At 35.7% G+C, this 72,089-nt stretch overlaps 3 protein-coding genes across 4 annotated transcripts; 1 reads left to right on the forward strand and 2 right to left on the reverse strand.

Annotated features, from left to right (window-relative positions):
• The first annotated feature begins 6,685 nt into the window (after nt 1-6,685).
• On the forward strand, nt 6,686-22,288 carry LOC110442089 (amidase-like). The gene is made up of 11 exons (XM_021485523.1): nt 6,686-6,814; nt 10,266-10,373; nt 12,200-12,314; nt 12,845-13,017; nt 13,392-13,531; nt 14,286-14,486; nt 15,201-15,275; nt 15,639-15,795; nt 17,877-17,939; nt 18,754-19,041; nt 20,515-22,288. The coding sequence occupies exons 1-11, from the start codon at nt 6,787-6,789 to the stop codon at nt 20,709-20,711; spliced, it is 1,545 nt and encodes a 514-aa protein (XP_021341198.1). The 5' UTR covers nt 6,686-6,786; the 3' UTR covers nt 20,712-22,288.
• Nucleotides 22,289-24,169: 1,881 nt separating this feature from the next.
• Nucleotides 24,170-28,933, reverse strand: LOC110442087 (meiosis expressed gene 1 protein homolog). 2 transcript variants are annotated; one of them, XM_021485522.1, is made up of 3 exons: nt 28,800-28,933; nt 27,565-27,713; nt 24,170-25,175 (listed from the first exon to the last, which is right to left on the reverse strand). In XM_021485522.1, the coding sequence occupies exons 2-3, from the start codon at nt 27,694-27,696 to the stop codon at nt 25,047-25,049; spliced, it is 261 nt and encodes an 86-aa protein (XP_021341197.1). In that variant the 5' UTR covers nt 27,697-27,713; nt 28,800-28,933; the 3' UTR covers nt 24,170-25,046. The 2 variants fall into 2 exon arrangements, with proteins under 2 accessions (XP_021341197.1, XP_021341196.1); XM_021485521.1 differs by lacking the exon at nt 28,800-28,933 and adding an exon at nt 28,454-28,715.
• A 6,094-nt stretch (nt 28,934-35,027) lies between these two features.
• Nucleotides 35,028-55,144, reverse strand: LOC110442080 (multiple epidermal growth factor-like domains protein 6). The gene is made up of 12 exons (XM_021485513.1): nt 55,100-55,144; nt 54,749-54,909; nt 54,222-54,388; nt 53,881-53,921; nt 44,642-44,679; nt 40,188-43,072; nt 39,025-40,053; nt 38,366-38,676; nt 37,242-37,378; nt 36,586-36,748; nt 36,063-36,157; nt 35,028-35,845 (listed from the first exon to the last, which is right to left on the reverse strand). Exons 1-12 carry the CDS (start codon nt 55,142-55,144, stop codon nt 35,719-35,721), a joined length of 5,199 nt encoding a protein of 1,732 aa, XP_021341188.1. The 3' UTR covers nt 35,028-35,718.
• Between the last annotated feature and the right edge of the window lie 16,945 nt (nt 55,145-72,089).

Below are 72,089 nucleotides of genomic sequence, written 5' to 3' on the forward strand. Positions count from 1 at the left end.
AAATAAAAGCTAGAAATGTAAGCATATGGCTAATAACCCCCAAACGCTATCGCAAGTTAATAATCGTCTACGAGCTTTCTCCAAAACATCGTTTACATCACAAACCATAAGACTGCTTTCAGTTGGCATGCATGTTTATAGGCAATATGTTTGCCCTCTGGACAAAAGCAAATTCATTGAAGTGCGCTAGCGCTTCCTGTTTAATAAACATCTGTCCTGCTAGCATTCATATTGCCTATGAATGCCAACTGAAAGATTCATTACTTAAGTGTGCGACACGAAACCCAACGAAACCAGGTGATAGCATGACACTATAGAAAAGAAGATTGAATGACACATGAACAATTTAATATGATGTCACATTAAGCTATTAACATGTGATAATCAGGAAAGGATTGGAGAAAAACTATCCTTCACTACGATGATTTTTATGGCAGATAATTTCAAAACTCCGAACGTATTTACTTTGTGTCCGTGATGGTGGTTTCGATATATAATCAAGAGTAACTTCATGTACATCATCACCTTAATCAATGTTGTTAAACCTTCAGTAAAACCTGATGTCAACTCAACTCGGTAAGACACCATTAATTCTGCAAAGTTGGTGCAGATTAACATTAGCAGACTAGGACAAAAGACATATCTACAATGAAGCCCTCTAAAAGTTGTAATAGATAACCTCAATTTCAACCCCCTGATATGTCGTATTCAAATACCCTTATTAAAAATCGGAATATATATAATGTAATTTCAATATATTGAACTTCTACATGAGCTATTAAAACGGCATATAACCAGGTTAACGTAGTCAAAAATAAAGCATTAAGACTGATATCTTGATAATAATAGCTCACTGGAGTTATAACCACTACGTAAACGGTCGTTTACGGAAAGTGTCGACTGTTTCCGATTGACTTGTATATAACATGACAGTCTCTTTAGTGACCTAACTGAATGCTACGAAATGACATATTATTTAAAGTTCATGTATATACCGAGGTCATGCGGGGCTTAACTTCTCCTTCACTATGTGTGGAGAGGCACACCGGCCTCCAAAGTAGATCGATGCTTGTTACAATGGGAATGTACGAAAATCATAGTAAAACGTCCGAGTAACCCTTTTTTACTGGTATATGTGTGTTAAACGATAGCTCTATGGCCGTAAAAACCACTTAAACTTCATATGAAGTGTCCTTTCTCAACATTTAATGTATTTATAAAAGAGCTAGACTTGTTATAAACATTATCGTACTTTTCAGCTTCATTGTTTATAACATGTCAAGCACATTCATAAAATCACAGAATGTTGTCAAATGACACATCATCTAAAGCTCATTTACGCATCAAGGTTACTTAGCCTTTGTTTTCTAATTTATTATCTGCTAAAATGTTATTACCAAGGGATGTTACTATGATTTTAGTGGTTTCGCATGGCAAATTCTATCTTTATTGGAGGTCGGAATTCCTCTCAACAGATAAAAGAAGAGAAATAAAGCTCCGCATTACCTACAGTAAGTATATAAGTAAACGTTAAATTATGGGTAATTTCTTAGCACTCAGTTTGGTCGCAAAAGAGATTGACGTGTTATAAGTCCGGTAAGATATGGTTATGAAGACTTCAGCCGCAATGCCTTATTTTCGACTGCATTAATCTCACTATGTTCTTTTCGTATAGACCAATGTACAAGTTCAATATAGACAAATTACATATATAAGTTCTGATTTTTAATTATGGTCTATGAATATGACATTTTAGGTGACTGCATCATCTATTAGGGGGCCACGCCCGGCACGCCATCTCCGGGTAGATAGTGCAAGATAGAAAGCAACATGAAACTGGGGATATATCGGTGAACTATGAACAGTTGATTCGATCAATCAGGCTTGTTGAATCTTAAACATCAGGTCCCTTTGACCACCACCGTCAATCAAAAACAGTATTACCATGACATAAAAAGAATCCTTTTAGGAATATGCTTGATATTAACGAACTGTGACTGGTATATCCTGTTTGTGATATTATAAGAACATCCTTGATTTCATCTAAATAGTAATTACATTGCGTTGGAATGTGTTTGATTTCAGATGTGATAAAAAATAACTGAAACTTTCTAGTTTTCATTTATGATACTAGGAAAACATGAAATCCTGTATCACATCCAGGGACACATAATTTACTTTTATTAGTTGAAGTGCATTCATAACAGCATGATTCTTAAAGGGACTATTAAAGTATTTAGTCAAATAACACCTTTGAAATCAATTAGATACTGAAATTATATACCTCCTAACCAAACATTACGTATCCGGGCCTTTCAGTGAGAAGTTAACAAGCGAGTTTGATTCCGCACATAACACCTTTTTGACGCTTTGGATTTACAAAATACATCGCAAGCAAGAATAATGAGCATCATAATATATAAATCTAATTAGATATTTGTTCACAGTTGGATTCGAATAAAAAAAAATACGGGTTTAATTAGAGCACGCATGCAAGAAGGTACCAAGGGAGAATTTCAAACCGCACAAAGTACGATATTAGTAAGTTACAACGTAAATAAATTATCCCTTTATAGCGATGATTGGGATGTTGTTGATTCAGAACAGATGTCGGTACTTGTATTCCAAAAGTAGCAGAATAAAGCGAAAATTTACCTTATTTGCCAGAAGTGCTACATGAAGTATCTTCGGAACAAAAATCAGCCAGAACCTGAACCCGAGCAGAACCAGGAAATAGAGGAAGAAGACGACTCCCCGTCCCATATCCTGCCGTTGCTGACCCTTCATGATCTTTTGAATGGATCATCTTCACACAAAAAAATGCTGTCTCTGTCTTGTTACCTTTGCAAGAAATGGAACAAAATCATCAGTCTTACCAAAACGTGCAAGACATCACCTGATCTATTCACACAAACTGTGGTGTCCCACCTCATCCCGCGTCTGCTCCATTCACCTTATTGGTAACGACTTAGATCCGTCTACAGAGGTTGTCCTTGATGGTAGAGGTTCCTTGGAATCTCAGTTACCATCAAAATCGTCCGAAATCATTAATGACCTCCTAGAGGTGTCGCACGTCCTTTCACAGAACCAGTCTGCGTTTACAATAAGCTTTTCTTCTCTTGATGACTCGGCATGCATGGCCTGGACAGGTTGGTCCAAAGATCAGTTCCTCGAAATCCACTCGCACTGTTCCCCATATCTTTCATCTGGTATATATACCAAGACTACACACGATGCTCTATTACTGTTCTGGGTAAAACTGAAAACCGACATTTCCTGGAGTCAGTGTTCTTCTCTTTTTGGAATTTCCAAGTCAAGTGTGTCCAAAACTTTCCACTCCATAGTACAGGCATTAGACACATCGATAGTCCCACAATTTCTAGGTCCGGATCACTTGACAAGAGAACAGTTGCTCGGGCACAATACTGTCTTTTCAGAAGCATTTTTTGGAGATAAAGCCACTGCCATATTAGATGGCACCTATATTTATATCCAGAAAAGCTCCGACCACAAGCTCCAGAGAATGTCCTACTGTGGCCAGAAGAAGAGAAACTATCTCAAATTCATGAGCATCGCCTTACCAGATGGCTACATTCTGGACACAGTAGGACCATTCACTGGCAGCGAAAATGATGCTACAATTACAAAAAAAGTCATGGACAAGCTAGTTACTTGGCTACAACCAGACGACAACGTTGTCGTTGACCGAGGTTTTAGAGATGTCCTACCAGTTCTCGAAGCCTCTGGCCTCAATGCTAGCATGCCGTCATACCTGAAACCCGGTCAAAGTCAACATTCTGACGTCCAAGCAAATCTTGACAGAACTATCACCAAATCGAGGTGGATTGTGGAATCCTATCATGGTCGTCTGAAACACTGGACGTTCTTCCGAACGCAATTGGTGTCTAACAGCTTTATCAATGTCATCGAGGCTTTGCTTCGAACCGTCACAGCCTGTCTGAATGGTATTAGAGGACCGATCTACCAGAGATCTCCAGAGAGAGATGCCAAAGATAGGCTAATGGCTGAACGTATGAAGGACCGTTTGACAACACCGAATGGTTTAGCTCAGAGAGTCAAGACAGATCCGGATCTATCTAGACGGGCAAGGTCCGAGTTTGTCAAGATGGATGCATCTTCCGTACTGTTTCCCCGTCTCGATCTTGATTACTTGAGAACCATTACGTGTGGAACGTATCAGATATCTCTGGCTCCTGGTTACATCGCCGAACATTTAAGTGATGACGGAGACTATGAGGTGTGGCTTTACCAGCACTCCCCAGACCTTCTCCGATGTCAAATACATTCTCGACACAAAAGCCAAACGAAATATAACGTTTGGATACGGTTCACCGTTTCACCCGATGTTGAGGCCCCAATAAAGGACTACTACTGCCAGTGCCCAGTTGGAGAGAGAACGATGGGAATGTGTGCGCACATCTCCAGTATCTTGTACTACCTTGGGTATTACAGGACGCTGGAAAACCCTCGACCATTACAACCACAGGTAAAGAAATTCCGACAAAACTTGAAATAGTTTTCCATGCGGCAACGGAGTGCATATGTCGAAAGTATGTTTGGGGCTCGATATGAAAGATCCCCGTTACCATGTGACTAACCAAACTTATAAATATAGGTATTATACAATCGCCCGTAGCTATGAACACTCCCGTAAATGCGAAAACCAACCAAAATCATAAGGAACACGTTTTGTTTGTTGTTCTGTCTATTTGTCAGCCAATGTCTTCAACCACGGGGACTTGTGAAGTAGCCATCTTGGATTTTTTTTATGAAAAAGTGTTTCTCTCACTTTTTTTCATATCTGTGTACATATTCTCAACATACCGAGCAAATACTCTCGTTTTTTTGTTAATTATCTAAAGAAAGTCGAAAATCGGCAATTCAACCATAGGCTAATTCAACCCAACATTTGAAAATGTTCCACCACTTACATTTTGATGATTTTTCCTCTCATCAATAGCATATTACGTACTGTTTAATAGGATAAAAATTGGTTTGCATCCAACGCCCATAAAAGGGTGTATTCTCTAAAAAACACAGTTTTTGTGTCTAAAATGTTATCATCGAAAATGGCATTTTTGAGATTGTTTCTTCCATAAAACAGCCAAATGGCGCGATGGAAACATGATTTTTTGTCACAATCATGCCATGCATGTATTCTTTACGTTGACCATCATTTGATTAGATTTTCATTAATATTTTACATAACATGCACATTTTATCAACACTTAGACAGCTTTTGAAAGGTACAACTTTGAGGAGCCATAAAAAACAAACCAAGTGACCTAAATCTTTATACTTTATAGATTTGTGACCACAACGGCATGGGCAATTTGAATCAGAGAAGGGGCCGTTTTGAAAACCGGCCCTTTATGTAAAGTAATGTCTCGTCCTCAAATCGAGATTTTAGGACGAGACAACGAAACAAAAATTCACACTAACGAGCAGATTTAAAAACACTGACCTCCATATCACTAAAAAATAACATTTTCCCAATAACCATGATCATTTGTCGAAAATAAAACTATCCTATAGTCTTCACGAACCTGCATCTCCGGAAATCTATGAACTAATGCTATCAAAACTTGGATAATTACTCTTCTTGAACAGTTGGTCTTATTCTCTTTGTTCCTTGTCATGGTTTTAAAGGGTCATCCTGTCCTAGTTTTATTGCTTTTAAGTTCTAAATATGGGTTTCCTGGTGAGTAATACACTTGTTTAAGCATTGCATTGAATCTTTTTTGTAATAATGGGGTTATGGATGTCTCACGGAAGTGAACCTAGATAAATTAAAACGGCTAAGACTGACTTATTGCATGCCTTTCAATAACGTATGTCTATAAACAGTTTCTTTAAAAGCCTACGGAGCATCCCTGGGTGATGGAGATTCATTGTTGTATACTTCAAGGACGTGGCTCTGTTTGAGCAGAGGGATGGAGTTCAACGTGGGAAATTGGGCGAAACTGTTTGTGAATTTGACAATGGTCTCAAAACGGAAACATTTATACACGTTGTCTAGTACAGATAACAAACATTTCTTTGATATAAATTAATAACGGTTATATCGTATGGTGACATATTTCTGCCATCGGCTTTCGACTTACGAGTTACCTATGTCGACATAATCTATGAATATGTCGCAATAACGTTTGAATTTCTGTCGATATCTTACTAGATTATCCGTGATAATTTTGCCGATATCTTTATATCACGTAAGTATAAAATCTGCATTTCATATGTCCATGCCACAAGCCAACTGTAAACAAGAAAAATTGAAATACACACCGAATTTCTAAAAGTTTTTCGACAAATATCTTAATATATAGGATACATATTACAGATTAGCTCGAGTTTCCTCTAGCCCTGACACCAGACTCAGACATTTTGACACAACAGACATGTATTTGTCATAATTTCGAAGCCTGTTGTCAGGGCCAGAGGAAAGAGGGGCTGATAGATCAGTGTTGTGCAGACATAACATTTAATCCTAGCATGATAAATATAAATTCTCACCTTTCAATTTGTTAAGATACACATACCATATATATAAATAGCTAGTATCTGCCTAGAAAATACTACACATCAGACCATAAAATGTATTGACACCATGTCGTTAATATTTAAATCAAGTTTACTGCCGTAACCTTCAACCCGGCCAGCAGTGGCGTAAAACCTCCGATAGCATCCAATGTAAACTTACTATATAGTGGAGTATGCCTGATCGCGTCAGACTTGTTACACACTTGTATTCCCTGCAGTGTGATAATGGCCGACCACAAGCAACAGCCAGCTGGTGAGTATAACGTTAGTTAGTACAAGAGTCAAGAGTCAAGAAGCTTTATTTAACGTCGCATATATACATGTAACATAATAACATTAGCACTGAAGTGCTATTCTTGCGACAATGTTGTGAAGTTATGCTCAAAGCACATATTTAATTAGCGTGCAGAACACTTTTGGTGTACACAAGCCTACGCACAAACGAATATTTTAGTCGTACAGAACAGCCTTTTGCTGTAGTAGGTCCATTACCTAATGCTTTTTTTATACTATGGTATATCATGTGTATATGGTTGTAACAGCGTTTTGGCTTAAACGCGAATGCAGAAGTATATAGGTTTGCGTGTATGTGTACGTCTAGGTTTGTGTGTATGTGTACGTCTAGGTTTGTGTGTATGTGTACGTCTAGGTTTGTGACCAAGGTCAATATGCTATTGGTTTACATATTGACTTGACACACTTACAGCTATGTGACCAAGGTCAGTATCACTGTGGTGGACAGTGTCATTCACATTCTCATTTAGTATTAGCCTTCATTCATTCACGATTGCTTTCTTCAATTATAATTGAAAAATCGTATCTAATCAGATTGACAGGTATATAATACAACTTCCACACAGTCTTCAGCTACAACTATGCATAAAAAGGCTGCCACAATGTTGATAATAAGCATGCAGGTATATACATAAAAATGCAGGTTAACTAGTGATTATTTAAAAAATCAACAATACATATATGTGCATTTATAATGTCAAAATATAAAACGAGAATGAGAGAATGTTGGGAAAAACTACCGTTTTTGCCTCAGTGGCATCGTTTTCAAAAACAGGGTTATATTTTCCACCATCCTATTCAAACATACGTTATATTAATTCTACCACTTAAAATAATATGTATAAATATAAATTGTATTGTATAAACAATTGTCATTGTCATTGTACAACAAAAATATTACGTGATGCCTTGTTTTCATTTCACAAACAAGCCGCGCAATGTCTACGGCCTAATTTCTAGTGCTGCAGCTGTGAAACCTGTATTCACACTTTAACAAGAGTATATTCAGAGAACCTGGAAGAGATGCACCTATTACAAGCTGCACATGCATTCCTTGTTCATATTTGCATTACGACATGGCCTTTGAAACAGACTTGTACCATGGTTGATAAACAGTAGAAATGTAATATATTGCCGATGTGTTAAATGTTGTAAAAGAAAGGGTTAAACGTGAATACCTAAGTAACATATTAGGGTAAACGTGAACACCTAAGAAACATATTAGGGTAAACGTGAACACCTAAGTGACAGAATAGGGTAAACGTGAACACTGAAGAAACAGAATAGGGTAAACGTGAACACCGAGGTAACATAATAGGGTAAACGTGAACACCTAAGTAACATAATAGGGTAAACGTGAACACCGAAGTGACAGAATAGGGTAAACGTGAACACTGAAGAAACAGAATAGGGTAAACGTGAACACTGGGAAACAGAATAGTGTAGACGTGAACACCGAAGTAACAGAATAGGGTAAACGTGAACAACGAAGTAACAGAATAGGGTAAACGTGAATACCTAAGTAACAGAATAGGGTAAACGTGAACACATAAGTAACAGAAAACGGTAAATGTGAACACCTAGGTAACAGAATAGGGTAAACGTGAACACTGAAGTAACAGAATAGGGTAAACGTTAACACCGAAGTAACAGAATAGGTTAAACGTGAACACCTAAGTAACATAATAGGGTAAACGTGAACACCTAAGTAACAAAATAGGGTAAACGTAAACACCTAAGTAACAGAATAGGGTAAACGTGAATGCCTAAGTAACAGAATAGGGTAAACGTGAACACATAAGTAACAGAAAACGGGAAATGTGAACACCTAGGTAACATAATAGGGTAAACGTGAACAACGAAGTAACAGAATAGGGTGAACATGAACACCTAAGTAACAGAATAGGGTAAACGTGAACACCTAAGTAACATAATAGGGTAAACGTGAACACCTAAGTAACAGAATAAGGTAAACGTGAACACCGAAGTAAAATAATAGCTAAACGTGAACACCGAAGTAATATAATAGGGTAAAAACGTAAACACGGAAGTAACGGAATAGGGTTAACGTGAACACCGAAGTAACAGAAAACGGTAAATGTGAACACCTAGGTAACATAATAGGGTAAATGTGAACACCTAATTAACAGAATAGGGTAAACGTGAACAACTCAGCAACAGAAAACGGTAAATGTGAACACCTAGGTAACATAATAGGGTAAACGTGAACAACGAAGTAACAGAATAGGGGAAACATGAACACCTAAGTAACAGAATAGGGTAAACGTGAACACCGAAGTAACAGAAAACGGTAAATGTGAACACCTAGGTAACAGAATAGGGTAAACGTGAACACTGAAGCAACAGAATAGCGTAAACGTTAACACCTAGGTAACAGAATAGGTTAAACGTGAACACCTAAGTAACAGAATAAGGTAAACGTGAACACCGAAGTAAAATAATAGCTAAACGTGAACACCGAAGTAAGATAATAGGGTAAAAACGTGAACACCGAAGTAACGGAATAGGGTTAACGTGAACACCTAAGTAACAGAAAACGGTAAATGTGAACACCTAGGTAACATAATAGGGTAAACGTGAACAACGAAGTAACAGAATAGGGTAAACATGAACACCTAAGTAACAGAATAGGGTAAACGTGAACACCTAAGTAACATAATAGGGTAAACGTGAACACCTAAGTAACAGAATAGGGTAGACGTGAACACCTTAGTAACAGAATAGGGTAAACGTGAACACCGAAGTAACAGAATAGGGTAAACGTGAACACTGAAGTAACAGAATAGGGTAACTAAATGAGCATACGGTGACAAGTTAAGTGTCGCTTTCACGAACATCCTGACTTACTGAAGTGTCCTTTACTTTTTAAGCATTTGCAAATATCTCATCTGTGTTTACCATGGAAAAGATCTATCTCCGCTTCACTGCACTTCAGGCGGAGATCATGCCTTTTTTAAATATCAATATATTCCTAAATACACGACTACATTGTAGTAGGTAATCATTGTTCTAATTATGTAAGATTTCTACATACACTGTAGTATATGAGGTAAGTAACACGGGATAATTGGTAGTCAATTTTCACTAACCATCGCACAAGGTATAAATAACAGTTCTGTAATAAAATCACTGCATACAAATGTAGGTCAAATGAATGTTGTAAATACCCAATCTGATTAAAATCATATGTTACATGGCTTCGTTAACTTCGTACTACGCCTGAACGATGTTCAGGCGGAGCCATGTAACAGATGATTTTAATCAGATTGGTAAATACCACAAGTCAATAACATATGACGGGCACTAGAGCAACGTACCGTAACTTAGTAATATGCATAGGAGATGAACTGACATCACTTGTGAAATAATATTTATTTTTATTTTTACAGGACTCCTGAAGAATCCCGCCATACTACTACCGTCTAAAAATGAGCTGACTCAGATATCGGATGATCTCCGCCTGAAGTGCAGTGAAGCGGAGATAGATCTTTTCCATGGTAAACACAGATGAGATATTTGCAAATGCTTAAAAAGTAAAGGACACTTCAGTAAGTCAGGATGTTCGTGAATCGAGACCTAAAACATCATTAACAAAGATAATATAGTTAATCATCGCCAACGCGTTCAGGCCTTGCGGCCATCTGAATATTTGGAATATAGCCAAGTGCATATATAAATACTAGAGGGTTAGCGGTATGATCGTTACACATGATTCGAGGTTTCACTTATTAATTTACAATATGTTAGAAAAATCCCCTTATCAAATCAAATACATCGGATTGTAAATTCAGCAAGCAAAATCCAATTAGAAAAAAGAACGTTCGAAACAGAATGTAGATTCAGCAAGGAAAATCCCTTATCAAAACAAATGAGACCAAATACAGATTCAACAAGGAAATTCCCGTTTGCAAATCAAAGTTCTGGTTCTGATTCTTTATTTCCTTGTGTTTTTCAACACATCGGAGAGAAGTGTATATGTTAATTAAATAATAACGTGTTGGCGGTATAATAATTGAGGTACTTCTGAATCGACTTCTTTGTAGTTAACTCACTAAACACGATGTTAGTGAAATTCCATTAGCAAAACAAATGAGACAGAATGGAGATTAAGAAACGAGAATTTTCTTTGCAAACCAAAATATTACCGAATGTAGTTTCATCTACGAAAACCCTATTGAATCAGCAAGGAAATTCCCCTAATCAAAACAAAAAAGACTGGATGAAGATTTAACCCCGACAGAAAAATTATAATGTGACAGAATGAAGATTAAGCCTGGAAAATTCATTTACAAAAAAAAAAAACATTTGAGAAAAACTGGATTCAGCAAGGAAAATCCATTTAAAAAATACATTTGAGACATAATGTTTCAGCAAGAAAAATGCATGCTTTAGCAACTGGTGAAATAGGATACGATTGCATCAAGGAAATCACGTTTGCAAAACAGAAAAGACCAAAAATAGATTCAGCCATTTTATTTCTTATTTCAATAATGAAATAAACGATATTATAAACACCTCCCCTTTTTATTGTACATGTGAATTGGAAAAAAAAAATTGTCTGTATCAGCAAATAAAATATTTTAATAGGTACTTCCTAAATCCGTATTTCTGGAGAATGTTTTACGAAAAAAGTGAGATAATGGATATTGTATACTGGGAAAGTTTCGCAGCCATTTAATTTTTCGCCCTTTTTCGCCCTTTTTCACCCTCCGATGCTATCATGATCTACAGCGAATAGAAGTAAACATCATTGCATATGTAGCAATTAAATGTGAAAGGCTAAATTAACCATGGGCGAAAATTGATTTCAAGGGCGAAGGGCGAAAGTTTGATTGGGTGAAAATTTCCTGGGATGCAGTAAACAGTTATCAAATTTTGCCGCAGTCTTGTAACTGGAATTATTTCTAGCACGTTGTGCATTATGTACTAGTTTAAGAATATGTTATCTGCTGAAGTCAAAGATTGTAAAGTTTTGGCGTAATAAAGTTTTTGCTTTTATTTTTACATATGTATCAGAACATTTTGACATTAGTTTTCACTCTTTTGACTTCAGGTACACTGATGGACGAAACATCACATGGTCCAATACATACTTTCTGTACTTTCCCCGTTTACATGCTAATTGTTTTTCAAATATCATACCTAACTTTCGGTACTTCTATTCGCACGATATTTAACGTTCCCTTTGTGAAAGCAAGCGTCCGTCTTTTTTGCTAGATGTGACAGTGTTCATATATACGACAGTTATTATTTCTTTGAATTTTTTAATCTTGCTGAATTATATTAATGATAACAGAATGATTGATGAACATCTTTTCTCCAGAGTACTTCAAAGGTACTGTTGATGTTTATCAGAGGATCAATGAAATCCCAGAACCACATCTTCCGGTCAAGTACCCAAGGACATCAGGTCACAGGGAAACGACGGATAGTTCTTGGTCAGTATTTTAAGAAAATATGTTTTATAATTTCATGGTATAATTTTCTGTATTGTTATTGTTTTTGTTAGTTGCAAATTAAAAATAGAGATATATGAACAAAGAAAGATTTACTTTGAAACGTTTGAAAAAGTTCTAAATTAAGACCAGGTGTTTCGGAAGGGTAAGCATATTCTGCTTCATCGATAATACCAGCCATGTAAATCTAGCTCGGTTGGTGACAACAAAACCATTAGACACTCTTCCGAGCATAATAAAATACATCAACATTTACATCACACAAAGAAAGAGCATATTTCCCTGCGATACCCTCTTTAATGATATTTTGTTGTGCGTTCTGTTGTGCGTTTAAGTTTGGGTTTATTGGTAATGATATTGTGTGAAGAGGAATATTGTGTACTAGTAAGATCTACCATAATGATATTGTGTGTAGAGGTAAATTTGGCACTAGTAAGTTCTATAGTAATGATATTGTTTGATGAGGTACATTGTGTACTGGTATGTTCTTTAGTGATGATATTGTTGATTAGGTATTGGCGATGTGATATTAAGGGTGCAGACACTGGAAAGTTGGCCGGTAAAACTATAGGGGTCAAGGACAATGTGGCCATCGCAGGAATCCCAATGATGAACGGCAACAAGCACCTGGAGGGATACACCCCGGAGTTCGATGCGACAATCATCACGAGGATTCTTGATGCTGGTAATTCTACACCCGTGGTCTTAAAACAATAGAAGCGTATTGCGTTAAAATGTTCGATACACTTTACTTTCCTAAAGCGTTACGCTTGCATACTTCAAGAGAAGAAGATATCGTCAATCATCTATGTCTTAATTTTGTTTCTGTTACATAAATGTATAACGGTTCTTTATGTGAATGGAAAAATCCTTAGGAATAAATTGATGTTAATCATATCTCTGATCAATTGTACTCCATTGGTCTCTCTTGACCCATCCTCGATATCCAGGGGTTACGCTCACTTTCGCTCTATCCACCATATGAGAGTTTTAATGCATGGTTCAAGTGTACATTGCGTCAACATCGCATGTACCGGATATGACGTCTTGTCCCGACAGGAGGACGAATCATGGGTAAGACGGCATGTGAAGACCTCTGTCTATCTGGAAACTCATGGACTAATTCGCTTGGACCAGTTCCGAACCCCTACTGTCCAACTCGGAGTGCTGGGGGTTCTAGCTGCGGCTCAGCCTCCCTGGTAGGTGATTGTTTACATAGCTCACCACCGGTTGTAGACTGGCGTACTAGGTCCATCATATCAACTTCAGTTCGATCCACGAATCGTCCATCGAAAAGCACATCACAGTCAGGTTTTCGCCATGAATTAAAACACTCTACACACTACTAAAATCATAATAAATAGTACAAAAAAAATATGTTATAAGTATAACCGCGGGGAAACATGAGTTCACGATCATGAATGTCACCCAGAGGCTATTCAGTAGTCTATTTCGTGTATTAATAAATTTATACATTATGTTCCCTTTCTTTATAAAATACCTAGTGGCTGTCTAAATTATTTTTATTTTAATTATTTTTAATTTTAATCATAATTAAATTATTTATTGCATTTCTCTTTTTATACTTACATCTCTTTATAGAATTAGGTCTCATCTAATTAAAAGTTTATACCAGACACCAATATTAAATAATGTATTGGTTTACTCTATTATACCCAGAATTCGCTGTTAATCAATTACTTATCATTGTTACATTCAGAATGCTTTATATAACCGTATGTCTTCATATTTGTATCCCGACGACAGATAATCTTAATATTTCTGCACATAGCAGGTATACTTTATTTTCCTACTGTGCTTGTTTGTATCTAGAAGGTTTAACCAAATAACATAATATCTGACTCTGCTAATACACAGAAACCGTATTTGTTTGTTGCAGTGATATTCTCTAATTATACTTACTAACTGTCCATAACTTACTTCATTCTCTAGGTTGCCAGAGGGGAGATAGACATGGCGATTGGCGGTGACCAAGGTGGATCTGTCCGCATTCCATCCAGCTGGTGTGGGACGGTGGGGCACAAGCCGACGTTCGGACTAGTGCCGTACACAGGGGCAGTGCCTATTGAGATGACAGTTGACCACCTGGGACCAATGACGCGCACAGTGGCGGATTGTGCTTTACTTTTAGAGGTGGGTTAAACTTCTCCCACTCTTCACAGGTGTCATTAAAACCCGTCACCGGTAATTGTGACGTCATCAAAAGTGAATGACGATATTCATACCCCATATGTGTTTTTGTTTACACTACTGTCGGTGGAGTTGTGACTAAAATAATAAGATGTGAGAAGAATAATCATCCCCTATCTTAAGGGTGTAACAGGAAAATCTCCAACCCTCGGGGTGATTGTTTTGGTTGTCTAACACTCGGCAGAGCCTCGGGTAGCTAGATACCTACCTTCAGGGCAGGGGAAGATTATATTAATCATCATGGTGGCTTTCACTGTCATCGGAACATCTCCTTTCAAATCCGTTGTTAAGAAGAGAAGATGCTTCTTAGTTTTACCTTATTTGTGTCATAACATAATGCTTCTGTGTTCTACTGTACATTTTCAATAAAATATTTGGATATTGAATCATGACAGTTAAGAATCATTGATAATTTCAAAAGGTAAATATAGGAGTCACTTAAAGGATAATCGCATGAAGCCTAATTAATATGAACAGTTTTCAGATCTAAAGAAAGTTACAGTTAGAAATATCGCTTTTTTACAACAGAGGCTCAAATTTCCTACACAAACAACTTAACTGACCTTGCAAATAACCTACCCGGTTAAACGATTGGTTATTTGATCAAATCGGTTAAGTAATTACAAGTGTAACGTCACGCTTATTTACCTGATATAGGTGTTGGCTGGGTATGATAACGGGACGGACCCTCGACAACATCCGGGCATCGAAGTTCCCCCCTACTCCAGCCTGGTCAGTATGCATTTGATCATATAAATGGTCGCAACTGCAGCTTCTGTGCAGATATATACTTTGATCTTTTTTTGATACTCTTTGCCATTTTGATTCAATGGTAAGTCACAATTAATGGGTGGCAGCTGGTTCATGGGATAATGAACTTTCATTTGCACGTAATCGACCATTTCATCCATTGTGTTCGTCCCTGTGAATATAAAAGTACTTCAGTAACATTTCGTTGTTTATGCACGACTGTTAAGTATATATAATTACGGAGACTCTATATGCAAACTCTTTGGCAGTCTACATAAAGAAACCATTAAAAAGACCAACTTTGAAAATACAAATGTACCTATAAATGAGTTTTGTCTTCGGCAGCTGTCGAAAGGTGTGTCTGGTAAGCGAGTGGGCATCGTGACGGAGGGGTTTGACGGGGTGGATGTCGGTGTGTCCACCTGTGTCAGGGAGGCAGCACTGAGACTCAGGGAGGCCGGGGCTGTGGTAGAGGAGGTGTCCATACCACTACATGCCGACGGTACGTCTGTGGGAGTGGGTTGGGGAGGGGGTCATCCATGTACAAACCGATGGTATTATCTGTGGTTTTGCGTTGTGTTAGTGGAACATGCGGGCGGTCACCTATCCCACTATTGACCACGCTCGACGTTGCAGAACTAGTGAGCGGGTCCCCGGGTTATACCGCATCACTGGAGAAGCTAGGTTGCCAGTAAGACAGCCCCCCCCCCTCATATACCTAAGCTGTTACATGAGTTCATAACAAAATTCAAAACTGATCGTGGGGCCATGTTTCTGTCAGCAAGACCACAACAAAGCAAAGGAAATTAAGATATTGATTTAATTAGGCGATATGGAGAAGGAAATGTTAAATAGAGAAACAAGGTCCCACGCCGCCGGGAAACACAGAGGAAAGCATCAGGAACGGTTGTCAAAATCTAGAGGGAATACAGGCATATAAATAAAAACTACACTAAATATCGCAAACGTCTCGTTGTCTTCCGGCAAATATAGAACAGGAGGTAGGTTAACAACGACCTAGGTAAATGGTGAGCGAGTCTTTAATCGTGGTAGAAATGAAATTGAAATATCACAGATGTAAACCGGTTCATGATGACGACCGTTTGTTTAATTGATTTGTTTGGGTGTAACGTCCTTGCAACATCTTAGGCCACATGAAAAGACAAAAAATATGAAGTAGGAAAGAAAAATGGAGGTTCTAGGTGAGCATATAAAATATGGTTTCTTCAATAACCTCTTAGCAGAATACATGGACAATAAACGTCCAAATTTGTCGCCTCTTGCGAAAACACATAGAGGGCTACTACCTATTCTTTGCCCGAACGTACAGTGGTTATTGTGAATGCATACTGTTGTCATATTCAGCCAAAAAATATGTTTTAACTATCTCTAAATATAGAATTCATTTATCTACATCATTTGTTGTTTCAGTTCCACATACCACAGAAAAAGATGCAATACCATATGAACAATACCGACCCTAAAATTTCTTTATTTTAGATAAAAGACTTTTTTTAAATCCAGAAAATCTTAAAACTACTAAAATACGAAATGAACTGTTATTTTGCTATTCAATTTAAGAGCCCTAATGCGTGTTTACCAATCAAAGAAACAGGTTCGCCTGGCTGGCAGCTGAATTCGCTTCCTGTAAAAATACTTTTTGTCGCTGAAACTTATTCACCAAATGTTCGACTTTCTGCTCAACTTCTAATTTAATGAATAACCGCGTCCTTGCTCATATTTCCAGCTGATATTTGTAAGACTTCTTTCGACATCCTGTTACATTTTCGAGTCGTTGTCCATGTGCTTAAATTTTACTAGCCATTGCTCGTGTTACGGCGGCATTATGTGCACTTTTTTGCAGTTGTAGTTCTTTCTGTATGTTACTTTTCTTTGTCCTCTGCGAATGTGTTATCAGTCCGATCAGTACTTTCAGCATATCGTTCACACTACCATAGAGTATAATACAGTGTTCTGGATATACACAACTGGTAGAAAGAAGTGTACTCGAGACGCCACGTGTTGTTCCGTGACAATGAGGAATTTATGTACTCAAGATATTGCTTTTCCTTATGAGTTCACACTGGTTTAACGTATAGATAGTATGGTCCTGACAGCCTTTGTCGACGTCTTTTCCGAATTTATTATATTGACGTCAAATTAGCTTGAGCACACTGTTTACAGAACCCTTCTTAGTTGTGAAAAACAAGATCGTCAGTATCTGCAGTGGTTTTGTTCTTAATAACATAAAAGTATATGTTGTGATATATTTGTCAAAGAACAGACGTCAAACTAACTGGACATAGTTCTCTGTTTCTTCTCTTCAGCCCATTTTTCCACATTGGACACTCATTTTCTTCAACGAGTAGCTTTCATTCATTATCTGGTTTGTTTAAGATCACTCTCAGTCAGAATGCCTTTGACGTGTGTTGTTTCACTAGAATACTATATTCTGTATATATTTACGTTGCATTGACATTGTCTGAGTATTGTAGCAATCTAAAAAGGAAACAAAGTTACATCTAACAGTTATATGTAGGTATATGTAACCCGACCCAAAGCATGGCATTGTACTATTTTTAGGTCTCGCAATATGGACTCCAGTTTGTTTCGAAGGAGCATACAACATGATGATTAAAGGAAATGGTGAGTCCTGTTATCATTCAGACTACTCGTGTACTTGTTCATGTCTTGTAGCTTAAAATGGACAAATGTTTATCCAGCGAAAGACGAATCATAACTGTTTTATAAGATACTTTCACGATAACCCATGGGATGGAAAATTGCCTAAAAAACTGAATACGATTCTTTTATTAATTTTTACCATTTCGGTGAGGTGACGCTGAGCAATAATATCGTATGATCCAAATTTCGTTTTAAACTTTGACATAAACGTGGTACAATGTATTTTTGTCCCTATTGTAGTACAGTTTGCTATGACATACGGTTTGTTGCGGTGCACATACTTATTACTTTGTCGTTGTGTATGTTAGACAATCCGTGCGTACGTAGTTAAAAGGTTATGTGTAATAAATATAAAGACCCGCATCGGATTCAGTTCATATTTGCAACCATTGAATGGTAGAATAATTATTTATGTTTTATATTTCAATATCGGTTTTACCCTGTTTTACTATCAAATAATCAATGACAAATTAAGATCTAAGGTAGGTTTCCCTATGGGATGCAAAGATGGCGGCATGGTAAGAAAAAAATATAAATAATGGTCACAATAAGACACTAGACTGCTTCAATTAGTCATTGTCAAGCTTCAAATTCACTCCAGAAAACATTGTACATTGTATATATAATAAACAAGTCATCTCATAGGATAGTATCGAATGTGTAAAGTGCTCTAACACGTTATAATCAGCCTGAGGAGATACTTGTAACCTTGCTTGATCATTAACGGGATTTTAGGGCCCGTATGATTGTTTTGAATTATAAAATGTTTCAACAGGAAATGGAATGAACTGGAAGGGTCATTACTGCACTTCCATGCAAGAGGCTCTAGCACGGGGTTACAACCTCCGTCCGCATGACTTCAGCATGCCTTGTAAGCTGTTGGCGGTTTTCAGCGAGTACATGGTCAGGAACTACCAGAACAAGTTTTATGCAAAAGCTCAGAACCTTACCCGTCTGCTCACCCAGGCATACGACCAGGCACTCAGGAATTACGACGTTCTGGTAATGCCAACACTTCCCTGTACTGCCATGGAACTTCCCACAACCGAAACATCTATATCAGGTAGTAAAAGTCAAGGGTTGACTCCCTTTTATCGCCGTAAACTGTATATCTGTCATATAAATAGGTCAAGGGCGTACTTCGTGCTACCAAGATATATCTGTCAAGTATAAACATGTAGTCCAAGGGTGTACGGTCAGCTATGGAGCTACACATGTAGCTATCATGTAAATAGGTCAAGGGAGTGTTAGACACAACCGAGAGAGATATAAGGTTAAGACCGCACTTCCCACTACTGAGAGATATTTATGTGATAGGTATAAGGTCAGGGTCGCACTTCCCAGTATTGAGAGATATTTATGTGATAGGTATAAGGTCAGGGTCGCACTACCCAGTACTGAGAGACATTTATGTGATAGGTATAAGGTCAGGGTCGCACTACCTAGTACAGAGAGATACCTCAATATATTTGGTGAGTATCGTCGAGGTCGGACCACCAATTACGGAGAAGACGTGAGGGCTTACTTTGTAGGTCGTACCACCCGCTGATAAAACATGTTATGTTCCTAAGGTCAATATCGCTTAACTTGGACATAATCATCCAGGTAAGGCATACAGTACGTAGATTATACACTAATGAGTTATTGTCGTAAACCATGTGAAAAGTCGCCCTTCTGCGTCAAGCAAATGTGAATGTCCATTATTAATTAATCGACGTCATCTTTCTTTGTAATTTGGTGATGCCATTACGATCACTGGAGAAGTGCTTCTTGGTTAATGCTATTTTTCCTGTTGTACCGTATCTTGCTCAAACGCTACAGCAAAACTGTACACGTTATTGAGATCAAACGATATGTTTCTTTTACACTTTCATGAATAACATCATCTTCGAAATTTAAGGGCTGCACTGCCGATACCCATACATCTTCTTTGCACCATTGGAATTTGTCATGCCAACAACGAAGGGTCCCGACAAGCTTTTTGATTGGTTAAAGGTATAGAAATCTGACCAATCGCAATAATGATGACCGTCATTTATAAATTTCAGTGAAGCTAAACCCAAAGTCTGTCGAGTTTACCGTTACACTGCCGCACGATTCATTTGATATCAAAGGCATCGGAGTGGTCTACTTATATCACCTGCAAGGTGTCGCGAAAAGAGTTTTTCGATTTTGTCACGACATATTCCTTTGGTGCAGGGAATAATTGTGTCGAAAGCGGGACCCTTTCGAAGACGGAGCGGCCTTGACTTAAATATGTATAGGGTTTCATATTTTCAAAAAGAAGAGAATTAGAGTCAGATATCCGCCATATCGTATAATTAAAAACAGAGTGGTGGCGATCTTGTAAAGATATCTCTCGTTACATTTTACGCTTGGCGGTCAATATTGGTTACGTTTTTGTTATTTATGTGAATGAAAAATACATCCTGGAAAAGATTTAAATGCTGTTAGGTTTTTTATTGGGTTTTTTTCGGGGGTGTCTTAATTTTGAAATCTAAAATTAACATTCTAAAATTCTTCCTTCGCTTTCCAGAAACCCTCCGCCTCACATTCGGAATGATAAAAAACACCGCACCATTCGATTCTACTGGACATCCAGCCCTGAGTATAAATGCCGGAACTTTGGAGGGACTTCCGGTCGGAATGATGTTCATCGGCCGACACTTCGATGACGCCACAGTTCTGCAAATGGCGTATGCTTTTGAACAAATAAGGGATAACAGTGTCTAAACATCAAACATTGTAAACATGGACTCACTTTGGCCTATTAACTCACATTTCTTTTATTTTTTATTTTTCAATATCTAATAAAGGGAATCCCTGAATCGCTACCTATATCATAAGGTGAATTATATGATTATATATTATAATTACATGTATTATGCACTGTGTGTGCTGGTTGTTAGACGTCGAATTCAATAATTGATTTGTTTGTTTGTGTTTGTGTTGACATTTGAATCAATCTTTCAACAACATACAACATGTAACTCAAAATCGCACTGTTACTCTATTTTGTTTGACTTACAAGAAGCGGTATTTTGGTCAAATGCATTTTGCGATATATTTGTAAATATGTGCGTTTCTTCACAAAATGGGCTTATTTAACATCAAACTGACAAGTTATACTCTTTCGGTAACTGATAAAACACATTCGGCATGTATCGTTATCAAATTTTGCAGAAAACTATCAATTTTCACAATTCCAAACAATTAAGTGACTGTCTTTTCACCTTAAACTTCAGTTGAAGCATGTTGCAGTGTAGTTGAAACATAAACATATCACAAACCATAAGGGTGACTTTGGCAAACGAACGTTCGCCTCAGGTAAATACCTCATATTAAAAAACGTATGTGCTTTCAGTAGCCAACTTGTCAGACATGCATGGTTGTATTCATTTGTTATACATAGTAAATGGTTGTTGGCAGTCTCAGTTAATACGAAGCTATTTATTATGCATACAGTTATAATGCAAACATACACGTGTGGCTACTTGCCATTTTATATATTTATTGTTTTGACCATTAGCCATGTCTGAAAAACAGGACCCAGTTGTTCAAAAGGGGATTAGCTTAATCAGTGATTAGAGAAAATTTTAATTTTTGAGTAACTTTAAAACACAACCATTGAATTAGTTACAACTTTCTGGATATCAAATGTTTAGTAAAGTGAGTTTACATGCATTTTTTTTAGGTTTTACCTTGAATATTGACGAAATTATTAAATGTTGAAAAATGTCGTTAAACAGTGATTTAGCTCACCACCTTTTGAACAACTGGGCCCAGATCATTATTACTAATTCACTTAAATAATTTGCTAATCTCAGTAATTTCTCGGTTACCATCACCATTTGCCACCAACCATTTTCTAGGTTTCATGTTATTATACAATAGTCATATGTATATAGCCATTTATAATAATTAAATATAATAAACTAACTATGAAGCTTTGTCTCTTCTAATGTTTCATATCGTAGATATACACCTCCTATTACAATTGTACAAGGAGGTACAAAGCATGGCAAAGCCTGGGGGTTTTACCAAATTTGAAAACCCCTCGGGTGGAATTTCCATATCCTACACCCCTAGGCGTGAAAGAGTCTTATACTTTTATGTCAAACATGAGGGACATGAAGCGAGTCACTGAAACGTAAAAAGTAGGTCAATTTCAGCATCCACAACATGCTTACACCAACCCAGATACGGAACTAGAGCTGTAAGCCAAATGCTAACTAATACCCTGCTCCTTTATAAACCAGAACTGTAAGCTAAAGGCTTACTAAGGTAAAGCATTGCAAAGCAATCCAGTCTCCCACCAGTAATGATTTATTTAATGACTGAGCTATACACAGGTCACTGACATACTTCCTGTACTCCCTCCCCATGCCAAAACATACTTACATACCAAATCTTGTTAGCCCAGATGAACCAGTTTTGCTGAAATTGTCCTATTAGTTAAGGAAAAGATGTGAGAAAAAGAGTTTTAACAAGGTTTTAATACCTTAAAAAGGGTCGAAATGAAAAACATGCTAGCCTGATGCACGACATCAGGGGGTAATTACCATATCTGTAAACTTTCATTGAAATCAGCCCAGTAGTTTATGAGGCAGACAAAGGTTTATTCAACAAAAGAACATAACTCCTTTTAAAAGAGTTGGAAAGAAAACGTCAGGTGGCAGTTACCATATCTGTACACTTTCTTTAAATTGGCCCAGTAAATTAGGAGAAGTTGTCAGTACATGAATTTTTTAACAAAGGGCCATAACTCCATCAAAAAGGATTGAAAAAACACACACCTGGATGCACATCAGGGGGTAGTTATTATATTTGAAAACTTTCGTTGAAATTGGCGACATAGTCTAGGAGTAATTGCCTGAACAAGTGTTTTTCAACAAAGGGCCATTACTCCAAAAAAGGGGACAGATTGAAAAAAATAATACCTGGATGCACAACATCAGGTGGTAGATATCATATGTGAAAACTTGTTGTTTGGACAAGGATTTTTTTAACAAAGGGCCATAACTTTGTTAAAAAGTGTCAGAATGAAAAAAAAATACCCGATTCACAACTGCAGTTGGTAGTTATCATATCTAGAAAGTTTCGTTGAAATCGATCCAAAGCTTTAGAAGGAGTTGTCCAGACAAAAAAGTTTCAGGATTTTTCAACAAAGGGTCATAACTTTGTAAAAAAAGGGTCAGAATGAAAAACAAATACCTGGATGCACAACTTAAGATGGTAGTTATCATATCTGGAAAGTTTTGTTGAACTTTTGTCCATTACTTTAGTTGGAGTTGTCCGGACAAAATTTTCTACGAACGGACGGACTGACGGACAAGCTGATTCCAGTATATCCCCTTACTTCATTGCGGGGTTATAATGATTCCAGTATACCGCCCTAAATTCGATGCTGGGGGTTATAATTAACATGTTTTCTTAATGTGCATGAATAGACAGATGGAACCAGTTTCCATATACAATGTACCTTGCCAACTTCGTTAAGCCATGAATAATAAGTAGATAGATGGTGAACAATTTTGGTTATACATGGTTCCAAGATATATAGTAAACATAATGTGAACAGCTATCTAAAATATCATTTTTTTTATCTAAAATAACAACTCTTAAAAATATCTACCGTTGGGCACACGGTGAACAGCTCGAGCTCTTAACCATTAATTAAACAGTAGATAAATGGTGAAGAATTCTGCTAAACATTTCTAGATTACCATGAATTGATGGTATTGGTTTTTTTTGTTGTTTTTTAATGCATTTTAAAATGCACTGCTGTGCTAGAATCACTACTTCAACAATAAATTGATTTGTCCAAGACCAAGCCGGCTATTAGCAATTTTACTTGATTTTTTTTTCTTCAAATTGGTAATTTCTTTCTCAAGATATACATGTATGAAGAACATTTTAAAGCTTTTCTTTCAATAAATAAAAGGATACATGCTTGATACACTCCAACCACCGACTTGTTTGATACTTGATAGTGTTGTATACTGTTTACAGGAACATTTTCACCCTTCACTTGTTATTGTGTTTTTTTTTACCTAATGTTAATTTCAGCCTTCACATGATGTTAATTTACTGTCGGGTTAAATTCAAACTCACAACGGATGGCAAAAAAGGCAAAAATTAAACTGAGGTAAAAAAATCCCAGTAATTACCATCAAGCTAACAACAAACAATTGTTCTGCTCTATCACTTTTTTTATTTTTCAAATAACATAAAGGTACTCGATTTATCACAACACATTTTGTAGCTTATACAATAAAGTGCAACCTTAAGATTTAGGTGAAGGACTATAAATACACTATGCCTTGAATTGAACACATTAAAAAATTGTATGATGTGATAATTTAAATACTATGTACAATGATGGTTGATAAAATCTAAAATCCTTTTACACTGTGGTCAGTCATAATCAACAAACAACTACTATAGTTTTTCATATCTGACTTCAGTAAACACATTTCACAACACGGAGAAGTCAGGAGAGCAAGCAGTGGTGCCTGTGTAAGTTTGTATATAAAACCAGCCATAAGCAGTCCATGAAAGCAGATTTATTCACTCATTCATTTAAATCACCTACTTCTGTATTTTATATGTATAATGGGATTTTTCCAAACCAACATGTACAGAAAATATCCATGCACATGTGTATGATTATGCTGATAAAGCTCATATAAAGTTGTCAATCCGGATGGGTCATGTAAGTAAGTAAAATGCACCATTGCAATAAATAGGCTTCTTATATAGACTCAAATTCATTAATTCCTATTTTCTTGAATGGAATGCAAAAAAGAAAAAGTTTTTGACTAAATTGACATATATCTTATAGACGGTCCGGTCCGTTCCTTTGTGGTACAACACACAGAAATATATTGTGTTGAAGTATGGGACATACGAAATGTCCGAACGTAGCAGGACAGACACATTTAAACACAGTCTCTCTCCACACAAACACAGGTATCCATGATCAGCAGCATGACTGGCTGGTCTCATCAGACATCAGTCCTCTTTTTAAAACATCTTCAAACATTTCGATTTGTGATGGACTAATGTTTAGTACATGTAGATCTTTGTTTTGTGTATTTCTTTATCTGGACATTCACGCTCTTTGTTGAAGTAGTTGTAGTATCCATTTTTCCTTACCAGCTTCTTGATGTAACCATTGTGAGGCCATCTATCTACCTGTAACACAAAACCGGAATTAAAGTTGTAACAAATTTATATAAGGTAATAAATAAACCAATTATAACTAGTCTAACTAGTCGTCTGCAAAGGGTCCAGAACACTGCAGCACGGCTAGTTACTTGTACTCAAAAGAGAGAGCACATCACGCCTGTGCTTTATTCGTTGCACTGGTTACCTGTACGGTACAGGTCGCAGTACAAAATTCTGGTGTACACATACAAGGCACTGAATGGAACAACTCCTCAGTACCTAAAGGAGCTTGTTACCCTGTATCAGTTGTCACGATCACTGCGGTCGGAGTCAGAATCTTTGTTGTGTGTCCCAAAATCTTGTACTGTGACCTACGGAAACAGATGCTTTGGGAGGGTTTCGGCTATGTTGTGGAATAACTTACCATCTGCTATTAGAAAGTAGAATACCCTGGCCAAGTTCAAGAGGAACATCAAAACTCACCTCTTCACGTCTGCATTTTAGAATCTTTGCAAAGACGTTATGTAAATACCACCCTTTTATTTGTTCAATTATGTGCACATTGCTTGCTTAAATGTATAAAAGTGATTGTAAGCCTTTGTGTTTTGTTTTCACAATTATAACCATTACTATTATCCATATGTTGTAAAGCGCTTTAGAGTAATTTTACAAATTATATAGGGCGCTATATAAATGTTGTATGTTATCATTGTTATTATACTGCTGACTTGAAACTGTTTTTACAAGAAACACCACTCAAAAGGCTTACATACTTGTCTCCCTTTACACATAGTGGCATCTGCTTCACGGTTAAGTGAAAAATGAACCTGATAATCGATTATTAAAATATATGTAAATGTCAGAATAAAAAACATCTATGTAGCATTAATGTTACACGATGACAGACTTACAAATACATTGTTATATGCTGTTGTTGTCCCATTTGAATGACTTGACTGTTTGTCATGATTGATTTTTGTCGATATCAACTTGATTTTTTAAACTATTTTCAGTTTAACTAGCTACAATTTCTTATAATTCAAACAGGATTGCGGCAATGCCAGTACCTCTTTATTTATGTTTGATCTAACCTGATGTTTACCATACACATATATCTCCACATTTATTACATGAAGACTACTCATGTTATAAAATAGTTAACTTGTAATTTGTAAAACCCTAACCCTAATACTTTTAACAAATGCATGTCAGGGGTGTATAATTGAGTTGGTAACAGACAACATAACATGACCAAACTGACAGTTCAGACTCAAGAGATGAACATCATAGGCACTTAAATAGGTCACACTGCACACTCTATGTTAGTGTCATGCAGGTACATATCCAGTTTCATTAAAACAGCAGTTTAATAGTTCCAACAGTTTTGCACTTATTTGGCACTTTACCTAAAGGTGAGGACCCCGCTGACCTAAATATTATTCACTGCATACCATTGCAGGTGATGCCAGCATGCTAGGGTGCATCCTCGATATCCAGGGGTTACGCTCACTGGTAAGCCCTGGATATCGAGGATGGCTATGGTGAGGGTATATACCCAAAATGGAATACTTTTTAAAGAAAAATATTAATATTTCCTATAAAGTTTCTGAAAGACCAACTGTTTTACTAAAATGAAACAATACATGACTTTCACCTTCATTCTCTGTATTTCTTGTGTATCAACAGTGTGTGCGTCTATTGATAGAGCTCATTAAAGTGCATCAGGTTCACTTAGAATTCTAGCTAGTCGAGTACCCAAAATGGACCACTTCATCAAGTCAGTTTATGAAAATAACTGACGGCATTCAGAATAATTTTCTTTACTTTAAAAAAGTTTTGACAATTTTATTTGAACAAGTAGTTTTCCATGTTTAGAAATATGAAAGGATAGTTGTTGTCTCACCTCATCGTTTCCCGGGATTTTTTTCGTTTCATGTTTAAAATATTTCAATTGAGTTTATGAAGAATGTTTACGAGGTAGGCAGATGAATTTTGCTAAAAATCCATAAAACTAAGCAAATTTTGATTGAGAATATATACCATTAATTTGTATTGCAAAATAAAAAATGCTGCATCATATATGTTGAAAGTGTTCCATTTGGGTACCCTCACCCTACAACTAAGTTGTATTAAAGTGTACTAAATGAGGAGAACCACTGTACTGATATAATGTATCATCTCCGTTCATTCAAAGAAGAGGCATATATTAAGAGATAAAGTTAAAACTATTTATTACCTGGCGGTTATTGAGGGAAAAATTAAAAACTTATATTTTGATATTTGATACTGGAAAATAACTTTGACACTTTCTAACATATCAATAGAGTTGAATAATGATGGAAATATCACAAAAAAAAATATGGGAACCATCGAAAATTATATATAGACCTGTCTAGGAAGAGTTTTATACAATTACCTCGAAGTCTGGTTTTAATGTCTGGTACTCCACTGCATCCCGGTATCCAGCCGTTTGAAACCTATACGCTTCCTCCACTGTTTCATCCCAATGTTTGGGTCGAACCATCTTGGTGGGCTTCTGTTCTGTCATTGCTGCAACTTTCACTCCTGTTACAGAGAGATGTTTGCTTCAATTGTTAAAGGCTCGTATCATGGCACCGATAACTTTCAATAAAGTATTATTTAAAAAAAAATGTTGCATATTCATATTCAACAAGAACATTATATCTTTAGTACACATTAAGATTGCCGGTATTAAATATTACTAATAATATAAAAAACGATGCAATAAATATTTTAAAAAATATCTCGTCGCCAGAATGATACGTTATATCGCAGCTTACTTGCACACAAGCTCAATTTTTATTATATATATACATTTTCTGTATATACAACACAAGGACTTCTCAATGTTTTCTTTATATATATATATACATATATAAGTGCTTGAGTATGGGGGAATGGAAGAAATCACCATTGACATACAGTCATGACAGTTAATTTTGACAAATACATTGTAAACATACTGTAGTATACATTAAATCTTTATTATAATTATATTACATTGATAAACATACAATAAATTTCTGTGGTAATCTAGCTTGTATATTTGCTGCCATTTGTTGAATGGACAATACTTGAAGTATGTCCCCAGTTTCCTCTGGCCCCGACACCAGACTTCCTAGGCATGATGACAAATAGGCCTAGGTGTCTAGTGTGGGGCAAAATGTCTAAGTCTGGTGTCACGGCCAGAGGAAACTCGGGCTATTAAAGTTCATGTAATATTATACATCGTATTCATAGTTTGAACAAAATATGCCAGCTCGTTAAATGTTACGAACTCTTACCTGATGCCATTGTTGCAAATTCTCCAGTATGTGTATTTGGTCAAACGATTTGTCAACAAAGACAAATATAATATTCGATCCACACTGATCGACTAGTTTCCGTTTGTTATTGTCTAAGGACGTATCTACGGTAACACAGATCTCTTTCAATGTGTCATACCTCGCTTACGATAAATAAAACAATGACTGTCTGACCTATGGCTGGTATCGACATGCATCAGTAGGTCATTACATATACTGTTACACAAAGTGTAAACTGTGTCTCTAAGTTGATCAATACAATGAACCCATTTAAATGTATTGTCTCTCTACCTGTGCGTTATTTGATATAATTCAGATAGCTTACCTTATTATAATACACAGTTGACACGGGTGTGTGGCTGTTAGACGGTATATTTAGTGTCACATTAGACAATAAGCACGGGCTGATGTTTTGAATGCCTCGTGTTGTGTTGTTGCGTTGCCAACGCAGGATAACAGCCATGATTTTCTTCGACGCTCATTGGTTAAAATAAAATATCAAGGGACACAACTTTTAATTTGAAATATAGGTCACACACCATCATTTTCTTTTATCTTTATTTGTAATTCTTATTTATTATATTTTTTTAATATCTATATATGATTTTCCCGAACAACATATTCATACTGCTATGTCTCAGTTCAAATTTGAAATTGTTCAACATAGGGCTGTCCAGTTTATAATAAATAGACACTTGATTACTGTTTAAGTGCACGTTATGGGACGATGCACGCTTAACCAACATGATATGATACATAATGACCTCTTGTTACATACTTTGTATGTCTAAGAGAAATAAAAATCTGAAATCCAAGCGAAATGGCGAACGCTAACTCAAAAGAAATATATATATATACATATATTTTAACTGATATCCAGATATTTGTAATCAGTGATATGGGGAGTAATCTAGAAGTGTATTCACAAGGGATCGATTTTATGGTAAATCTAATTATAAAAAATGTTATCATCATTTGTAGATGCATACATTCTTTAATGTCCACCAAGTCATCGTAAAAACTATCATTGATTAATTCACAGGAGCCTGAAGTTCTGTCAATAATGAATAATAACATTTATACACAAAAAATACCTATTATATATGCTTAAAATATAGATCTTTTAGCATATAATATGTAAAAAAAAAATATTACTGTTATTGTTCATTATTGACAGAACTGCAGACTCCTGTGATTAATTCTTCCTATTAGTCTCATTTGGATTCTGAAGTTAATTCCTTCCAAATGAATTCCACCCTGTAGACAGAAACATAGGATATGGGAGAACTGTACAAGTTCTGTCCATTTTTATTCACCCTTTTTCTGTCACATCACGTTATTTCAGCTCGGCTCTAAATGTCCTAACATGACACCATTTTACTATGACGTCAAATGCAACAATCAAGTTATGCGTAGACCCAATTACGTTTTCTCAAGAAACGAAAAGAGAAAAATTGAAGTAGTCTGCTCCATATTCAGAAGATCATATCAAATTATATGATATAAAATGATATATAACTTCATATAATTAAATGCAAACAGTACTAATAGCGTGCATGTGGTAATATCGGCCGGGATTATGGTATATTGTAGATACTTATAGGCGATTTTTTTTACCTTTAGCGTATGACAATGAAATTATTGAATTAGAATGTTTGTACGAATTGTTGTACACAATGATAGATGATGCTCTATATTTTCTGCAATTTTGAAATCTAAGGGTTACACGCTCAGGCTTCGGTATCACAAACGTACTTAACCTGAGATTTGAGTCCGAACTCAAGCTCAGCTTCCGTATTTCGTTATCACAAACTTAAAACTCAGCTCAACGCCTCAAGCTGAGCTCAAAAAGCTGAGACTGCCCAAGAGCAGACTAAAGTTCGAACTCAAGCTTTGGAGCGCTCTGTTTACAATAAAAATGGCCGGTGGTTTTGTAGTTAGGCGACGGAGGGCTAGGCGACGTCAGCGCCAACGCAGAAATGAAGCAATTACTACAATCAGGGAGCACGATCCGTTTCAAGATATGGGAGATGATGTGATTTTTTCAAGGTTTAGATTTCGCAGGGAAACTATTCTTTTTCTATTACACATATTGTCACCTTACTTAGTAGTAAAATCACGGAGAAATCACCCAATTCAACATTTGATACCGAAGCCTGTACTACATATCGAGAGCAGAAGACTTGGATTTCGAAATCATATTTTCAAAAGAGTTTCGACATTGTTCAAGATTGTTACACAACACACGGAACAACACATATGTGGCTTTTGAATGTAATTCACTTCACATCGTGGCCGCGACATTTTTAACTTGCCCCCTACTGGAGCGGACTCTCTGTCTCTCTCCACTCTTTGTGATAATCTCTCTAAATTCCCGGTGTTTTATCAAACCTAGATACACCGTGTGTCAGTGACAGTTAGCCCTGTCTGTTTTGGGTAGTTCACTGTCTCGTTCCTATCTATAGGTGATCCATGACTGACCTTGTCACCACTAGTTTGACAGTTACCCCTGTCTGTTTTGGGTAGTTCAAAGTCTCGTTCCTATCTATATGTGATCCATGACTGACCTTGTCACCACTAAATTGACAGTTACCCCTGTCTGTTTTAGGTAGTTCACAGTCTCGTTCCTATCTATATGTTATCCATGACCGACCTTGTCACCACTAGATTGACAGTTAGCCCTGTCTGTTTTGGGTAGTTCACAGTCTCGTTCCAATCTATATGTGATCATGACCGACCTTGTCACCACTAGATTGACAGTTAGCCCTGTCTGTTTTAGGTAGTTCACAGTCTCGTTCATATCTATATGTGATCCATGACCGACCTTGTCACCACTAGCTTGACAGTTAGCCCTGTCTGTTTTGGGTAGTTCACAGTCTCGTTCCTATTTATAGGTGATCCATGACTGACCTTGTCACCACTAGCTTGACAGTTAGCCCTGTCTGTTTTGGGTAGTTCACAGTCTCGTTCCAATCTATATGTGATCATGACCGACCTTGTCACCACTAGAGTGACAGTTACCCCTGTCTGTTTTGGTTAGTTAACACTCTCGTCCCTATCTATATGTGAGCCATGACTGTATGAAGTACATCCTACCATACACATAGAATAGGCTAGGCTAGACAGTTACCCCTGTCTGTTTTGGTTAGTTAACACTCTCGTCCCTATCTATATGTGAGCCATGACTGTATGAAATTTCACAGTCTCGTTCATATCTGTATGTGATCCATGACTGGCCTTGTCACCACTAGATGGACAGTTAGCCCTGTCTGTTTTAGGTAGTTTACAGTCTCGTTCCTATTTATATGTGATCCATGCCTGACCTTGTCACCACTAGAATGACAGTTAGCCCTGGCTGTTTTGGGTAGTTCACAGTTCGTTCCTATCTATATGAGATCCATGACTGACCTTGTTACCACTAGATTGACAGAAAACCCTGTCTGTTTTGGGAAGTTCACAGTCTCGTTCCAATCTATATGTGATCATGACCGACCTTGTCACCACTAGCTTGACAGTTAGCCCTGTCTGTTTTAGGTAGTTTACAGTCTCGTTCCTAGCTATATGTGATCCATGATTGACCTTGTAACCACTAGATTGACACTTACCCCTGTCTGTTTTAGGTAGTTCATAGTCTCGTTCCTATCTATAGGTCATCCATGACTGACCTTGTCACTACTAGATTGACAGTTTGCCCTGTCTGTTTTAGGTAGTTTACAGTCTCGTTCCTAGCTATATGTGATCCATGCCTGACCTTGTCACCATTAGATTGACAGTTACCCCTTTCTGTTTTAGGTAGTTTACAGTCTCGTTCCTATCTATAGGTGATCCATGACTGACCTTGTTACCACTAGATTGACACTTACCCCTGTCTGTTTTCGGTAGTTCACAGTCTCGTTCCTATCTATATGTGATCCATGACTGTATGAAATACATCCTACCATACACATAGAATAGGCTAGGTTAATGTCCATAATAACATTAGAAGTATCACGTACTTACTGTCTCACTGTGTGGAATACGTCCTACCATAAACATAGAATAGGCTAGGCTAATGTCCATAATAACATTAGACGTATCACGTACTTACTGTCTCACTGTGTGAAATAAATCCTACCACAAATATAGAATAGGCTAGGTTAATGTCCATAATAACATTAGAAGTATCACGCACTTACTGTCTCACTGTGTGATATACATCCTACCATAAATATAGAATAGGCTAGGTTAATGTCCATAACAACATTAGAAGTATCACGTACTTACTGTCTCACTGTGTGAGATACATCCTACCATAAACATAGAATAGGCTAGGTTAATGTCCATAATAACATCAGAAGTATCACGTACTTACTGTCTCACTGTATGAAATACATCCTACCATAAATATAGAATAGGCTAGGTTAATGTCCAAAATAACATCAGAAGTATCACGTACGTACTGTCTCACTGTGTGAAATAGATCCTACCATAAATATAGAATAGGCTAGGTTAATGTTAATACGATGGAGATAATTAAGCAAATATATAATCAACTAAAGTGTTAATTGTGGGTGTTAAACAACCGCTATGATTTGATTTCTGGACTTTAAATGGTTATACTGTCGCTCTTACTAACAAAACTACTCAGTCAACAGATAACGTCACTGATCAACTGTACTACAGTTATATCCAAAACGAAATTAAGAGGAGGTTCCTTTTATTCAAAAACCATTGCGAATGGGACAGAGATTCCTGAGTTCATCACTTCGGGATTCAACTATTTTCCTGATATGTCGATCTGTATATATATCTTTATGATTTATCAATTGCTCTTTGCTTCCAGGTGATTTATTGAAGTGATAACGAATCATTTTGTTATTTAAGAACAAGTTAAACAAATGCATGATTTCATGGTTTCATACACGCCCTAAATCACTTATTATTTCAAGAAATATTTATACATAAAATTGTCGGAAGCATACTAAACATGTCCAGTTATAACACAGTGTAATGTCTGAAGATGAGGTCATTGTTGAATGCAATGTAAATATGTTATATGAAACAAACAAACAAATAAACGAAGAAAAAGACAAAGAAAGAAAAAATTGAAAATAAATTGATCGTAAAAGAAATAAAAAAATGATTCATATATAATGCACACTCTTTATTACAAGACTCACAAGCAGGGCAAAGTTAAAATACAATTTGCAATGTAAAGAATGAATAAAACAGTAAACGAATATTTAACATAAAGAAGAAAACATTATAGCGTTTTTTTGTTTTTTTGTTTTTTTTTAATATATATAAGTGATATAGCATTATAACAGTTTTATGAATATCAAAACGAAAATATGTAACTATTGTATCAATCAACTAATTTATGGCCATGTCAAGTTATACAACACAAGATATCCAACTAACTACGGTATATTTTGAATCTTCCCCATGTCAAGGTTTCGCCCTTCACTTATAAAACCAACATATTCGCCCAGTTTCAAACTTTGCTTTCATACGTTTCTACTTTAAATGATTCAATGTACACAATTTTGTCCTTTAAACAGACGGCGGATAATTAACTGTTACGAAACTGCATTGGTATACAGTAGTTTATTCAATATGAATTATTACTAGTGCTGTCCGCAGTGTCTTTGATACACCATGAACCTCCAATTCATAATTTTATTAGATAATAGAATAAAAACAAGTCCTTGATTGGCAAAATATAACATACTTTTAACTTCGACTGTGCTTCATAATTTATATTCTCGCGGTTTAGCGTAGTAAGGTTACTTTTACTGCAGCCTTTGGTTGGTGAGAGCCACGCGTCCAATAGGTTATTTGCCAACATATATCCTTAATGGAGTAAGATCTAGGGTCATTGATTATACAGGAAAACTTTGTTTTAAATATTAACTATATTTTCGAAATTAATCATATCTTAATGTTGTTTTCGTCAAATGATTATCAGACTTGGGAAAAGTGTTCAATGCATTCTAAATACCATACGATTGTCAATCATTTGTCACTTTTATGGCCTGACAGATATTATGGGGTATACTAATAAGATTAACAATAAAACACGAACAATAAATATTAAGCCGTCATATTTTCTTTAATAAACAATGAAGTAAATATATTGCAGCCCGATTTTTTATGAGAAAATGAATGAAACGTAATTCATTATTATTATTTCAACATTGTTTTATAATTTTTTTTAATTTTTATTCAAATAATAGTTCCAAATCAGTGGTTACTGGATTACCCTCCTAATAAATGACATATTTAGATATATAGTTTAAATAACAGCAGATAAAAACCCTTTTTAAAACACTCGTTTAGAGCTTTCTTTATAACCCTAAATGTTCTGTAATCATTTGTGCTAACAGTAAAACCATTGTGGTAAGTGGAACTGTGAATATATGAACTTATTGCTTATTTATGATAAAAGTATCACTTCCTATTCTTTTAACAGAGATCAAAAACATACCTCTTGACACAAAAGATATCTTTTAATTACATTTTCAAACAAATTTAAAAAAAAACTTGAAATGAAAATGATTCAATTATGCTTAGATATATCAAAAGATATGCATGATGAAAGAGATATAATATGACTTCTTTCTATTTGATACGTCATTCGCAATTTTCGTTTATTATATAACAATGAAAAATATAATACTAATGAATTTATTAACCCGCACATGTACATACATTTCTGTACACATGTGTATAACTAATTGTCGTCAAAGAAACACCATAATGTCCATCCTGGAAATTCCGAGGGTTGTGATCATTTTCGTTTTCTCCTCCCTGGCGTATGTCATGACAAATCTGAAGGCACACAATTAGCTTTTTGATAGGTTTCATTAAATAAAAAAACTAACCAATAGCCAGACTGATATCCTAAAGGGGAGCGACACTCGACTTCATACCTCGTCAATATACCGTTATGCTGCTGCGCATTTCTTTTGATGTACCTGAATGGTACAAACTAGTCTGCTTGAATTATGCGTAAGATGGTTCAGTTATGTTGTGAATTATTCCATCGGTGAAGAGAACGTAAGTGAACTAAACCTCTAGAATTTCTCTCATATTGTCAAATTCTGATCTTATCCTCCCGACACAAAATCTTTGATTAAAGTTTAAAATTCTTCTACACTGCGTCGTTTTTTTTCATTTCTACAATATATTAATTTCGTGCGTGTTATTCTTTTAAGCAAAACTGCATTTTCTTCAGGGTTAGATATATGGTTTGTTGTAATCTATCACGCGTCGTATTCAAATTCATGTAATTTTACAACATGTTCGGATTCCATATACATTGGGTTAGTGTGTACATTGTCGCTTGTTTCTCCGAAATCCTGCGGTTCTTTCATATACCGTCGTTTGGACCTTCAAACAGAAACAAAAACATTTTTAATCTAAGTGTTTTATTAATAGGACATTTCAGTTGATTTTACTTTCATGTATATTTCATTTTTAGGTGTTTGTTATTAATCTGTATAAAGAGATGTAAAAACAATATTGTAACTAGGTCCAATATGAAAAGGAAATTATTTTCTTAGCCTAACCTTACCCAAAATTTCTGATGATACGGAATTGTACTAACCGTTTTGCGAGCTGTATACCGACAATGATGATCATGATCACAGTCACACCCATAGACGCACCTAGTAGGATTTTCCAGTTGTTTTCCAGCCAGTTCTGTGGTTTACATAGCAGTGTTAGTGGACCATCGATTGTATTAATTATACATGTAACATGCAATTGTAATAATTATGAAAGTCGGGATGATTTCTCTATTTTCTCAATTTCGTGGGTGTAGAATTTTGATACTTCTACAAATCTGTAAAAGTGGAAATTTTCGCAGCGTTAAAAGTTTAGCACATATTGCGCGTTACCAAAACCATTTCCAAATTATGAACGCAAGACGAAACGCTATTTATAATTCTTGCGGAAGCATTGTGTACTTGATTGTTTCCGCATCTTGAATAATTACGATTAATATAGAAAAAAATGCATTTCTTTGAAAGAAGAAGAAATGAATCGAAATCACGCAAAATGTTCTTTCAACATTCACATTTCTAATATTGGATTTCAATAAGAATTGAAGATCTTAATAAATTTCTTACATCTGCTTCCTCTGATGGTGGGTTGGTAGTGTGTTGGTTGGTGTTAATTAGCGGGAGAGGGAAAGTGGTATCCGGAGCTTTGTACACCTCCTCATAGATATCTCTCGTGCTGAGGGATTTTCCAACGCACGAGACAGACAGTGTCAAGGTCGATTGCTTTTTCCTAACAATAACAATTGAATAAAAAAGGTTTTAGTCAAAATTTGATAAATGAGAACAAAATATTTGAGATGCAAAAATGGCATCAATGAAAAGGTGGTCGTTTTGTGATTATAATAATCATTTTGCTCAATTGCAGCTAAACATAAACATCGTTTTAAGTTATAGCGCGACAAGAATGAGAGGAACAAGTAAGATAATCCTCGTGAATGATTATTTTCTTGTTGTTTAACTCATTCTCCCCTGAAGACACATTTGAACTCTTCCAATTCAAAGGATGGAATGATTCATTATGAAATTCAGGGGTGAAGGAGTTAAAATAATCTGGTATCCACGGCTTTTATCTGCTTACAGATTATTGATAATACTGAGCAATGTTGCATTGATGTTCAATTTTTCTTCCTTAGAATAGTTTTTAAATAGGAAATTGTCACCACGATGCAATAGAATATTTGTCAGGAATTCAAGCTTTAATATTAAATTAAAAAAACGCATACCCTTTATTCCTTTGTTCGGTCCTCTGTTCTTTCACATAAACCTTTGAACCAGAACACAATTTCGAAGACAATATTGTCGTCAGTGCATTGTAAACTTTTGGAAGTGAGTATTGGTCGATGATTCCATCAAAGTTCAACTGAATTGGTGTATAGGTCGTACCATCTACGAATACAAAAATAGGTTCGCTATTGTCAAGGAAGACCACAATAATGTGTATGATGAAACAAATTGCAAGTAATGCGGGTATGGTTTTCCACTTCTGCTGTTATTTCGGTCAAATTATTAGATAATAACTCCTGTGTGAAAGTGTAAATTAAATAGATAATGAAGCCATCTATGAACGTTTTAAAACTATACCTTATATTTACAGTTCAAAACATAAACTAAGACATCGTCTATACGCACCTGGTGTAGTTACCAATGCTATTAAACTCTTCGTGGGAACTATATTAACTACCGTAGTACGAATAGCATCATGGCTACCGGTCACAACACCATTTGTAGAAGATGGATACGCCGTTGCACTTCTAGTAGTAAATCTTTCAGGTATAATGTCTGTTATTTTCCCAAACGAAGCAGTGGTGCGTGCCGGACGAATAGTGTGACTAATAGATGACAATATATTGTTTGTCGATTGTTTTTGAGAAACGAAAATCGAATCAAGGTAAATCTTTGATGACACAGTGTATGCAGATGTAATGAATGGCCCCTTTTCTAAAGTTGGAGTGAATTGCGGTTCGTTGTAACTTGACATCACATGGTAAGCAGACGACCTACGCGATACAGAAACATCAGAGTGGTGCTGGGAGCTTGTTTCTGACGACGAGGTCAGAAAGACGTCTGTGGTTGACGCATACGATGAATGCAGCTGCAAAGCATCAGTACTGTAGTGGTTGGATAATGTTGAGGTTGACAAAACTGGCGCGTCTGATGTTACAAGCAGAGAAATAGAACTGCATACAGGTCCCATGAAGCCATCTTGGCAGGAGCACATATATCGTCCCTCTGACGTCTGACAACTTCCGCCATTTTTACATGGAGAGGACGCACAGGGGTCGTATATCTTTGTATTGCATAAATCACCCGTGTAACTTGCTTCACACTGACATACAAATGACCCTACCTGATCCACACATGTGCCATTGTTCATGCACATAACATTTTTGCAATCATCTATATTAAAGTCACAAGCACTTCCGGTCCATCCATTTGCGCATGCACATGAGAAATCACCGTTATGGTTGACACATGTTCCGTTGTTGAAACATGGGCTACTTCTGCATTTATCTATGTCAACTTCACAGTGAGCTCCAGAATAACCGCTAGAACACACGCATATGTAGGCATTAGTTATATCAACACAACTTCCGCCGTTAAAGCACGTGATGTTCAGACATTCATCAATATTCTGGCCACAGTGTTGTCCCGTATACCCTTCATAAAAAGAAATAATAATACATGACATGAATAATTTAGCAGAGAACTTCTGATTTCTTAGTTTAAAATGTTGATGGTTTTTTTGTTGTATGTCTATAATTTGTCTTTTACATATGCGACTATTATTATCATTAATTGAGTTTTCCAGGCATTGTAGTAAAATGAGGAAGGAATTGATAAAATAAATAAATATTTTCGTTCAGAGTCTCAAAAGCTCAGAAACGAAATTCGTTGCAATGAATTCTAATAAATGCATCGTGTCGTCACTTGGATTGAAAGGAAACAAATTAGATATATTACAATGAACCAAGAATGTTGGAAAAATTATATAAATATTGTCCTTACCTGGATAACATACAGGTCCGATACCGATTTCACATTTTCCGTGCTTGATACCGCCAATATTATCAATGCTACATTTTTGCGAACAATTCGTTCCAAAGAAGTTGATATCACAAACTAGTGAACCATTTACTTCACAATGACCATGATCTACATCAGAACATATGACGTCACAGTCTGGCCCATAATACCCATGGTTGCATTCTATTGTACCATTTTCGGTACAGTGGCTGTTGGAGATGTTATAGCAAGGTGTTAAACAGTCTGGCCCATAAAAGTTGGTATCACATTTGAGGTTCCCATTTTCATTACAAGTTCCATGTTGTGTGTTGCTACACGGAATGTCACAGTTCGAACCATAGAAACCCGAATTACAAACAACGGTTCCATCTTGGTCGCATGATCTATGTGATGTATTTTTGCAAGAAACGTCACAGTTTACACCAAAGAAACCAGTGTTACAAACGAGGGTTCCATGTTGGTTGCATGTTCCATTTGATGTGTTGGTACAGCGAATGTCACAGTTCGTACCATAGAATACAGCATTACAGACAAGAGTTCCGTTATGGCTACACGCTCCTTGTGATGTGTTGGTACAGGGAATGGTACAGTTCGAACCATAGAATACAGCATTACAGACAAGAGTTCCGTTAGGACTACACGCTCCTTGTGATTTGTTGCTACAGGGACTGTCGCAGTTCGTACCATAGAATCCAGCATTACAGACAAGAGTTCCGTTAGGACTACACTCTCCTTGTGATGTGTTGTTACAGGAAATTTCACATTTCGTACCATAGAATCCAGCATTACAGACACGAGTTCCGTTATGACTACACGATCCTTGTGACGTGTTGGTACAGGGAATGTTACAGTTCGCACCATAGAATCCAGCATTACAGACACGAGTTCCGTTATGACTACACGATCCTCGTGATGGGTTTGTACACTGAACGTCACAGTTTGAACCATAGAAACCAGTTTCACATACAAGGATTCCGCGTTGGTTGCAAGTTCCATGTTGTGCGTCGTTACATGAAACGTCACAGTTAACAAGTTTACACCAAAGAAACCAGTGTTACAAAGGAGGGTTCCATGTTGGTTGCATGTTCCATTTGATGTGGTGGTACAGGGAATGTCACAGTTCGTTCCATAGAATCCAGCATTACAGACAAGAGTGCCGGTATGACTACACGCTCCTTGTGATGTGTTGCTACAGGGAATGTCACAGTTCGTACCAAAGAATCCAGCATTACAGACAAGAGTTCCGTTAGGACTACACTCTCCTTGTGATGTGTTGTTACAGGAAATTTCACATTTCGTACCATAGAATCCAGCATTACAGCCAAGAGTTCCGTTATGACTACACGATCCTTGTAATGTGTTGGTACAGGGAACGTTACAGTTCGTACCATAAAATCCAGCATTACAGACAAGAGTTCCGTTAGGACCACACACTCCTTGTGATGTGTTGGTACAGGGAATGTCCCAGTTCGTACCATAGAATCCAGCATAACAGACAAGAGTTCCGTTAGGACTACACGATCCTTGTGATGTGTTGGTATAGGGAATGTTACAGTTCGTACCATATAATCCAGCATTACAGACAAGAGTTCCGTTATGACTACACGCTCCTTGTGATGTGTTGGTACAGGGAATGGTACAGTTCGAACCATAGAATCCAGCATTACAGACAAGAGTTCCATCATGGTTGCAAGTTCCATGCTTTGTGTTATTACAAGAAGCGTCGCAATGTACACCGTAGAAACCAGATTTACATACAAGAGTTCCGTTATGACTACACGATCCTCGTGATGTGTTTGTACACTGAACGTCACAGTTTGAACCATAGAAACCAGTTTCACATACAAGGATTCCGCGTTGGTTGCAAGTTCCATGTTGTGCGTCGTTACATGAAACGTCACAGTAAACACCGTAGAAACCAGTTTTACAAACAAGAGTTCCGTTCAGATTGCAAGATCCATGTGACGTGTTTTTGCAAGAAGCGTCACAGTTCGACCCATAGAAACCTTGTTCACAAACAAGAATTCCATTTTGGTTGCAAGTACCATGCTTGGTATTGCTACAAGAAACTTCACAGTTCAAACCATTGTAGCCAAAGTCGCATACAAGAGTTCCATTTTGATTACACGTTCCGTGATTACTGCTGTTACAGAAAATTGCACAATCGTTTCCGTAAAAGCTGAAACTGCATACGAGAGTTCCATTTTTATCGCAATGTCCATGATTTGTAGTATTGCAGAACGTCGCACAGGTTGGCCCATAAAAGTTTGGTTTACAGATCAGGTTTCCACTTCTATTACACAAGCCATGTTGCGTATCCTGGCAGTGTACGTCACACGCTGAACCATAGTAATTTTGATTACATTCAAGTACTCCATTTTGGTCGCAAGTCGCATGCTCCGTAGCGTTACAGAACGTAGTACACTGAGTACCATAGAAGTGTCGATTGCACACAAGGGTGCCATTTTCGTTGCAATGTCCTTTATTTGAATCAGTACACCGGATAGTACAGTTTTCCCCATAGTAGGTTTTGTTACATAGTAAGGTTCCGTTATCCGTGCATTTTCCGTGCTGTTTGTTAGTGCAATACGTGTCACAAGTGGGACCATAGTAATTCCCGTCACATTGGAGTTTTCCAGTAATGTTACATGCTCCATGTGTAACATTGACACACATGACATCACACGAAATACCGAAGTATGTTTGGTCACATACTAGTGTTCCCTCATTGGAACAATTGCCATGGTTAGTCGGTACGCAGTTGCGGTCACATTTAGTCCCGTAGTAGGTTTTATCACAACGTAGAGTTCCTGTATCGTCACACGTTCCATGTAGCACAGACGCACAATGCGTGTTGCACGTGGGGCCGTAATAGGATCGATCACAAACAACTGTTCCATTGAAAAGACAATGTCCCTTCACCGTAACAGGACATATCTTGGTACAGTTCTCACCGTAGTAATGACCAACACAGTGTTCTTCTCCTTTATCATCACAATTTCCATGCAGCTTATTTGGAACCGCACAGAATGTATCGCATAAGGGTCCAAAATAGTTTTTGTCACAAACTATAGTTCCGTTGGCAATGCAATGTCCGTTGGATTTAACTAGACATGACTTATTACAACTCGGACCGTAATATGCCTGACCACACTGAGGTTGTCCGGTACTGTCACAGGTGCCATGACCATTCGGAACTGAACAGTAAACATCACACGGAGGTCCGTAGTAATTCCTGTCACAGCGTAGAGTTCCATTTTTGTCACATAACTTGTGTCCTGTAGGAATACACGACACGTTACAAGACAACCCATAGAAGTTGTGGTCACACACCAACTGTCCATTGGTGTTACAATTGCCGTGGTCGGTTGATAGGCAATGCGTTGCGCACGTGGATCCAAAGTATCCGGGATCACAGACGAGATGAGTACCGTTACAGTGACCATGCTGTAGATGTGGACATACCTGGTTACAACAAGGACCATAATAGTCCTTCGTACAAATCAATGTCCCTTCGTTGTTCCGTCTAAAATTGGTTATAACGCTAGTGCTGCAACGGGATTCACAATTATTTCCATAAAAGAAATCTTTACAAACCGTTCTTCCTGTGTTGGTACAATTTTTATTACCTGTAGCCTCACAGTGTACGTTACATCTTGGACCGTAATAGTAGTTAATGCATCGTAGCTTTCCGTGTGTGTCACATCTTCCGTGTATAGTTGATACGCAATGGACATCACACTGTGTTCCGTAATAGTTCGGGTGACATCGCAGATTTCCGTTTTTGTCACATGTCTTTTGTCCGGAAGGCACGCAGTGTATATCACACTTGGGTCCGTAGTAGCTATTATTACATATCAAATGCCCAAGTTTGTCACAAGTGCCGTGGTCGGTAGGTACACAGATCCTGTCACAGTTTGGTCCGTAGTGGTCCGTCTCACAAGCCAGGCGGCCATCTTGATTACACACACGATGCTGTTCGGGTTGTGGTGTACATTGACTTCGGAACACCTCGTAATCCAATGTCAGTCTTAATTAGATATAAAAAGAAAATCATTTGTTATTTTATATGTCATTCTGTTAGTGATGATTACATATATAAATGAGTTGAAGCCTGAAAACTCCTTGTGATGACCTTGTATTGTATTGCATAATAAAATATACAAGAGGTTAAGGAAATAAAATTAGGCCAATAAAAAATTAACAGCAGGATAAATTCTCTAAATGGGAATTTCCAGTGAAAATGTTCCGGTATATAGTTTTTGTCGGTGGGTACTTACAAAACACCAAGGGTTCAGGTTAAAAACTTAGTTTGTTTTGAGCTTAAAAACTTTGTTTTACTACCAATTCCTGTCTTAAAAATCCCTATTTAGCGATTGATGCGTGAATCATACAGGACATATCTTTGTCGTCATTCAAATGTCACGTTTGAATCTTCCATGCTTCAAGGTATATATTTATACATTTGACAGGTTGTGACTAATTATATTAATGCAGGCACCTACATAGCTCTTGTGTTATAATACGTCTTTGTAAAATGTCTGACGTCCTGGCCCTCTGTTGTTACACTTGTATTTGGCAGGAATGGTGTGACTAGGAAGGAACCTATGAGATGTGTCGCCTGACCGTTACCATAAAACAGCACTTGGAACCTATATCTCGGCTTCAAGTAAAAATGTAATATATATTTATAAATACGTATATAGTTGTATATGGGCATATAAGTAATAACGATATTGCAGACAAAGATATTTGTCAAATGTGTAGGGCAATCCGCCCCTTTACCATGACAGGAACATGCCAACTTACATATCACAACATAAAACAGAGAAAAACAGTCACCATGAAACAACAATGCAATACAAACTACGTAAACAGAAGTAACTTATTTAAAATGTGTTGTTGTAATTGCATATCCCCTCGGTTAGCTTGTAACTGAAGGCTTTTTATAGGAAATAATTCATCTTGAATACGAGAGATCAAGTTTTATACAAAATTTCTGAACGAATGTAGTGAGAAAAATCTTATGTTTAGTAGTTCGTGTAAACATGGCACGAAAACAACTTCGAGGGATTATGCAATTATAACAGCATATTTTATATTAGTAACTTCTGTTTATGTATTTTGTATTATATTATTGGTTCATGGTGACTGTTTTTCGCTGTTTTATTAAATTTACATGTTAATTATTGCAGTGTATAATAAAGGAACATTTGGTTATCTGTTCTGATCCCAGGATAAGGGATCTCTTCAGGGTTTTCTTATAGATATGACGAACATATTGAATTTGCTTTGAAATAATGATTTTGCTGTAATCATTTAACATTTTTCCATGCTATAAAAATTATGTCCTTTACCCATTCTCAGATATTAATTCATAATATTGTTTATGTGTTTCCCGGTGGGAATAACATCTTTCCATTTCAAATAGACATGATTTAAATTTTAAAAATAATATAAAAAAAAAAGATTTGACATTAATACATTATAGAATAAAAACTTACCGACCAAGTTGGAAAATGAAGAAGAATAGGATTGGTTAGATTCCCGACCGTCGATCCGAAAGTGGTATTGTGTTTGCCAGAAAAGTCTGTAGTACCTTTTATTGTCTTGGAGCATAAGTTCCTCGAACTTTTCCTGCAAGTGGAATAAAATATGGTAAATCAAGAATACGTCAAACATTATATTTAAAGTCGGTTCTTATAAAATGACAAAAACAAAAGTAATAATAAAAATATTCCACAACTCATTTACGGTTCATGCATTATCCTTGGATGCATTCTCAAATGCATAATTTTAGAAATTGCCTTTCCGAAATTGGTATACATGTATTTACGCTTTGAAATAAGAATGTTGCTTTAATTATTTCCCATTAAAGCCTTGTCATGAAACCGATGTACTTAACCTTATCTCAGATATCTTTTCAATATATCGTTCATGTGTTTCCTGGTGGGGTAGGAGTAGCATTACTACAATGAATCTGTTAATGAGTCTCGTCTGGTAATCCTTGTGGGGTAGGGGTGTTCGGCACATTAGGTATTACTTGTAAGATATCAGAAATGCGTTAATTGATAACACTTGTATCTTCAATGCAGTGTAGACACGCAAAATGTTGACCGTTTACAACGATACTTTTTAATTCACTTTAATCAAAATCGATTTTATTTTCTGTTCGGCTACAGTTGAAGAGACGGTACTTTATAACTCAAAAACGTGCCTAAATAGAACACACTGAACAAATATTTCCTCGTTCAATATCACATATATTTCACTCACATGGCTAGATTAACCGATATTTTAATCTGATTTGAATATATTGGATTTTCTTGCATACTCATAATATATATGCTATTCATCGCAAAACCATGAAATTTCTTTAATGACTTTTTGTTCTTACAATAACACATCAATAACAGATATGCGTCATGGACAGCGATATGCCTCGATGATGCTTGTCTATATTCCTTAAAAATATAGACTTTTAAAACAAAATCCGTTTGTATGTTTACCTAAAACAAATTTGGGCGGCTGGATGGCACACCGGTATACATGTGTTACTTGGTTTTGTACATGGACAGGCAGGTATGAAAAGGGTCCGCAGTGTTATCCTTAGGGTGAAATCTCCAACGGCCTTCAAATACAAGAAAATGTTAGCATAAGGATATTGATTGAGTACATGAATCGTAACAATCTCAAAAAAAAAGCTATGATGAAACGTTTCGTTAACTTTTGACGTACGGTCGTAAAATTATCATATACATGTGTTATATAGAAAGGCTTTTGTACCATAAGACATTTAATCTACCCAAGATTTTTTTTTTAAACTAATGTTATCTCCTTATCTTCATATCAAACGTACAATGATCAAAACGCATATTTAACTTGTCTGAGATAGTTGGTGACAAACTCACGTTTATGAATGAATGTTCTACCCTAACACGCTAAAAAGTAATCTATATGATTAATTATTTCAAATTTGCACTACGAAGGGTACCACAGGTAATGCGAAATTAAACCATTGTTTTGGTGAGTCATGTTGTGGTTTTTTTAATGGAATTATTTATAATAATAATACTTATACGCCATCAAGTATGATTATCACAGTTTGGTATATTGTCATAATAAATGGAATACAGACTTAAGGCCTACATACGTCCACTCCCTTTGTGCATATGCAGCAAACTTAACTTTGTATTTAGTGCACTTTAAGTTACATACAAATATAAGTACTGAAAACAGTTAGTGCACTTAACAAAACCTTGTTATGCACTCCAACGCACTACACTGTTTACGTTTACCTAAGTTAAATAGAATGAAGTACACATTTCAATTACCTTATAATAATGAAAGTTTTTTGCCCATGGTATGAAAATTGAAAGAACCAGAAAAATAGATGTGCTCCATGGGATTCAATGAAACATATTTTATTAAGCCTAGAATTGTACTTTTTCTAGCTATTGTAAGTTTGCACGTTAAAATACACACGTATATAGATATTTGCTTAAAATATTACTTAAGCATTTGAATAGTGTCAAAGAATAATGGGTTTGACATTAATTTGCTAATTTCTACCAATAACAAAACCTTTAGACATTGTCTATATTCTGCTGTTAACTATGAACCTAGTTAAACATTATAATCTGTATTTAAGTGTATGATTTATCAGCAAAGGATGCCTTATTGACCATTTTTAAACCGTATATTAATTATTAAGGTTATTTCATGTCAAATATTTAATTACTAATACAGTACTATAAAAGTGATCTGAGTCATCAATCAGATAACTTAGTTAATTGATCTCATTTTAATTATTAGTCAACTTTATCTTATATTCAAACTGATTTGCTTTACATTGTATATTATATTATATATAGTATTAGACTATATATTATACAAAACTCTAAAACACATTTAGGAAATAGCAAACTAGCAGTTTTTCTTTCCTTAATAAAATCAATAAAACTTAAATGTTACACCACGTTTTGAATCACTTGATTATCGGCCTAGTTTACATTAGCTGTGTGTTATATTTACCTTTCAATCAACGAATATATCCTGACATACATTACAAACCAAGAACCAAACATACATTGTTGGTTTAACGATGATAGTGCTATTGTTTCTTGATCAATGATAAAGATTACGATAATTTTATCAATTGGTCTGTTGGATAACGCACTGGTATTTCTTAAAGGCGGCCAGGGTTCGATTCCCTGATGGGAAGTAAACATGTATGGAGTCGCCTGCCCGACAACGTCAGTTTTTCTATAGGTACTTCGGTTTCCACCAATATTGAAACCCCCAAGCGCTAGCATCCGTTTAAATAATTTGTGTCATACTGTTTACTTAGGTAGCAGAGTACAATAAATGACCTGATCCTAAAAATAAAGGGCATGTATCATATAAACACACCGATATTTATATATCTATTTAAAAACTTCATTTTGAAAACATCTTTTTAGAAAAAAAGATTTGGAATAAAATTTGTTTCAAGAAGTGATTTTCACAGATTTTGGACTTGTGAAAACCATGGTTACCATATAAAAAACACCAAAAAAATGCAAAAACACAAAACACAGAACAAAAAAGATTTTTAACCCACAATATGACCAACTCGGTAACAGAAATACTCACTTTTCAGCATAGGTCGTTCAGATGGATTTTGTACAATACACATATGCGAAGTACAAATATAGACTACAAGAAAAGGTAGCTTTTGTTGTGTAGACACAGATTTGTTACTTTTGTACACTGCTACCTAAATGCTGCATTGAAATGTTAAAATAGATAATTGTGTAAAATGAAATAATCGAGGGACATTCGTTTTGACTTTTGAACTATGTCGATATTGAAACATTTGCACTTTATTTTATGGTTATGTAGTTTCATAACAACAGGACCAGTGTATTTTTTCTTATATTTCACATATAGTGCTTATTATATAAAACCTAAAAAGTGTCCAAATAATGGACATAATATGCCATAACGTCAATATTTAGATTGGCAATTTAATACAACGTTAAAATAAAAAAAAAAGAAGAAATAGTAACGACACCGATGTACAAGGACACATTTTAGCATAACATGAACTATATGAGGACAAAATATATCATAACATTAACATGTCAGGACAAAATTTAAAAAATAAATATGAATATTATCCTTTTTACACAAATTGCGAAACAAATTATTTCAACTTATATCAATATCTCGTTTTGGCCCGGATGTCAGAGGGCGGGGGATCTTAATGTGGGAGGAAACTGGAGTACCCGAAGAAAACCCACGTGGTCAGGAAGGTGACTCACATACCTTTACATGTCCGATCGGAGTATGCCTTTGTGAAAGGCAAGGTAGCAGTCTACAGTAGAGGGTTGTGGCCATGGGTGATATTTTTGTTAAATGGCTAACCCCTGTATAATGATATGTAAATAAATATAAAAATAAAACTGTACTAAAATTGGTAAAAGCATGATGAAGTGGGCTACGTGAGCTTCATATTTGTAAAAAAAAGAAGACCTTTTTGGTTCGAGAATAAAATTTTGGCCATAATCCGAAAGGGTGCCTACACATGAAAAGCTAGCTTTACAGGAGGTAAAATTTTGACAACACCACACGACGCAAAATGCAAAAAATCAAGTTTTACATCTTTACTGGGACCCAGATAATTCTGCAACCAGGTAGGTAATCTTTAATTTCAGACAGAACTTAGGAAAAAAAAATACTAGTATTACTAGTCAAATTTTGGGTAAAAATTAGCAATTTTTGGCATTTTTTGGTAATTCTTGATGTGGTAACCATGGTTTTCACACAAGTGACATACATAGAAAAAAGNCGTGAGCTTCATATTTGTAAAAAAAAGAAGACCTTTTTGGTTCGAGAATAAAATTTTGGCCATAATCCGAAAGGGTGCCTACACATGAAAAGCTAGCTTTACAGGAGGTAAAATTTTGACAACACCACACGACGCAAAATGCAAAAAGTCAAGTTTTACATCTTTACTGGGACCCAGATAATTCTGCAACCAGGTAGGTAATCTTTAATTTCAGACAGAACTTAGGAAAAAAAATACTAGTATTACTAGTCAAATTTTGGGTCAAAAATAGCAATTTTTGGCATTTTTTGGTAANCGTTACATAGAAAGGTCAATAAATAGGTCAATAGCCTATTACCTGTGGATGTATAAAGGGGGGTAACACGCCCTTTTCACAGGCACTTGTAAAATTCTGCAATTCATCACATATGTATCAATTGTGTTATTGATAAAGTTGATACCAAACAACAAATAGTTCACAGACTATCTCCGGATGCATTCATACTAGATTTCAGTCTGTTTCACTCAGTTCAGCACCCGGTANTTCCGAGAGAAAAACATAAAGTTGTCTTTATTGAAAATGGGTAAAATATCTGTTTTCATTCTAATAACACTATCTTAGAGGTTTTTTTCCACTTGAATTAGCATACAGATTAAATAAGCAAAGTCAGTAATGTCAATAAATTTTATATCCATAATTACAGCTGAAGAAAATCTTTTATTCTAGCGAAATATGTTAAATTAACAATTTCTGAGAGTCACTGTCAATTCTAGGCGAGGAAAGTAAAAAACGGTTGCTATGGTGGCACTTGTCTGATTTTTCAGAATATCTGAACTTCTGCGCTGTTCATTTGTTACGGAAAGTGTGTCTGTTGCTAGTTTGTTGTTTTGATGGGTTTCCTAGTGTTCAATTTTTTGATATCAGTGCTTTTCGATGATGTCATAGATGCCCATTGATGACGTCATAGTTATGCTGACATCACAGTTACTATGACGTTATCAAACAAGACAGTAACAATCATAGTATCACTGTACTGTTTCGTTTTTCACATGCACATGATCTAAAAGCATCATATTTCACCCAAAAAACAAGTTTTCATTTTTCAGATTACCTCCCTTTGTTTGAGAGCAGAATTGGTAAATAAACCTGTCAGGAGAATTCATATTACTCTGTCACTATTAAAGTGAGAAAGGAAACGGATACATAGTTGTGTTCATTGTCTCAGTTTCCAGACATTTAAAAGGTTTTAATTAAATTTTGGGGAAAAGAAAGGGATCTGAAGGTAGCAGTCTACAGTAGAGGGTTGTGGCCATGGGTGATATTTTTGTTAAATGGCTAACCCCTGTATAATGATATGTAAATGAAATATAAAAATAAAACTGTACTAAAATTGGTATAAGCATGATGAAGTGGGCTATGTGAGCTTCACATTTGTAAAAAAAAAAATGGTTTTTGGTTCGAGATCAAACTTTTGGCCATAATCAGAAAGGATGCCTACACAGGAGGTAAAATGTGACCACAGCACACGTCGCAAAATTGCAAAAAAACAAGTTTTACAACTTTACTGGGACCCAGATTATTCTGCAACCAAGTAGGTAATCTTTAATTTCAGACAGAACTTAGGAAAAAAAATACTAGTTGCGGGGGTCACATTTTAGGTCAAAAATAGCATTTTTGGCATTTTTTGGTAATTTTTGACGTGGTAACCATGGTTTTCACACAGGTGACATACATAGAAAAAAGAGGTTAATACACTTCTAAGTACTTTATATATATTGTAAATGTAATGCAGTTTACAAATATATATACATGTTTATAAATGATGTGCTGTGTAGGGTAAATCCGCTGTGTTTACATTTCTACTGTAGACTGCTACCCAAGTGTGCTACCCACTGCGCCTTCCGACCATCCTTAAAGGACACCATTATAAAGACAAAATAACATAGCTCAAGCAAGAAAACGCCAATGGCTACAGGACATTTCCATGTAAAGCATCACATGTGATGAGCGTCATTTCAGATACATAAGCCATGTAAGTTGATGAAGGACAAGTAGTGTCCTAAACCAACCTTCTTAACCGTAATGTAGATGGACAATCTTCTTTAACTGGTCTGTCAAGCAGAAAATGTAGGTCAGAAGCAGCATCCGAAGCATCGCATGTGATTATAATCCTTATATACATAAGCCATGCACGTTTAGTTGATGTACAACAAGTAGTTATTGACCTTTGCAAAACTTCTTAACTTTGTCACTAAAGCTGAAAATGTAGATCAGAACCAGCATGCGAAGCATAGCATGTGATAAGCATCCTTAGATACATAAGCCATGCAGGTTTAGTTGATGTAGAACAAGTAGCTACTTGGTAATTGACCTGAACCAATCTTCTAAACCTGGTCACTAAAGCGGAAATTGTAGGTCAGAACCAGCATCCGAATCATCGCATGTGATAAGCATCCTTAGATACATAAGCCATGCAAGTTTACAACAAGTAATAACTTAGTTATTGATCTAAATCAAAGTTCTTAACCTGGTCATTGATGCAGAAAATGAAGGTCAGAATCAGAATCCTTAGATACATACGCCATACAAGTTTAGTTGATGTAGGACAAGTAGTTATACTTGGTAAGTGACCTAAACCAATCTTCTTAACCATAGTGCAGATGGGGCCTGACCTCAACCTATCTTATTAATGTGGTCAGTCGAGCGGTAAATGTAGGTCAGAAGCAGCATCCGAAGCATCTCACGCGATAAGCATCCTTATATACACAAGATAAGGCTTGCAAGTTTAGTTGATGTGGGCTAATTAATAACTTGGAAACTGAGCTTAACCTTTCTTCTTAACCTTAGTATAGACAGACGGACGGGCGGACGGACGGACGGATAGGAATCGCCAATCTATTAGCCCTGATGTTTCATTGTGTCAACAATCAACGAAATACATAGATACATATCATTTACTTGTCATATATACCACAGACAGTGATACCACAGATTAAAGATATACTTGTAATATAGCGTCGTTTTGCAATGACAATGTATATCACATCGCCATTTACCAATGACATAAGTACCACAGTGCCACAAGGACAAATATACCACAATATAATCACGCAAGGACAACATATACCAGTGTCATCACACAGGGACAAAATGAACCACAGTGTCATCACACAGGGACAAAATGCACCACAGTGTCATCACACAGGGACAAAATGTACCACAGTGTCATCACACAGGGACAAAATGTACCACAGTGTCATCACACAGGGACAAAATGTACCACAGTGTCATCACACAAAGACAAAATGTACCACAGTGTCATCACACAAAGACAAAATATACCACAGTGTCATCACACAAGGACAAAATATACCACAGTGTCATCACACAAGGACAAAATATACCACAGTGTCATCACACAAGGACAAAATATACCACAGTGTCATCACACAAGGACAAAATATACCACTGTGTCATCACACAAGGACAAAATATACCAGTGACATCACACAGGAAAAAATGAACCACAGTGTCATCACACAAGGACAAAATATACCACAGCGTCATCACACAAGGACAAAATATACCACAGTGTCATCATATAAGGACACATTTTACCAGTGTCATTACACAGGGACAAAATATACCACAGTGTCATCACACAGAACAAAATATACCACAGTGCAATCATATAAAGACAAATTTACCACATTTTTATCAAACAAGGACAAACTTTACCTTAGTGTTAGCATACAAGAGAAAATTGAATCTATCTAGGTTGATGCAATATTGAAACCAATCAATTGAACTAAAATTGGAAGAATAAATATCGTTTACACCTCGCTTTGTGAAATTTCCAGAAAGGTATTTTTTATTCTGTGTGGTTGTTATATTTAATGTGTTTTTAAAAAGATATGGTTTATGCATAATAAACTTTTATTACTAATAATTAAAATCAAAACATAACTTAGATGTTAAATATGTTACTCAATTTCTCGTTAAAATTTTGAAAAATATTGTTTGCATTCTTATCAATTATTAAGGCAATCGAGAGAGAAAAGCTTTACAATATTCAAATAGAAATTCCATGATGCAATAAAACCAGATATTGCTCTGTCTAATTATGATATTTGAAGGATATTTTTGTGTGTACTTCATTCATTCAATCGTATGTTTATTGAATATGAAATGACCATATCTGAACCCGTTAGATATCAATATTGCTTGTCCAATATAAAATTAGGTACAACACGTTACATACATGTGTATTAGTGTGGAACGTTCATCCCTATGTATCCACGTCAGAAACTTCAACCTATCGTGTTGACAAGGGGAGTTATAAGTAAACAAACCGATATTGTCTGGGTCATCTTTGTTTTGGCCCAGTCCACTTGAGACACATTGATACTAATACTATTCGCTTTATCGGTTAATAACTACTCCACTTGAGAACACCACCATATCTACGTCAGGTTAACACCGGTCAAATCGACTGATTAAAGTCGACTGTTGTACCCTATTGTAGTATACTTATCACTGATATGTTGATAGGTCATCTGCCCTTTATGCGGAATATATTGTCACTTTCACTGCCATGGAGAGTATCACCCACTGATTCACCCCCAGGATTGAATGTAGATTCGTTTTATATATACTCTTTGTGTCTTAATGTAATTCTCTACATTTGGTTCGAATGTGTACTTGTTTGCTTACGCTAAATTAATATAATATTTTGCGATTTTTAGTAATATCATTATAGAAATATTTCCTAATTACCATATAATAATTCATCTCTATGTAAGCGCCGTTACCGAAAAAGTAAACATGTATGTGTTCATTCCACTGAATCGTTTCTTCTACCCTATTCAAGATCATTTGACTTCAGTGGAGATATCCTTTCTTCTTCTTGCCATTTCATGTATAATAAACATGTATGTTTCATCATAATGAGCTTTTCTTCGAAGGCGGACGTATAGGCGGTTGAGTGGGGGTGGGGGTGTTGCAGGAAGGGTGAATCTCCACCTACCTGAGGATATGTTGTAGCCGAACTTTCATTACAGGTTGAACCTGCAAACGGGGGATCACAACGTAGATACCCGTTAGTGTCACAGTGTCCATTGGATGGCGGAGGAATACATTTTTTGTCACAGTTAAGTCCGTAGTACGATAAATCACACTTTATTGTTCCGTTAGTATCACAATGTCCATGGGAAGGCGGATCAACACAATGCTTTCCACAACGTAGTCCATAGTAAGATGGATCACATGTCAATGTACCGTTAGTATCACAGTATCCATGGGATGGTGGAGTGATACAGTGATTGTCACAATGTAGCCCATAGAATAACGAGTTACAAACTAACCTACCGCTGCTATCACAGTGCCCATTACGTGTTGGTTCACATTTCTTCTCACAGTGTGGACCGTAGAAATGCTCTGAACACACAAGGTTTCCGTTAGAGTCACACTCTCTGTTATTAGCGGGGTCAGGACTACACTGTTGGTTTTTATATATTTTGAAGGTTACATGGAGGCTGAAAGAAAGCAACAACCAATTAAACAATGTTTTGCATTTTTTCCAGATAATGCTGTATTTTAACATTCATCTGAAAACATGATACCTGATAAATCAGATACTCAATGTGTTACTTTGAGGTAAACAGTTCCATGTGATCAATCTTGTATCTTCATCATTCGTTTTAAGCAATGATACCATAACAGATATGAAAATAGTACATGGTTCAGTTATACTATTATAATCTATTATCAAATGCCGACCATTAGTTTTCGTGAACATTTTTCTAAAAGTAACTATAAGGTGCTGATGTATTTATCACAATAAGTGAGATTTATGCTTTCTATCTGACATGCCCTTTACCTCTTGTAATACTCACATTGCGTGTGTTTTACGGTCCTGAGCTGACCTTTTCTCGTGCACTCTGGCGGTATGTATACTTGTATCGACTTTACTTAGATAAGGAAATACATCGAATACACCAATGATTCGTGTATATCCGGCGTCTTCGAATGCTTTGACAGTAAATCCCGAAAAAATCTGAAATAAAACAATTGAAATATTAAATTATGTAATATATAGCGAAACTACATGCCTTCCATTTTTTATAACATAAGAAAGGAACATTTTTGTTCATGTTTCTTGTTTTATATATTTTCACGTAGAGTTAAATAAAGTTTGTTTATATCAAAAACTATATAATCATTTTTCCAACTATACTATTTCATACTTCCAGAAACATTCCCCTGTTGAACACGAAGTAGATCATCGACATAATGGTACACTAACAACTAAGTCGCTCACTCTCTGTAGTAGAGCATACAGTTTTGTTCAACGATTACACACATATATATATATATTAGATAATAAATAAACAAGTTCTTCCAAAGGAAATACCGAATAAAAGAATAAGTATCCAATATCGATCGCTAGGCCTTTCTGCCTTCTTTGGCGGACTGAAGAAGTACACGAAGGCAAAAAGCCCTAGCGGTCGGTTTTGAATAATTATTATATTATCATATAAATATCTTATGAACAGCAATACCACAAGCATCTAATGTTCATACGGTACAAAGTCGGCTCCACATGTTAATGGGCATTCCAATAAAAATACTATATATCACACCAATACAGCCCCTAGAACACAGGAAGTCGACTGTCGCCATACTTTCTTTTAACTTTAGAGTCGCTAAACCTCTGCCAAAGGAGATATAAAATGTCTAAAGGAAATTAAGAGTTTCAAAAGTGATATATGAACAACCTTAAGATTTCAAAATCCATTAACATTTGTAGGGACGCTTGTCAAAATGAAGGTTCATCATAGCGAGAAAAACCTTAATTAGATATTCAGACAACAAATCCATGATTGGTCGATTTCTCGTCTTTATAAGGTATGGTTGTAACAAAAGGAGGAATGCCAACGTTTTAAACATTAGACTCCTTCATTACAATTTTGTTGTTTCAGCATATCTTCACGTACCTTTACCAAATTCATTGCTTTTTATTGAAACCTTTGTAATATTCAAGCTGTATTTCAGTTAACACCTGTGATAGATTTCGCAATTCTGACGAAATAGTATGATCTTGTAAAAGAATATTGCAAATCAGTAGGAGTTTTCTTGAAAACAAAAATTACAAGCTTCTCAGAAAACAAGCGTACTAGGAAGACATGCTCATTTATGTGATCAAACATCCGTACCGTCCATTGCTGAACTTGAAAGAGAATCGGGTTTGACAAATTGCCAATCGTTGGGGTGAATTGGATATTTCGTTGTTTCTGGATAAGGGTACTGGTGCGAGTCTGCTGACATTGGTCATGACTTCTCGGTCTAAAATTCATTGAAAACAAATATTCAAATTGAATAGCCAATCCAAAAGATAATCATTCATAAAAATAAATAGAGGTAAAAAGAGGTAAAGCGTTGACTGCTGACGTAATGTACCACTGTAAAATTAACGTATACAAGGAAAATAGAATAGTTGAATCATTAACAGGTTCAGACAACTTTTGCCGATCTTGATCATCTTGAAATTCAAATCTTCAAATATTATATGTATACAAGTATCGAAAGGTGACTAGTCTTTGTTAAGTTGAAGAAATTGGAATAATTTTGTTACAAATATGAACGTCGATGCTAGAAAGGCCTAGAAAAACCGGCTGACATATACTGCATTTACACGAAAAACGGCAAAATGAAAAATCGGACAATAATGATAGCATTTCTATTCAGTAAAAATATATAGCTTTACATTTATTCTGTTAACCCATAACACAATTCGTTGCAAGTTTGCCTTTTTTATTTATTGAGAACTGCATTGTTCAGTCAGAATATTAGGTCGTTTTGATGCTGATCATTGTAGGTAGTGACGGATGAGAATGCCTGGAGTGCAGGCAGGAATTTGACTACAAACGATCTCAGTACGTCTTCTGAGGCATGTCATGGATGTAACGTTTTTTCGTTTGTGTTTCCAACCTATATGATAAAATTACGAAATCGTCAAGTTATGTATGACAAAGAGTATGGCACTTTATTAAACACACAATAAAGTCTAAGAACGCTGCCGTGGTAATGAGTTACAAAATAACAAACAGGTGAGAAAAGGTCATTTCTTATTAATGGTAAATACATTAATATAAGTAATATATCAGTTAAAAGCAGTCAAGACAAGAGTACTTTACTCTTAATGGATTTTTTGGGGTTATAGCGTTATTTGTCCAGGCTTATTTTCATGATGAAATTATCATTTTTAATGGACTTTTTTAAACAATATTAGCAAAATTCTCTATTTGAAATGTGTTCAAAGAAGTGCTAACCCAAACGTTCTAAACGTAGCTAAATTAACAAAAAGAAGGGGAAAAGGACATAATGTGTGTTGTGAAAACTATTTTCAAAACAAAATTATAAGAAAAGTCAATATACACAATAAATTTGTCCTTTGATCATAGGATGTCGAAATGCAGTTGCGCTTCGGCTGTATTGACAAAGTGCTTTTCTGTTTCACTGCTTTTCTATTTCCCTGCTTTTCATAGAGACAACATATAACAATCAAATAAATTTCACGGAAAATGACCGATCAGTGCATGCTTTCCGAGATAATGTTACCACATGAAAAATGTCAAGGATGGACAACTGCGAACAGATGACAACGTGTCTTTATGCAACATAGTATCTAAGTATCGATTTAATAACTTACCTGTAACAAACCTGCAGAACCGCATTACACGGATCAACACAACGTTGATTTACTCTCGCAGCGTTGTTACAACACAGAACGTTGTTGTTGTTTGTGTAAACTTCACTGTTTTGGTTGTACAGAGATACTAGGTTTACAGACAGTATGGTTGCAGCATTTACCTAAATGAAATTGTCAAAAAAAAAAACATACAAACAAATCAACAAAAAAACTTATGAATATCTCTTTCATAAATAATTTAAGTTAACAAATAATTGTACACGTTAATATGATCGTTTTAATATGAGTCATTGAAATCAATGTAGTTACATCTGTAAACATATGACATGCGATACTTGTTTATATCAGGTCTTTTTCTGTTCAGTAGATGTTTGTTAAAGTAAATATTCAAACACTCTACAGCATCTCAAAGTATACAAGTTCTTGGTTTTGTTTCGTCAGCTGGATAACCGAAATACTCTATAGCGAAGCGGACGTAAAACCACTCAAACAAACAAACAGACAAAATCTCTGGTTTCTAATGGGGTTCGCAATGTCTCTTCACCGCGACTCGGCAAGAGAAAATGTGTCTTTAGCTCAATGTGGTAGAGCGTCAGACAGGAATACAAGAGGTCCTGATTTCAGCCCATAGCGGACATATTGTAAAACAATCATTTCTCTTACATATGTATATATAATACTGGCTATCCGAAAATTCAGAGATTGGGAATAAAAATAGCATTGATTGGATATCGTAAGGATTAAAACTGGTTTAAATTATACAAATGTAAATCACGTTGAAAACTAAACAATTAAATTTATCATATTTGTTAATTACTCATGTCTTTTAATGATTTTGTAAACTATTAAAACATGCCCTTACATAACAATTGGCAATGACATGTATTCTTGCACTATTCATCATGTTTTGATGTAATAATCATACATCATCGTGTGTTTGTATCAAATATATTCTATTCTTTCCGGATACAAGATTGCACTACAGAATAAATATACTGAATACAAGTTATAATTGACAATCCTATATAAAATATTATCTAAATATTATGCAGATATATTCAATTTCGAAAGAGCAAAACGAATATACTTGCAATTTTATACAAATGGAAGTCAAAGCAGAAGCAAAACAACAAATATGCTCAATAACAGATTGCCATTTAGAGCCAATGTAAAGCCATGGAACGGTTCCCTACGGAAACATGACAGTCGACAGGATATATGAAATAAATCAGCCTAAAATATCCATGAACAACATTTTGAGCTATTTATTAGTTCACACTTTACACAAAGCAAAATATGCTTCTGTCCTAAATTTTCCTCACATTTTTATCATGACCGTCATAAGACACTAATCATCTGCATTACTTTCGCCAATTTCAGGAATGAGTTACAGTTTATGGAGCGAAATAGAAAAGAAACTCTATTCTCCTCACAACAGCACTACTGTAGCTATTTCAATTACAAGTTGGAACTGGAAAAAGAAACCAAATGGTCAACACCACATTATTTACACACTTACCTTTGTAATCATTAGGAGAATGGAGACGACAGTTAATGTCCCCATCGCGGTGATGGTAAGTGTTGATGTGCTAGCTTATTGTATGATAGTTTAATTATTGGTGAAGGTTTATCTGATAATATGTTAACTTATCTTCATCCGTTATCTCGAATACGGTACGGATAGGGACCACAGCTCGGAGATTAATGTCTGTCTCTTTCTAACACTATTGTTATATAAATATTGGGTTAAAAGTCTATCTCAACGGTAAAATCCCATTATACTCTGTATCTTTTTGAATGGTTGTTCATCAGATACGAATTACTGTTCAAGCAGAGTAGACAATATCAGGTTGTCAAATTTTCAAACCGAGCAGCTTCATTATCAGGACACCAACAGGAAAACACAGAACAGTTACATTATTTTAAATTTGAATTGAACTAAAGCGTTTTGCCCGCTGATAAAAGACAGATATGGAGCAAAATACTTTAAAGAAATGTTGACTTGGTAAATGTAAATATAACATTTTTTATTATATTTCCTTAACTATTACAAAACGGATCAGTATTGTAAGCATTATATTGTTCCAATTCCATCGTGATCTTTATCGAAATATGGTGAAAACTGTCCTATTGAAAGAAAATATTTTTTGTAGGATTAATACAATTTTCTTTGTATATAAGTAATATTTAAAAGTAGTAATTTTTCTGGATTGCAATAAATCAAGTTAATTGCAAAAACGTTTCCGTAATGTTTCTATTTTCATATTCATCATATTGGTATATTAAATCTTATAATCATATTTGATCCTTTAGATATTTTAGAAATTGTTTAAAATACCTGGTGGCAAGATTTATTTACTCAATGAATATGATCCTATATGGTATCACTTAATTTATCCTTATTTAATCATTACTTGGTTTCCAGTGTTAGGAATGAGATTGCATTTATTTCTGCATTACCCAATAGCTTATATATATATACATATAAAGCATCATTTAAGAAGCTATTATAACTTTCCTTACATAAAAAACCTGAAATCTAGCTTTTGCATATTGTCCCATCATGAATAATCTCTAAGTCGCATGTATAGTTCAACAGAACATGGCGGTTTTGCAAATTGAATAACAAATGTTGTAACATGCTGATACGATATCATTAACCAACAGGTCATGTTAATATTAAAACAATGTTAGATATCCGTCAAAACTTGTTTCATCTTGATATGTGGTTCGAATTGTAAGTAATAACATTGAAATTGTTTTAGAGTTAAGTCAGTTTTATAAGTATTTTAGAAACCTTGAAGGATACACCACTGTGTGTAAGCATTTTGAATTACTCATTAACACACATACATCCAAGATTCGTTGACGTTTCTGGAACTTGAATAATTGTTTGTGTGAAGTTGAATTAACATGTTAACTCCTTCAGTTCGGGGAACGAAAAGGTAATACACTTATGTTATCAACTGCATGGTGTAAGAGGCGCCTAATGTCGGAGCTACTTGCAAGATCGGGTATTCCCTTTATGAGCCTTCTACTTTTGGTCACTAACGTTACCTAAGTTATTATGTTGCACTTAAAACATTTAAACCTATTATTCGTACATCCATTTAAAATGAATGGCAGCAACGCTGGTCTCTCGAGACCAGCAACAAACTTTTTAAAGTACAACCGAAACTTAAAACATATGTTCCCAATCGGATAGTTCGTAGAGAGTAAGTTGTCCTCTCTCGGCTCCGTACTGGGCACACATATCCTACTCATTCGTACCTTTTAAAACTAGAAGATTCACCTTCATGCCACGCATGTGACACTACATTTACATGTTTTAACAGAATGTTCTGATTTTAAACACATTCGTGATAACTACTTTCGAGTCCCGGATATGAAAACTCTTTTCAATTCCGTGGGCTCGAAGGCATTATTTAACGATTTGAAAGACATCGGTCTATTCTATATACTCATATGTCTGTTAACCTACCTTACCCTCTTTGGCGTTATTCATATCACATAGGCCATATCATCTATTCGTTATCTGTGTTATTATTCTTAACCTCCTTTTTATTTTAATTATCTACACATACAATGCGAATGCTTTTAAAAATGAACATTTTTATCTGATTTTATCTTCGCTACACTCATGTTCGTTTAAAAATAATTAAATCAAAAAAAAATCACCACGGCTCTAAATGACTTCAGCCGTCGATGGGCCGTTAAACATAAACAAACAAAAACAAACGAATAAACAATATTTTGCACTTACAGCTATGTTTGGAATCTTTCTATAAATCTTTTATCTATTTCTAATATGAACAAACATGTCCATACACTGTGGAATGTAATTACGACAGATAAACATACATGTACCACTGTCATATATATAACTAACTCCGTGATAAAAAAATCATACACTGTGGAATGTAATTACGACAGATAAACATGCATGTACCACTGTCATATATATAACTAACTCCGTGATAAAAAAATCATACACTGTGGAATGTAATTACGACAGATAGACCTACATGTACCACTGTCATATATATATGACTAACTCCGCGATATAAAGGTCATACACTGTGGAATTTAATTACGAGAGATAAACATACATGTACCACTGTCATATATATAACTAACTCCGCGATAAAAAGGTCATACACTGTGGAATTTAATTACGAGAGATATACCTACATGTACCACTGTCATATATATATAACTAACTCCGTGATAAAAAGGTCATACACTGTGGAATGTAATTACGACAGATATACCTACATGTACCACTGTCATATATATATGACTAACTCCGCGATATAAAGGTCATACACTCAACGCGTGCTCAGATTTAAAAAGGTCAAAAGGGTATATTTTCTAGATCATGTACATATGATTTTGAAGCTTATGTTAATATTTGAACACATAAGTAATCTCTATTCGCCAGCAGCCAACATCCATAACAGAAATCGTGGTATTCGGTTCAAACCCGTAAACACCGAATGTTTGTACATTTATATACATATATTTGCATTTGCTCTGCATTGCCACCATATAACACTTCCAAGGCCAGTTCCGTGTTATGAGACCATAACACAGGCGTAGTGATATCTCCAGGGGTCCGACTAACTATCGGATCGTTATCTCCCGCCTTACTAGCAAGCCGATAAGCAAAAGAAAATATTTCTCAATGATATTTACCGTTTTATGTAAGACTTTTATTATAAAATATGAATTGATTATATTGATTGATTTAACTATAGAAATTGTATCGATATGTTTGTGTATATTTCTACGAACTATACTTTTTTGCGGGGATAGTCACGAGACAATATTCCGTGAGAAATTCTATTGGCTGTTCTACCTCTTCACACAAACACTTCAAAATTTGAATTAAAAGTGCATTGTGAACTTGCTAAAAATTAAAAATGTAATTATAAGTATTAAGCAGTGTTTTCTTCCGTAGTTTGGTCCTATAATACAGAACAGATTATGTTTAATGCTTTGATCAGCAAGCGAAGGATGTGCAAACGTCTTTCTATACCATTATATGAAGACGTACATTGTGTAACCCTATAATACGGATATTTGCTGAGTTTCCGTAGGAAGTAAATTTCCTTTTGTAGTTGACTGAAGAAAAATTGCATTAAAAATCCGTAACGTATAGAGCTAATATCGGGCGTTCCGTACATATGTCATATACACCATAGGGTTAAAATGTCAGATCTGATATACTTATCATTGTGACGACATTGGCATTTGCGTTTAATGTTATGTGTTATCTTTCATATCATGTATATAAAGTGTGTTATCTCCAGTGATTATCTATCTTATACGGCATATTGACCAGGGTGTTATTAATTATCTGCATTAGTGTTGTCAAACAGCTTGACATATTATAACCATTTAGTGCTCGGGCACTGTTTGTTTGATATCAATTAATGATCACCTTCCTATCGACGATTACAGGTTTAACCCAGGTAATACATTGACTATCAAAATAGTGTATATTCTATTAGGAGGAGTCTACTCAACTGTAAATAAGTACATGGATGGGCAGTGCTAGAATTATTGAATACTACAATGTAGCTGTGAGCGCCGAAATGGCAGCACCGGCTGTATGCTCTTTGCTTTTTATTTATTATTATTATCCGGTTATTGATTTTTTTAATCTTCAGACCGAGCGAGTGTGTTATCATCTCATAATCTAGAAAGCTATTCCATTAAATATTTACTGACATTAATCTTAAACCAATGGAAAGTTGTTTTCATCGCTTTACATTCTTTTTTAAGAATTATTTAATTTCTAAATATATAATTAAATGCTTTTAAATGTGTCAGATTGAAGTATCGTCTCTTAAATGGAAGCTTCCTCCTAGGTGGTCTAGCAAGATGTTATGTTGCAGTCAGGTCATTCTTGTGATCAATATATCGAAATCTGATTGGCTAAGCCTCTTGCTATACCGCGACACTCGTACATTTGGGTTGCGATGTCGTTGTCTATACCACGCAGCAATTTGACAAAAGAATGTCTTAAGCACCATGATATTTTTATGGTACAAAAATGTCAATCTGAATCAAATATGATAATCATTATATGCTTATCTGTTCAGGCGTAATAAATATATGTGATTCGTCTTACTATGTCTCTGAATGTTGGAGAATCACATACCTGAGGTTTTTTTTATAGCAGTACTATCATGACATCTTGAACCGGAAAATGAGGGATCACAACGCTAGCATCACAATGCCCACGAGAAGGTGGAGGGAGACATTGTCTGCCACAAAGTGGCCCATAATAAGACGAATCACATCTTAAAGTTCCATTCGTATTACAGTGTCCATGGGAAGACGGAGTGATACAATGTTTGTCACAAAGTGGCCCATAATATTGTGGATCACATCTTAAAGTACCGTTATTATCACATTGTCCGTGAGAGGGTGGAGTGACACACTGCTTGTCACAAAAAAGTTCAAAGTAAGACTTATCACAGTGTAGTTTTCCGTGAGTATCACTTCGTCCATTTGATGGCGGATGATTACACTGTTTGTCACACAGTAGCCCATAGTAAGATGGATCACAATTCAATCTTCCGTTAGTATCACAGTGTCCATGGGAAGGTGGATAACCACAATGGTTTCCACAATGTAGTCCATAGTAAGATGGATCACATTTAAATGTCCTGTAAGTATCACACTGTCAATGGGAAGGCGGGGTGATACATTATTTGTCACAATTAAATCCGTAGTAAGATGGAGCACACTTTATTGTTCCGTTAGTATCACAGAGTCCATTTGATGGTGGAGTGCTACAGTGCTTGTCACAATGTATTCCGTATTAAGATGGATCACACCGCAATGGCCCCTTATTATCAGTGTCCATGGGATGGCGGAGTGATATAGTGATTTTCACAATGTAATCCATAGAATGATGAGTTACAAACTAGTCTACCGCTGCTATCACAGTGTCCATTACGTGTTGGTTCACATTTTTCTTATCACAGTGTGGACCGTAGAAATGCGGTGCGCACACAAGGTTTCCGTTAGAGTCACACACTGATGGTATTAGCGGGGTCAGGACTACACAATTGTTTTTGATACACTTGGAAGGTTATATGCAGGCTGGAATTAAAGATAAATGAGACAAAAATAGGATAATTATATTTTAAGGTATTTTTTGGCAGGAAGAAACGCGATAATCGAAAAACACTTTTAAACATCAACTGTCTAATCTGCATAACTTTAAAGAACATAATTCAAAGTTATCTAACTTGCATTGAAATATGTTCTTTTACGGGTACATGTATATTTGAAAAAAAAGGCATAATCATTCCGGTATTCACTGAAAACGTATACAAATATGTGACTATTGCGGTATTCAACTATACTGTTAATCATGGCAATTATAGGTTATCCTGCATTTGTTTTCTTCTTACAATCAAAAAGAACTTACAAACAAATCAGATGATTTGTCACTATAAATGTTGTATTAACTTCTTGTAAAACATGTCATTTAGGTTTCATTAGTTTGGAAATATGTGATATCAAAGTCTTACTTTTTAAAACTTGGCAAAGAGACCAGTCGGACACGTTTAATACGTACATTGTTGGTGTATAAAGTAAATCTTTGATAACTTATTTAGGGTTTGTAATACTCACGACGCATGACTTGTTTAGTCAATAAATGACTTTTTCTCGTGCACTTTGGCGGTATTTATACTTGTGTCAACTTTACTTAGATAAGAAAACATATCGAATATACCAATGATTCGTGTTTGTTTATTGTCTTCAAAAGCTGTTACCGTAAATCCTGAATACTCCTGAAAATAAACAATAACAAAAAATAAACTTAAATTATGTAAGGTATTGAAATGCATGTACTTCATATGCTTCTCATTCTATGTAAAGAAAGAAAGGAAACGTATTTATGTGACGTCATTTTTAATATAAATATTTTGTACTCATAGTCAGATATAATACATTGCGTATTAAAACCATTAGCAAGCTCTGCCAAAATGATATTTCATACATCGAGAAATATTCCTATAGTGAATAGGAAGTATTTTGGCGCCATGATTGTTCATTTACAACTGAGTTTTCTACTCTTGCTAAGAGCGCTTATGCAATGCCTTATGCTGCTTCAGATATCTCATATCCCATATTGCCGGAATCAGTGGAATACCACGCAATACACCGATGTTTGTAGGATCTCTAGTGCCATTCAGAAGTTCAATATAGTGAAAAAAGATAATTTTACGATTCTGTTCTAGAAAGGTAGATTACAAATCAAATCATGCAACAGATGATTGCGAAACAATAGCAGGTTTCCTGAACCACAATTTGTTCATAAAATATGCATATTCATACGCAATGATAGTACCGTCCACTGTTGTACTTGGACAGATTGGCAATACTCGAGGTGAAATAGATACTGCGCTGTCTCTGACCACGGGAGCTTGTCCTGGATCATGATTTCTCGGTCTAATGTTCAATGAAAAAACATCAAAATCAACGGTTAATTAAATAGCTGTAACGAAAATAGTGTACAGCTGAGCTTATCTGCGTAGAATATTAATGAAAAGCAAAGGATCTGAAAATAACACTTATATGCCCAAGAGAAATAAAAATTTCAGCCTATTTTACCTAATTTTATTTTAAATGGAATAAATCGTTAACTAACTATCGTTTAGTATCATTTAACTATCATTAAGGCTTTATAAATATATTAATTTTCTCCGTTGAAGACAAAAAATGTCTTAGTTGTCATCTTAGATTTGTCAGCAAGCAAGAAATAAGGACACTTATCTGGATCCATTAGAAAACATTGTTTTAGCATAATTATTGAGTGATACAAAAAGATAAAATAAACAGTGACCAGTAATTTTCAATTCGAAATAAAATGTTATCACTTTTAAATATATACTGTTGGTTATCTAATATTTTAGAGAATGAGGTCAGAAATGTTATTAGTACATACATAATGACGTTTATATCTAATAATCCCTTGATAAACGACGACGGAAAACCTCTTTCAAAATTAGTAAGTTGATGCAGCATATGGTCACTTTATCAATTTAATACTCAATACTGCTACTAAAAGTAGAAAATTAAAAAATCTATGATATTTTCAATAAAGTATTTATTAGAATTAAGCTATCAATACCAAGATAAAAAGTTGCATAAATTAGGAAAATTTGAACATTTTTCAATTTTGATCAAGTTTCGCATACTTTTTTATCTTGAAACTACAGAGCACTTTCTTGAACAAACTTAATATCAACGAAGAATGTGAAGGCACTAAACCAGTGGTTATATATATTAATATACATATTATGGATAAATAGTTATCATAAGGTATGTTTGGGAATTCACTCTTTGGTTGATCAAAGAAAACTGCGGCACCCTTACAATATTGACTGAATATTGAAATGTCTCTCATTTACGTAAAAGCATTGTATTTTTATTATGAAATGAACAAAAAATGTAATTGTATAAGTGAAATATTTCAAAATTTAATAGACGTTAAATTCAATAGGATTAATCAGTTTTGAAATATGTGATATCAAAGGTTTACTTTTTACACAAACAATGTATTATTAAACGATTGGGCCAATGACAAGATAGTTGAAAGGGAACAACACAATAAAAACGAGACAAATCAAAGTACAATCAAAATCAGGAAACTCAGAACATGAACAGAGATGAGGGGGACACCAGCTGAGTCATATGTATGACCCAATACTGACAACAGGGGAGGGGGCTAGAGCTACACCCTACCTGTAACCTATCTGATGCAGTGTGAATACGCTCCCTATCGATAGGCGAAACGTCTCGGGTCGAGTGATATGACAAATATACAATTACAGTTGTGGGATCGCACAACGTTACACGATGTGCGGTGTGCGCACGTTTGTGAACGGTGTGTGTACGGTGTGTGCACGATGGGCGAACGATAAAAAGCTGGACAATCATTGCTTGCGCAGTTCTGTGCTCACGATGGACGAACGTTGTGCGATAACAATCGTGGTAGGTGTAAATTGAGGAATGCCTTAGTAATATATACGGTTTCATATTTAAACCTATATAAACTTGATTTGTACGTATGTTTCTATATTCTAGCTACATCTTTAAGCTTATTTTTCTGTCTATACATTCTTATTTTTATAAATTGTGTTTTTGGTGTTTTTTAAACAACCTTGATCGACACATGTAAAATTACAACACAGTTCCGTATACAGGTAAACATAACATGTACCTGGACCGTAGTTTTCCCCCGCCCGGGGCACTTACGTAAAATTTTTCATTATTTATTACGTTGTCCCCCCATATTGGACCTCGCCCCTCTTCCCTAAGGGGGAGGGGACACATTCTCCCTTTAAGTTGGGTCCCCCTTGCCAAAAGGTGGTCCATGCTAGATTTGGATATAATCCCTGTAATGGTGCAGAAAAAAGATTTTATATATTTAAACCTCAAATTACCATACTGGGCCCTGCGGTTTATACAAAACTGGGTCCCCTTTACCCAAGGATGTGCAAGGCCAAATTTGAAAAAAATCCCTCTAATAGTACGGAAAAAGAAGGATTCTTAAGATTTAAACCTCAAATTCCCCTATTAGGCCCTTACAACCACTCTTCAAGCAGAGGGGCCACATGCACAATCTGTTTATACAAAATTGAGTGAACTTTGCCCAAGGATACTCCAGACCAAATTTGGATAAAATACCTTGAATAATACAGAAGAAGAAGGATTTTGAAGATTTAAACTTAAAATTCCCCTGTTCAAATATAAATAATTTAAAGATAGGATGTAACTATACTGTTAAGAAAGTATACTGATACATACTTCTTGCACTCTGCCATCCCGAGATGTCCTTGTACTCAAAATCTGGCTTCTCCAGGTGAAATAGTACACAAGATATGCCCCGGACAAACTTTTTCAAAAGTTAAGGTCAAAGTTCAAGTCATATGTCACAGTAACCTAATTCCCAAGATTGGCCTTGTATGAAATACTTTAGAAGAAATGTCCTGCGCAAACTCCTCGACCGGAAGGACGGAAAATGAAAGAATGAACAGATGGACGGACTGCAAACATATAGTCCCCCCAGGAACTGGTGGGGTACTAATAACATTAAATAAGAGCCCAAAAGGGCATGTATTGCTCACCTGGATCTTTATGTCCAGCGATGGTATAAATAACTATGGGTGGGAATCTCCATCATTTCAAAGTTATGAAGAATAAAATCCCTAAGGGTGAAGCCAGATCCCAGGGTCCACTCTAATATATGATATTGCATTTTTTTCTTAATGCCAAGCAATGGTATATATGGTTATGTGGTGGGGATCTCAACTGTCTGAAAGTTATGATGCAACAACTTAGTCCCTAGGGGTATAGGGCTAAACCCAAGAGTCAATAATAATATCATAATTGTGTTCGTTTCGTGACGCCCATGGGGTGGGGATCTCAAAAGTTTCAAAGTTATGGCACAATTGTTAAGTCCCTAGGGGTGGGGCCAGCTCCAACGGTCAATCCTAATATCATAATTGTGTCCATCTCGTTATGCCCAGCAATAGTATAGATGGTTACAGGGTTGGGATCTCAACTGTTTCATTAAGTTATGGCTCAGGAATTAAGGCCTTTGGGGTGGGGCCAGACCCCAGTGTGCATTCTTATATCATAATTGTGTTTGTTTCTTGATGCCTAGCTAGCAATTGTATACCAGCTTATAAGTTAGGGATCTCCATACTATCTAAGTGAAAAACAAATTTTGGTCCTGCCCCTCAGACCTAGGGGTCAGCCCTTAAATTGGTACAATTTTGAATCATCACTACCTGTTAATACTGCAATTGGTTGATATCCAACACTTTGTTCCAGAAAAGAAGTCGCTTTCAGCAATATGACCAAATTACCCCTTTTTGGGAAGATATTGACTGGTTGCAAAGGCCCTATAACCACGAATAATAATTTAGGAATCGCTTTGACACGACCTCCGAACTAGGTTGTGATAAATCGGTATATAAGAACCTCAAACTATTATTGTTACTATAATTGTTTGAAGAAAATTGTCGAAAGACGGACAGACGACGGACGCCGTGGTATGGCATAAGCTCCCTTTGGTCCTTTTGACATCTGAACACTTATTACTTATAAAGCTTGTAAAGTGTATTCTGTTCATATCAGTGATCATGAATGGAATGATATTTTATTTGTTTTGTATAATGTTATCTTTACTTAAAATCAATAAAGGATTGTTGCAGTATTTATTATATGACCATTTTCATATCGTTATCAATTAATAGACTTTTATTGAGGTGAATATGTGGTAATAAGAACTATATGGACCTGAGAAAGTGATACTGACCTTCATCTCGGTCAATATCAGTTTCTCAGGTTTATTATATCACCGCATATCAATCGAAATAAAAGTCCTTAGTTGTTATCATCAAACAAGATGGAACATATGCAAATTGTACATTTGGAAGAGATTGAGCATTGTGACGTTAAAATTGAAATGACTTCATAAGTGAATAATATTAACCTGCTGTTGTTTGTTTTCTAAAACTAGTAACATCAAGTTAATATCACAAATTAGTAACCTCCACGTGATTACCTATGATCCTACAAATGAGATTGTAGGAAAATATGTGACATCTAATTTTACCCTATTTTCACTCAAGACCCTACTATCAGCCAGAGAGCCTGAGGGCTGATGTCGGGATCAAAGATAAAGACTGGGTATGATATAAAAATGGCCATGTTTTAAACTATTTATTATATTCTTGTTAAGAATATAACAGAGATGTTTCAGATAACATCTAGTATTTTATTTGAACAAAATTCCAAATTTAATTAATAATAATTTATCAATTTTATAATAAAATTCATTTTATTCTTAACAAGTGTATGATACATATATATTTTGTAGGGGGGAACATATTTCAATCTATCTGTTTTCATTTTGTGTAGATAACCAGTTGGCTACAAGTTTTCTATCGCTTACTGTTTTCCTCTTGTATTTGCACATTTTATCTGGTCCACAATGAAATTCGCAAATGCTTTTCCTGAATTTTTGTTCTGTTAAGTGATCATGTCTATAAACTTGGTCTCCATCAGCAGACTCCGTTTTGGAATCAGCCGCAATATAAACTAGAATACAGATTAAAATCTGGATATTTAACCAGGCTGTGATGTCACAGGGCTGATGCAAGTTATGTTATAACACATTAGGCTGATACAGGTTAATTATTACACACCTGACTGATACATTTTGGAGGGAAGGTTTATATCGCATGGGTAAAATTGATTGTATTCTTATCAAGAATTTAGAAATAAAGTTGAAGCAGACTCTCTACAAACCGGAACCCTCTACAATCTGGAACTCTCTGCAAACCACCCAAATAATATGGTCCCTCTGGTGTTTGGTCTAAACAGAGTCCACTTATCAACAATATCCATTCACATTTCATTAAGGTAGTGTGCGGATTCAATCCAATGCATCAAGAGTATACTAATTAATCATGTATAGAATTTGCTCAACTTTAAACTCAGCCTTTGTCTTTCTATAATATAAAATATTGACCAAGTTCCTGAAAAATCTGGACATAATGTTAGAACGCTAAATAGTTTTGTGCATATATGGCTGAACTTCAAAGTTAGCCTCAGTCTTTGTATATTGTACATGATTAGAAAGTTTGATAACATTTGAATGACATTTAAGCAAATTAGCTTGTGGAAACTAGGGATGCTTATTAACTGTGTACAGATTTTGCTAAAATTCAACTTAAGTTTTCGTTTTTTTATAAAACAAATATTGACAAAGTGTCATCAAAATCCTGTCATGGTTGTTGTGCAGAAAAATTTAAACCATCAACCAATCAGAGGACATTATGCTAATTAATAATGCACAGATTTTGCTCAGCTTTAAACTTGCCCAGTCTTTGTAAATTGTACATGCTTAGCAAGATTCATTAAATATTTAACCACAAATATCCCATCAAGGTTTTGATGGACATAAAATAATAATTCATAATTTTCTGTAACCTTTACCTTTAGTTTAGGTGGCATTTTCACCAGGTTCCAGTTATGATATTTTTTTTGTCATACAGTGTAATTTGATGAATACAACTGAATTCCAAACACATAGAATAATTGTAATTAATAAGGAAAGTCTATCGCTGAAACCTATAAATATCAGCTAAAAAATAAATGAGCTGTCACACGCTATAGGTAACATTTGATTTAGATAAAATTCAATAGCTCCTAGGCTCAGCTTAGTAGGGCAAATAATTTGTTAACTCATTACTTGTATAACATTTCCTTTCTTCTTTGTCAATTTCTTATCACAGTAACGTTGTAGTCTTTATTGCATGTAAACTTTGATTGTTTTTTTCTCTCGAAATAACAGGTCTATGCATGCGATTCGAAATGTAATTTATTACCTAACTGGTAAATGAAATGAAACTAGGGTGCTTCTAAAAATGGCATTTATCGTCCTTAGCTAGTTTTTGCATTATTCATAAGTAAATTATTTGCAT

Source organism: Mizuhopecten yessoensis, unplaced genomic scaffold (genome assembly GCF_002113885.1).
Source record: "Mizuhopecten yessoensis strain PY_sf001 unplaced genomic scaffold, ASM211388v2 scaffold716205, whole genome shotgun sequence".
In the NCBI taxonomy this organism is placed as follows: domain Eukaryota; kingdom Metazoa; phylum Mollusca; class Bivalvia; order Pectinida; family Pectinidae; genus Mizuhopecten; species Mizuhopecten yessoensis.

What these genes read in the sequence shown, in the direction of transcription:
- LOC110442089 (XM_021485523.1), top strand. Translation starts at nt 6,787, where the DNA reads ATGGCCGACCACAAGCAACAGCCAGCTG. An exon ending in CACGAGGATTCTTGATGCTG is followed by an intron (nt 13,018 to 13,391) that starts GTAATTCTACAC and finishes TTGTCCCGACAG; the next exon opens with GAGGACGAATCATGGGTAAG. An exon ending in CATACCACTACATGCCGACG is followed by an intron (nt 15,796 to 17,876) that starts GTACGTCTGTGG and finishes TACTATTTTTAG; the next exon opens with GTCTCGCAATATGGACTCCA.
- LOC110442087 (XM_021485521.1), bottom strand. An exon ending in CATTAAAACCAGACTTCGAG is followed by an intron (nt 25,176 to 27,564) that starts GTAATTGTATAA and finishes TTTGTGTTACAG; the next exon opens with GTAGATAGATGGCCTCACAA.
- LOC110442080 (XM_021485513.1), bottom strand. Translation starts at nt 55,144, where the DNA reads ATGTCGATGATCTACTTCGTGTTCAACAGGGGAATGTTTCTGGAA. An exon ending in GACCGTAAAACACACGCAAT is followed by an intron (nt 54,389 to 54,748) that starts GTGAGTATTACA and finishes GCTTTCTTTCAG; the next exon opens with CCTCCATGTAACCTTCAAAA. An exon ending in CGGCTACAACATATCCTCAG is followed by an intron (nt 44,680 to 53,880) that starts GTAGGTGGAGAT and finishes TTCCACTTGCAG; the next exon opens with GAAAAGTTCGAGGAACTTAT.